The following is a 67,396-nucleotide window of genomic DNA, read 5'->3' as shown; positions in this document are numbered from 1 at the left end:
TTACCATCGGGTCTCAGACCAACAGACTCCGAGACAGCTTCTACCACCAGGCCATCAGACTGCTGAAAAGCTAAACCTAGCTGTCTCCCTGCACAGACCTGCACCTTACATACTATTTGCACTGGAGAAACTATATGCACCTTAGAAATTATTTGCACTGACTACCCACACATCCAACCCGTACACACGCACACAAACATCCATAAACACACACACAAGCACACATGTACTCATAGCTCACACACACACACTGACACACAGAGTCAACGCTGCTGTTCTAATGTACAGTGCCTTCAGAAAGTATTCATACCCCTTGACTTTTTCCACATTTTGTTGTGTTACAGCCTGAATTCAAAATGGATTACATTCATTTTTTTCTCACCCATCTACACACAATACCCCATAATGACAAAGTGAAAACATGTTTTTAGAAATGTTAGCAAATGTATTGAAAATTAAATACAGAAATATCTAATTTACATAAGTATTCACACTCCTGAGTCAATACATGTTAGGAATCACCTTTGGCAGCGATTACAGCTGAGTGTTTCTGGATAAGTCTCTAAGAGCTTTGCACATCTGGATTGTACAATATTTGCACATTGTTCTTTTTAAAATTATTCAAGCTCTGTCAAGTTGGTTGATCATTGCTCGACAGCCATTTTCAAGACGATTTTAAGTCGAAACTTTAACTAGGACACTCAGGAACATTAAATGTCATCTTGGTAAGCAACTCCAGTGTATATTTGGTCTTGTGTTTTAGGTTATTGTCCTGCTGAATTTGTCTCCAAGTGTCTGTTGGAAAGCAAACTGAACCAGGGTTTCCTCTAGGACTTTGCCTTTGCTTCACTCTATTCGGTTTATTTTTATCCCCAAAAAACTCCCTAGTCCTTGCCGATGACAAGCATACCCACAACATGATGCAGCCACCAGAATGCTTGAAAATATGGAGAGTACTCTGATGTGTTGTGTTGGATTTGTAGGGCCCCGTCTAGGGCCCTGTGTAGCTCAGTTGGTAGAGCATGGCGCTTGCAACGCCAGGGTTATGGGTTCGTTTCCCACGGGGGGGCGGTATGAAAATGTATGCACTCACTAACTGTAAGTCGCTCTGGATAAGAGCGTCTGCTAAATGACTAAAAGAAAAGAAAATAAATAAAACATTTGCCTCAAACATAATGTTTGTATTCAGGACATAAAGTTCATTTCTTTGCCACATTTTTTGCAGTTTTACTTTGGTGCCTTGTTGCAAACAAGATGCATGTTTTGGAATATGTTTATTCTGTACAGGCTTTCTTCTTTTCACTCTGTCATTTAGTAACTACAATGTTGTTGATCCATCCTCAGTTTTCTCCCATCACAGCCATTAAACTCTGTAACTGTTTTAAAGTCACCATTGGCCTCATGGTGAAATCCCTAGGTGGTTTCCTTTCTCTCCAGCAACTCAGTTAGGTAGGAGGCCTGTATCTTTGTAGTGACTGGGTGTATTGATACACCATCCAAAGTTTAATTAATAACTTCACCACGTTCAAAGGGATATTCAATGTCTGCTTTTTTTTTTTTTTTTACCCATCTATGAATAGGTGCCTTTCTTTGAGAGGCATTGGAAAACCTCCCTGGTCTTTGTGGTTGAATCTGTGTTTGAAATGCACTACTCGACTGAGGGACCTTACAGATAATTGTATGTGTGGGGTACAGAGATGAGGTAGTCATTCAAAAATCATATTAAACACTATTATTGCACACAGAGTGAGTCCATGCAACTTATGTGACGTGTTAAGCAAATGTTTTACTCCTGAACTTATTTAGGCTTGCCATAACAAAGGGGTTGAAAACGTATCGACTCAAGACATTTCAGCTTTTCATTTTTAATAATCTCTAAAAACATCATTACACTTTAACATTATGGGGTATTGTGTGTAGGCCAGTGATGCAACAAAATGTGGAAAAAATAAAGGGGTGTGAATACTTTTTTAAGGCACTGTATACTATTGGTTCCACTACTCACTTTTATTTGTAAATACAGTGTTAATACAGTCCATTATTACTATGCATACTACCTAATTCTAATAATTATACTACTTGTTTTATTTGTCTTCACTCTTTTTATTGTTCTTATTGATTATTGTACTGCATTGTTGAGGGAGCTAGCACAAACATTTCGCTGCACCTTTTATACATGCTGTAAACCGCTGTAACCACCCCCAGTTTAACTTTCTCCTACCTGAGTTGAGGAAGCCTCTGGGCAAGCAGTGTGTGTCTCAGTGTGTTACCAGCCAGTCTCAGGTGTGTGAGGCCCTCCAGGCTCTCCATGGAGACGGAGGACAGCAGGTTGGAGCTGAGGTCGCTGGAGGAATGGATTGAGAATCACTGATAAAGAGAAGATACTATATTTCAATTAAATATGAGTATACGTGTGTATGGAAAGGAAATAGAAAGTGGCCCAGGTTACTCATAGGTTCTGAGTTTAGTCAGCTCTAGGAAGGTGTCTGCTAGAGCCTCATGGATATGGTTGTGATGGAGGTCACTAAATACAAAGACATCACAACGGTTTCAACTGTCACCTGGATTATACAGTATTTATAGCTGGGTTGAGGAGTAGGGAACACAAATGGTAACAAGCCACTCACGTTTTCTGGATTTTTCTGCAAGCACTGAAGCTGGGAAGCTGCTGAATCAGGTTATGGGAGAGATCCCTGCAGTTATGAAAGAGATGTTTTAATTTGTCATTTTATTGTTTAATGTTGTGCATCAGGACGATGATGCAAGTGCACCTACATTGTGACGAGGGAAGGGTTTCCCACGAAGGCATGCATCTGATTTTGTTGCTATTGAAACTCCTAGGGGGCAAATATTGAAGATTTAGTACAACTGAAACATGCTATTCTTTACATATGATTTTTTGTGTGCGCTAAAGGCATTGATTTGTGGTGTGATGGGATTCACAGCTCTTTGAGATTGGGGAGGGCTCTGATGGCCATGGGAAACATGGCCAGGTTGTTGTAGTTCAAATCTCTGAGGGTTGAACAAAAAATACATTAATTATTACTGCACAGATACAGGAACTCCCCTCATTCTACTTTCCTGTCAAGAGTTCATGGCTGCAGTGAGGTAAAGTAATGTTTCAGACCCTTGCTCTGTCTCTGTTTGTCAATACTAGATTCCTGGGAACCTATAGGAATTTTCTGAGAACTGCCAGGGATTGATTGGCTCCCAGGCTCAGAGGCCCCCAGGCTGAGGAAGATTTACAGTAGTTCACAACCTGTTCCTTCCTGAGCAGGGGGCTATTGTACTGCTGAACATGATTTACAGACGAGTCATAACAGTACAAAGGGGCTTCCTGGAATCATGTGAGGACATGGTCAAACAGTGATGTATGGAGAGAGCCAAAAATATCTAAATAGTGCAACAATATAGCAGTCTGGGGCTAATATACATTATATTCAATATTCTGCAGAAATACTACATCAGGATGTGTCGGTGGAACAGTATTTATTTATTTCGTCTTGCAGTTGACTCCTACATCTCATCTCATGCGTGCATGAGTGCTCAAAACAGACCGCAAGTGGTTCTGTGATATAGGGCTTCAATTATGGGCATATCTAGCTAAATCTCAGCTCTTAGCCAGATGCATTTAAATCCCCTGCATTCTAAATACATTTACATTTACATTTTTAGTCATTTAGCAGACGCTCTTATCCAGAGCGACTTACAGTTCGTGAGTGCATACATTTTACATTTTTTATACTGGAATTGAACCCACAACCCTGGCGTTGCAAATGCCATGCTCTACCAACTGAGCTAGATCCCTGCCGGCCATTCCCTCCCCTACCCTGGACGACGCTGGGCCAATTGTGCGCCGCCCCATGGGTCTCCCAAATACAGTAGTAAGTACTGTAAATATAATGCACATAAACATGTACAACATTAGTTAGTGTGTATCTTTTTTACAGTAACTTGTGGACTACTGCATTATCTAACAACATGACTCTCTCTTTTCTCTGGTCAGTAGAATAATGGGGGTTGTAAGTTGTAGTAGTATAAAGTACTGGTAGCCTGGAGGTTGTTTGGGTATTACCCTGCAAACACTCAGGAAACATGTGCAGCCTAGATTGAGGGTAATTGGTAGAGTGCTGCATCATGCAGCCACACACTAAGATGCACCAGATGAGCACGTCGTCCAGACTGTTTGAACTGCAGTGGTGGCTCACTTTGGGATAACCGTATAGATGTCTTGTAAAGGAACATTCAGAGTTCCGAGTTCTGAAAAGCAATATCCATAGCCTGGCTATCTGAGTGTTTCTGAATTCAACAATGATACGTTGGCTGAAGCAGAGAGGGACTGGCACCCAGGCTATCAAAAACGTAGAAGTGAGTCTCCAGGCTGAGCAGCCCATCAAAACACCTCTCCCCCAACAACTGGATCTGGTTGTTATGGAGATGCCTACGAAGAGATGTGAGGAAAGATGTCCAAAAAGTGCAAAGACCCAACAAAGTCTCGCAGGGTTCTATGCAGTGGTAGAAAGGAAGTGGGTATGCATTTGTGCATGTAGTAGGAGCAAAAGAGAGAGAGACGTTAGAAAACAATGAAAATGTAAAGACCGAGAGAGTGAGGCTGGCCCTTAAACAAAAAACAGAATCGTATAACAACTGGTCAATCCAACAGTGCTACTCACAGGACCACCAGGCTGGTGAGGTTGGCGAAGGCCTGGTTTGGGATGTGGGTGATACTGTTGAGGGCCAGCATCACTGCCTGCAGGGTGGGCAGGCTGGCCAGGGCATGGACGGGCACCTCTGTGAGGGCATTATCATCCAGCCAAAGGTGGCGCAAGGATGCCAGGCCCCTAAAGGAACCCACAGGCACACGGGTAATGTGGTTGGCATCCAAACGCCTGGCAGAGGGAGAGAGATGCAGAGAGTGTCCCATACAGTCAGAAATTCCTTAAATACATTTAGGAAAATACAGTACTCAATTACATTCAAAGGGCATTTTTAAGAATTCTCATTAATCTGTTCATTTAGATTCATTTCACAAACAAATGAATGCAATATATGGGGGATTGGAAATGATGCAGACAGTTACATTGATAGAAGCCTGAATCTATCTGCAATGTTAAAGCTGATCTACCCCCTAAAGAAATACAAATACAAAAAATCTTCTACCACTAATAAATGGTTTGACATGGAGCTGGTATGTCAAGTAAATGAATTTAAACATTTATATTGCAAGGTAGAATACACATTTGCTTGGAAAACACAAAATAAATGTAGACCTTGTGCTTCAATTCATTTAGAATATTCAACAGTATCTCCACACCGGTATTTTTATTCCATGGAGACATCCTCGATCAGGGAGGTCTGTCCATTATTTGGGTGCATGGTAGTAATTTCTGGTGTTGACATTGGCTGCAGGGACATACTGTAGCTGTCTGACAATGTTCCTGGCACCACCACAAGCAGGCAGTTCGCATGTGGCTGTCCCCTGTCTGTCTGTCTGTCTGTCTAACATGTGAACTTCAGATTATTACGTCTAAACAACATGAATGACTGTTTACTCAAGCCAGAGCATTTTAGCAAACAAGTGCTTGATTGAGATGTGGAGGACAGTGGATCAGGTAAACATGTTTAGGGATGCCTCAGGGCTCCATGTAATGACTCCATGTAATTTAAAAACAATGTCTGATTTTGGTTACGTTGTCATCTCAATGTGTTATTACTGCGCTTTCAATCATTTAAAAGTACATGAAAGTTAAAATGGGAATACAATGTCAGATATTTATACAACAATGTAATGAGAGCACAACCAAACAACCTGGATTGCAGTTGAGATTACATTACAGTTACAGTGAGATCCTCAGTAAGGCCATTCTACTGCCAATGTTTGTCTATTGAGATTGCATGGCGGTGTGCTCGATTTCATACACCTGTCAGCAACAGGTGTGACTGAAATAGCCGAATCCACTAATTTGAAGGGGTGTCCACATACTTTTGTATGTGTAGTATATTTAATGTATGGCTCATCAGGCTCAGGTAGCATCAGGCTGGAATTTTTGATCAAAGCTCTAATCAAATCCAGACATACTTACCTGCCTACAGTGCATTTGGAAAGTATTCAGACCCCTTGAATTCTTCCACATTTTGTTACGTTACAGCCTTATTCTAAAATGGATGAAATATATATTTTTTCTCATCAATCTACACACAAGACCCCATAATGACAAAGCAAAAACAGGTTTATAGAAATGTTTGCAAATTTATATTAAAAAACTGATATCACATTTACATAAGTATTCAGACCCTTTACTCAGTACTTTGTTGAAGCACCTTTGACAGCGATTACAGCCTCAAGTCTTCTTGGGTATGACGCTACAAGCTTGGCACACCTGTATTTGGGGAGTTTCTCCCATTCTTCTCTGCAGATCCTCTCAAGCTCTGTCAGGTTGGATGGGAAGCGTCGCTGCACAGCTATTTTCAGGAGTCTCCAGAGATGTTTGATCGGGTTCAAGTCCAGGCTCTGTCTGGGCCACTCAAGGACATTCAGAGACTTGTCCCGAAGCCACTCCTGCATTGTCTTGGCTGTGTGCTTAGGGTCGTTGTCCTGTTGGAAGGTGAACCTTCGCCCCAGTCTGAGGTCCTGAGCACTCTGGAGCAGGTTTTCATCAAGGATCTCTCTGCTCCGTTCATCTTTACCTCAATCCTGACTAGTCTCCCAGTACCTGCCACTGAAAAACATCCCCACAGCATGATGCTGCCACCACCATGCTTCACCGTAGGGATGGTGCCAGGTTTCCTCCAGACGTGACATTTGGCATTCAGGCCAAAGAGTTCAATCTTGGTTTCATCACACCAAAGAATCTTGTTTCTCATGGTCTGAGAGTCTTTCTTTAGGTGCCTTTTGGCAAACTCCAGCTTCTGTCTGGCCACTCTACCATTAAGGCATGATTGGTGGAGTGCTGCAGAGATGGTTGTCCTTATGGAAGGTTCTCCCATCTCCACAGAGGAACTCTGGAGCTCTTTCAGCGTGACCATTGGATTCTTTGTCACCTCCCTGACCTAGGACCTTCAATGCTGCAGACATTTTTTGGTACCCTTCCCCAGATCTGTGCCTCGACACAATCCTGTCTCGGAGCTCTACGAACAATTCCTTCAACCTCATTGCTTGGTTTTGCTCTGACATGCACTGTCAACTGTGGGACCTTATATACCCAGGTGTTAGCCTTTCCAAATCATGTCCAATCAATTGAATTTACCACAGGTGGACTCCAATGAAGTTGTAGAAACATCTCAAGGATGATCAATGGAAACAGGATGCACCTGAGCTCAATTTCGAGTCTCATAGCAAAGGGTCTGAATACTTATGTAAATAAGGTATTTCAGTTTTGTATTAATAAATGTGCAAACATTTCTAAAAACCTGTTTTCGCATTGTCATTATGGGGTATTGTGTGTAGAATGAAGTAAATTAATTGAATCCATTTTAGAATAAGGCTGTAACGTAACAAAATGTGGGAAAAGGGAAGGGGTCTGAATACTTTCCGAATGCACTGTATTTATTTGCTTTATACGCTTTTGAATGACACTTCCGGTTTTGGCGGGAAATACGGGGTTACCCGGGAGAAAAGTGATTTATTCTCCTCGGGATGGAACATTTGTAAAATACTCAACCCTAGTATGAAGGGTGTGACGAGGTATCAGATGTACTCACAGACTGTAGGTTCTGAAGGGCATCACCAGGAACTTGCCATAGATGATTGTTTTGGAGCATTCTATTCAGAGAGACAGAAGGGACAAATTCACAAAGATGCAGGTTTTCAGAAATGGATCATGTATCAGTTAGTAATGTATTACTTACAGTACTTTGAGATTGAAGAGGCCAGAGAAAGCCCCTTCAGGGATGTCGGTCAGGCAGTTTCCTGCTAGCCTGCTGCAGGGAAGAACATACACACTTAATATCATGTCTAGTTTTACCCATGCGAAATAACCGTTCAATATGAATCTCTCAACGTCCACTAATTCAATCCCAGTCAGTCCATTTCATTAGTACAGCAGGCATCATAAACTGAAACCTGAGCCTGTTGATACTGACACACAAAAGGCTACACTGGCTGTTTCATAGAGGGGAAAGTAAAGAGAAGGGAGTCTAATTGTAACTTATTTAGTGCTTCTGGCTCCTGGCCCATTCTGTTACTTCATCTATTGAGCCACATTGATCTTTCTGTGTTGTGTTTGTCTCTCCTGGCTTGGAGCAGAGTTTTCTTTACCCGTATTTACTGGCTGGCTAATAGTACATGTAGACTAGAGGGGGTTTTGAACAGTCAGCACTGATCAGACGCTATTCCTGGGGTTTTTACTTGGGGCTTCATTGCAGACTGTTTGGGGCCCTTAGTCAAACAGATTGGTAACCACCAGAGTTGGGGTGAATTCAGTATCAAAACTAATGTAAGAGCAATAGCAGGTATAATCAGTCCCATTGTTTGAAGAAGGGTGCCGTACTAAACTAGTGCTCACAGCTCTTGAAGGACGTATAGGTTGGAGAAGGCCCCGTTGGGCAGTAGGGTGAGGTTGTTAATGCTCAGATCTCTGTTGGGAGGAGAAAACAGAACAGAGGCAGTGTGTTACAGTGGCAGTGTGTTACAGTAGCAGTGTGTTAGTATGACGTGTGTCAGCTCCACGCCACAACTGGGCAGGGCCGGATTACCGAACATTTGATTGGATATGATATGAACATGTCGGTTGGGGCCCCACCCCCAGATTGCGGGGCCCCACCCCCAGATTGCATATGAGCATGTCATAAGCCATGGCAAAATGTGTAGAATTGCAGGAAGTCAGAAGTTTTCCACAAAATAATAATAATAATAATAATAATATTATTTCCATGTGGGGGGGCACCCTGGAGGTAGATGCCCCTGGGCCCCAGATGTAGTAGTCCGGCCATGCAACTGGGCTCTCCAGCTGTCCATTCCACACATTGTAAAAGTCATAATACTTCCTGATTTGATACAGTAGGGCTGAAGGGAACATTAGGCGAACATTGGGATACCCCACCATGTGTACACATCCCTCTCAAAACCAAACACCATTTATGAAATGTGTACTTGATATATATTTTTATCCATAGGTTTTGGGTCCCTTTGGCTGTCAAGCCTTGCAGCATTGTGACCTTGCAAGCCCAGATGTGATCCCTGACCTGACCTCTGAAGACAATGTGCACAGTGTCCTTTCATGTGAATGTCAATATGTGGTAAGAATTTGTCTTGTCAAATGGTCAGTCAGTCATCAGCTATCAGATGGTCCAAGGTCAGATCATTGTGGCCTATATTTGGCATATTTGAGGAACAAGCACTAGAAACTTCACTTAGCTCTAGGCACTTCACGTAGGAAGAAAGTCGATACTGCAAAGGAGTGTTCAAGTTAGCAATCCAGCAAGAACCAAATGTTCTCAGTTCGATTCAATGTATTATAATGTGTTGTAGTAAAACACCAGTGGGCTTTGGGAGTTACTGTACAGCAGGCCTATACTATCTACAGATTTGTACATGGGGACGAGGGCTGACAGTATCTGTGTAAAAATGTAAGGAGTGATTTGTCCCCCTGTTCTCGATAAAGGATGGGCGATGGTGAAAGGAGTGATGAGGCTTTGATTCTGCGTGTAGTCCTTAACATTTCACAGCTAAGACCCTCTGACATTAGCAAGGGTGTCATGGTGCAAAGCATGCTACTACAGTACAAAAGCTTATCCAGAGCGACTTACAGTTAGTGAGTGCATACATTATTTATTTGTAATTTTTTTATACTGGCCCCCCGTGGGAATCGAACCCACAACCTTGGCGTTGCAAATGCCATGCTCTACCAACTGAGCTACATCCCTGCCGCCCATTCCCTCCCCTACCCTGGACGACGCTGGGCCAATTGTGCGCCGCCCCATGGGTCTCCCGGTCGCGGCCGGCTACGACAGAGCCTGGATTCGAACCAGGATCTCTAGTGGCACAGCTAGCACTGCGATGCAGTGCCTTAGACCACTGCGCCACTCGGGAGACAGATAGTGTTAGCGTTAGTACAACCGTGTTAACTCCTTCCTCCCTGGACAGTTCTCAAATCTTCTCAAATCTTCAAAAGGGAAGTCTAGAACTTCAGAACTTCGAAAACTTAAGTTAATCTCCTTTCACGTTTTCTTTCAAATAGTCTCAGGTGTAAAACGCATAAACCCAGATTACAATCTGATTTAGAGGGAATGATCCGGAATGCCTCCTGTTTGTACCTCATTCATTTCCTTTAGATAAAGAATCACTATCTGTGACAGCCTGTCCACTTAAGGCACTGCCATAGATGTAATGTTGGAATGTGCAATGTTAGGAGGCCAAGGTGTCTGCAAAAATTGTACATCATAGGCTACAGCAAGAATACAGGTCTCAACTGAAAGAACGTCATTCTTCAATCTTAAACTTAATGGCGTAACGTTTGTGTAAGTTAAACTCCTGTACATCAAAATGATTTGATGTGCACTGGAGGAACATTGCACTGGTGCTGCTGAGGGTGAAATGTGAGAAGCAGGCAATATGACTGACTGATAAAATCATTCTGTTTGCAGGCTTTTAGTGGTGACAGAGAGACATGGGGCAGATGATGTCTCTTTCCTTTCTTCTCTCTCTCTCGCTCTCTTTCTCTTCTCTTTCTCCTAGTCCCTCCGGTCCCTAACAAAGACCCCCTTTGCCTTCAACCTTCAGTTAACCATTTGCTATATTGTATGTATGTCAGGAATCCATAGCATTTCCTATGAAAATCCCTTAGATCCTGCCTGGCTGTCTCCAGCAGTGAATACATATTTTTTTCTGTCCTTTTTCATCTTAGAGATCACTTTATTATGGACAAGTACTTATGCAGCAGCACGTACAGATTAGCGTTTGTGTCTTTACAAGTAAATGCATACACACCAACAACCAAAAGTATGTAGTGAATGTTCTTATATTTGGAACAATGTCAAGTCTATGACCTGGCTCAGCAAGAGGGAGAGAGAGAGAGAGAGATTCTTCCACTTTCCCCAACTCACGAGTGGTTAGGCTCTGCTCACACTTACTGGTCTGAGGCCAAACCACATGACTAACAACATTGGACACTTTATGGAAGAAAAAACCTTCACTATCTCATCCTGGAATTTCCAAGGCCTGAGGTCATCTGCCATTGGCCTAAAGAGCAGGAACCTGGATATACAGACATTGTCATCCTACAAAAAACATGGTATAGAGGAGATGGACTCACTGGTTGCCCTCTAGGTTACAGAGAGTTGGTAGTCCCATCAAACAAATTAATATATTCATTTGTTTCGTTGTTAATTTTTTTCGCTCCCCTACCCCCTACCAGGTGTGAAACAGGGAAGGGACTCAGGGGGTATGCTAATATGGTATCGAGCAGACCATAACTCTATTAAATTAATCAAAACAGGAACATTTTACAAAAAATTATAAAGGAAATTATCTCAGCAGAGAAACATGTCCTCCTGTGTGCTACCTATAACCCCCCACTAGAATCCCCATACTTTACATTTTAGTCATTTAGCAGACGCTCTTATCCAGAGCAATTTACAGTTAGTGAGTGCCTAAATTTTTTTTTCATACTGGCCCCCCTGTGGGAATCGAACCCACAACCCTGGCGTTGCAAACGCCATGCTCTACCAACTGAGCTACACGGAGACAGCTTCTCCATCCTGGAGGGGGAGATCAATCATTTCCAGGGACATGTACTAGTCTGTGGTGACCTAAATGCCATAACTGGACAAGAACCTGACACCCTCAGCACACAGGGCGACAAACACCTACCTGAAGGTGACAGCATTCCCTCCCCCACATGCCCCCCTAGACACAACTACGACAACATAACCAACAAAAACGGGTCACAACTCCTGCAGCTCTGTCGCATGCTGGGTATGTACATAGTCAATGGTAGGCTTCGAGGGGACTCCTACGGTAGGTACACCTATAGCTCATCTCTTTGCAGAAGCGCTGTAGACTACTTTATCACCGACCTCAACCCAGAGTCTCCACAGTCAGCCCACTGACACCCCTATCAGATCACAGCAAAATCACAATCAACTTGAACTGAGAAATAATCAACCATGAGGCATCTAAGCCGAACAAACTGCATACTATAAACAAATGCTATAGATGGAAGAAGGGTAGTGTAGAAACCTACCAAAAAAACGATTGGCCAACAACAAATCCAATCCCTCCTAGACAACTTCGTGGACAAAATGTTTTCCTGCAATAGTTAAGGTGTAAACTTAGCAGTAGGAAGCCTGAACAATATATTTGACCTATCAGCTAACATATCAACCTAAGACAACTAACAACAATGAGAAATGGTTTGATGAAGAATGCAAAAACCTAAGAAAGAAATTGAAAAACCTATCCAACCAGAAACACAGAGTACCAGAAAACCTTAGCTTACGCCTTCACTATGATGAAACACTAAAACAATAAAGAAATACACTAAGAAAAAAGAAGGAACAGCATGTCAGAAAACAGCTCATTGTGATTGAAGAGTCCATAGAATCAAATCGCTTCTGGGAAAATTGGAACACACTAAACAAACAACAACCCGAAGAGCTATCTGTCCAAAATGGAGATGTATGGATAAACCACTTCTCCAACCTTTTCGGCCATATAACAAAGAACCAAGAGCAAAAACATATGCATGATCATTTACAAAACTTAGAATCAGCTATTAAAGACTACCGGAACCCACTGGATTCTCAAATTACGTTGGATGAGCTACAGAAAAAATAAATAAAACCTCCAACCCAAAAAGGCCTGTGGTGTTGATGGTATACTAAACGAAATGATAAAATATACAGACCACAAACTCAAATGGGCTATTCTTAAACTTTTCAACATTATCCTCAGCTCTGGCATCTTCCCTAATATTTGGAACTAAGGTCTAATCACCCCAATCCACAAAAGTGGAGACAAATTTGACCCCAATAATTACAGTGGAATATGCGTCAGCAGCAATCTCTGAAAAATACTCTGCAGTATTATCAACAGCAGACTCCAACATTTCCTCAGTGAAAACAATGTCCTGAGCAAATGTCAAATTTGGCTTCTTACCAAAATACAGTACAACAGACCACGCATACACCCTGCACACCCTTATTGACAAACAAACTAAACAAAACAAAAGCAGTCTTCTCATGATTTGTTTATTTAAAAAAAGCTTTTGATTAAATTTGGCATGAGGGTCTGCTATACAAATTGATGGAAAGTGGTGTTGGGGAAAGCATATGACATAAAATGAATGTACACAAACAACAAGTGTGCAGTTATAATTGGCAATAAACAGGGATGCAGCTTGAGCTACACCCTCTTCAACATACACTATATATACAAAAGTATGTGGACACCCCTTCAAATTAGTGGATTCGACTATTTCAGCCACACCCGTTGCTGACAGTAGTATAAAATCAAGCACACCGCCATGCAATCTCCATAGACAAACATTGGCAGTAGAATGGCCTTACTGAAGAGCTCAGTGACTTTCAAAGTGGCACCGTCATAGGATGCCACCTTTCCAACAATTCAGTTTGTCAAATTTCTGCACGCTAGAGCTGCCCCGGTCAGAGCTGCCCCTGTAAGTGCTGTTATTGTGAAGTGGAAACATCTAGGAGCAACAATGACTCAGCCGCGAAGTGGTAGGCCACACAAGCTCACAGAACGGGATCGCTGAAGTGCGTAATACGTAAAAATCGTCTTTCCTCGGTTGCAACACTCACTACCGAGTTCCAAACTGCCTCTGGAAGCAACGTCAGCACAAGAACTGTTCGTTAGGAGCTTCATGAAATGGGTTTCCATGGCCGAGCAGCCACAAACAAGCCTAAGATCACCATGCGCAATGCCAAGCGCAGGCTGGAGTGGCGTAAAGCTCCCCGCCATTGGACTCTAGAGCAGTAGAAACACGTTCTCTGGAGTGATGAATCACGCTTCACCATTGGCAGTCCGACGGCCGAATCTGGGTTTGGCGGATGCCAGGAGAACGCTACCTGCCTGAATGCATAGTGCCAACTGTAAAGTTTGGTGGAGGAGGAATAATGGTCTGGGGCATCAGTGCCCAACCTCACTAATGCTCTTGTGGCTAAATGGAAGCAAGTCCTCGTAGCAATGTTCCAACATCTAGTGGAAAGCCTTCTCAGAAGAGTGGAGGCTGTTATAGCAGCAAAGGGGGGACCAACTCCATATTAATGCCCATGATTTTGGAATGAGACGTTCGACGAGCAGGTGTCCACATACTTATGGTCATGTAGTGTATATATCAATGAACTGGCGAGGGCACTAGAACAATCTGCAGCACCCGGCCTCACCCTATTGGACTCAGAAATCAAATGTCTATTGTTTGCAGATCTGGTATTTCTGTCCCCAACCAAGGAGGGCCTACAGCAGCACCTAGATCTTCTGCATAGATTCTGTCAGACTTGGGCCCTGACAGGGAATCTTAGTAAGACAAAAATAATGGTGTTCCAAGAAAGGTCCAGTAGCCAAGAAAACAAATTGAAATTCTATCTAGACGCTGTTGCCCTAGAGCACACAAAGAATTATACCTACCTCGGCCTAAACATCAACACCACAGGTAATTTCCACAAGGCTGTGAAAGATCTAAGAGACAAGGCAAGAACGGCCTTCTAAAACTTAACATGACAATTAGGATTTGGCTAAAAATACTTGAATCAGTTATCGAACCCATTGCCCTCTATGGTTGTGAGGTCTGGGGTCCACTCACCAACCAAGAATTCACAACATGGGACAAACACCCAATTGAGACGCTGCATGCAGAATTCAGCAACAATTGGGAGAAAAAAATACGCAAAACCCCAAACAATGCATGCAGAGCAGAATTAGGACTATACCTGCTAGTTATCAATATCCCGAAAATACCTGTTCAATTCTAAAACCACCTAAAAGGATGCAATGCCCACACATTCCACCACAAAGCCCTCACCTACAGAAAGATGAACCTAGAGAAGTATCCCCTCAGCCAGCTGGTTCTGGGTCTCTGTTCATAAGCACAAACAGAGCCACAGAACAGAAACACATTTAGACCCAACCAAATGACGATAAAGCAAAACGATAACTATTTGACACACTGGAAAGAATCAAGCCTAAAAAATAGCATATTGGAATGCTATTTGGCCCTAAACAGAGAGTACACATTGGCAGAATACCTGACCACTGTGACTGACCCCAAATTAAGAAAATCCTTGACTATGTACAGACTCTGAGCATAGCCTTGCTATTGAGAAAGGTTCCATGGGCAGACCTGGCTCTGCCCAGAAAATGAGGTGGAAACTGAGCTATACTTCCTAACTTCCTGCCAAATGTATGACCACATTATAGAGACATATTTCCCACAGATCCACAAAGAATTTGAAAACAAACCAAACATTGATAAACTTCCATATCTGTTAGGCAAAATACCGCAGTGTGCAATCACAGTAGCAAGATTTGTGGGCCTTTGCCATGAGAAAAAGGCAACCGGTGTAGCACAAACAACATTGTAAATACAACTTATATTTATCTGTTTATTTATTTTCCCTTTCATACTTCAACTATGTGCACATTATTACGACACTGTACATAGCCAATAATAGAACATTTGAAATATATATATTCTTTAAAAACTTTTGTGAGTAATGTTTACTGATTATTTATTTTGTTTATTCCATTTGCTTTGGCAATTTAAACATACAGTTGAAGTCGGAAGTTTACATACACCTTAGCCAAATTCATTTAAACTCAGTTTTTCACAATTCCTGACATTTAATCCTAGTAAAAATTCCCTGTCTTAGGTCAGTTAGGATCACCACTTTATTTTAAGAATGTGAAATGTCAGAATAATAGTAGAGAGAATGATTTAGTTCAGCTTTTATTTCTTTCATCACATTCCCAGTGGGTCAGAAGTTTACATAGACTCAATTATTATTTGGTAGCATTGCCTTTAAATTGTTTAACTTGGGTCAAACGTTTCGGGTAGCCTTCCACAAGCTTCCCACAATAAGTTGGGTGAATTTTGGCCATTCCTCCTGACAGAGCTGGTGTAACTGAGTCAGGTTTGTAGGCCTCCTTGCTCGCACACGCTTTTTAAGTTCTGCCCACAAATGTTCTATAGGATTGAGGTCAGGGCTTTGTGATGGCCACTCCAATACCTTGACTTTGTTGTCCTTAAGCCATTTTGCCACAACTTTGGAAGTATGCTTGGGGTCATTGTCCATTTGGAAGACCCATTTGCGATCAAGCTTTAACTTCCTGACTGATGTCTTGAGATGTTGCTTCAATATATCCACATAATTTTCCTTCCTCATGCCATCTATTTTGTGAAGTGCACCAGTCCCTAATGCAGCAAAGCACCCCCACAGCATGATGCTGCCACCCCCGTGCTTCACGGTTGGGATGGTGTTCTTCGGCCTGCAAGCAACCCCATTTTTCCTCCAAACATAACAATGGTCATTATGGCCAAACATTTCTATTTTTGTTTCATCAGACCAGAGGACATTTCTCCAAAAACTACGATCTTTGTCCCCATGTGCAGTTGCAAACCGTAGTCTGGCTTTTTTATGTCGGTTTTGGAGCAGTGGCTTCTTCCTTGCTGAGCGGTCTGTCAGGTTATCTCGGTATAGGACTTGTTTTACTGTGGATATAGATACTTTTGTACCTGTTTCCTCCAGTATCTTCACAAGGTCCTTTGCTGTTGTTCTGGGATTGATTTGCACTTTTCGCACCAAAGTACGTTCATCTCTAGGAGACAGAACGCGGCTCCTTCCTGAGCGGTATGACGACTGCGTGGTCCCATGGTGTTTATACTTGCGTACTATTGTTTGTACAGATGAACGTGGTACCTTCAGGCGTTTGGAAATTGCTCCCAAGGATGAACCAGACTTGTGGAGGTCTACAAATTTTTTCCTGAGGTCTTGGCTGATTTCTTTTCATTTTCCCATGATGTCAAGCAAAGAGGCACTGAGTTTGAAGGTAGGCCTTGAAATACATCCACAGGCACATCTCCAATAGACTCAAATGATGTCAATTAGCCTATCAGAAGCTTCTAAAGCCATGACATCATTTTCTGGAATGTTCCAAGCTGTTTAAAGGCACAGTCAACTTAGTGTATGTAAACTTCTGACCCACTGGAATTGTGATACAGTGAATTATAAGTGAAATAATCTGTCTGTAAACAATTGTTGGAAAAATTACTTGTGTCATGCACAAAGTAGATGTCCTAACCGACTTGCCAAAACTATAGTTTGTTAACAAGAAATTTGATTTGTGGAGTGGTTGAAAAACAAGTTTTAATGACTCCAACCTAAGTGTAAGTAAACTTCCGACTTCAACTGTATGTTTCCCATGCCAATTAAACCCATTGAATTGAATTGAGAGTGGGGCATATAGGCTAATGGGGGTAAACTGAAGAAATAAGGTTGAGGATAAGGAAAACAAAATTGTAAATGTACTGTATAAAGTTTGTTTTAGCTTTGTTATTCGGTGTTTTATCCCTTGCTGAAAAGACAGGTGCAAACTTGTATGGAGAACTTCCATAATACTGTAAATTTACACTCGCAACAGTTCCAGCACCCAAACAAGTTATATGATGAATATAATTGAAACTTACAGGTAGGCAGTAAATACGCTCAGATTTAAGGGCAACTCCGCAAGACCGAGATCCACATAGTCCATGTGCAGAAGCATGCCACCGTCTTCACAAATACAAAGGGGACGGGCAGTCCGTGTCGGCGTCGTAAAGAACCGCGGTCCGTTCTGTGCCCGCGGAGTCGACCACTCCAAGCTGAAAGGAAAGCATAATTACAAGAAAACACATAATATCCATAACCAGAAATGTTCTTCAGAGAACACTTTGCAGTTGTAAAACTAGTTTTGGACATTCATACCAATGCGCGTCATGACCAAGTTCATTCAATAGACAGATGTGGGCAAAAAGCAGAGTAGGGAGGACGAGCGAACCTTCTCTTGTTGTTAGCAAAATACCACTATGTGTCAGTGTGGGCTACTGTGTCATGTAGATTGCTGCCATCTTGTGGTGCATTAAAATCCTGCACTCTTATTGCAGGCCTTGTTTCTCGAAGAAGTTGGTGGTGAGTGACAGCTCTAATACTGATAGAGGCAGAGCTACTTGGAGGTGAGATTGCATCGTCTTCAGCACCTAGGATAGTTCCTACCAAGGTCCCGTATATCAACGGGGCAAGTAGTGCACTAGCAAAGCAACACCCTAAAACGAGTGTCTCCTCAATGCACCATGCTCCCATGGCAAGATATATCATTCATTCCAGTTGTTGATGCAGTTTCATCCTTGACCTCACACTATAAAAGGTTAAGTGTCAGGTAAATGTTTGACAAGAAGCTTTATGTGTGAAGCTCCCTCCAAGCAAGCTCATGAAACAGTGCTAAGTCAAATCTAAACCTAAGAGCATGGGAAGTAGAAATTAGACTGAAAGTGGAAAGAGGAAGACACTTTTTCTTTGGTCAGCCATGCTGTCCAAGGCAAGGGATCATGTTTAGTTTTCTGGAACATAAGTGAGGACAGAGCCACAGCCTGTTGATGGCTTCAGAAGCTAGTCTTCATCTGTTTCATGGTCAAGTGATGTTACAGCAGCTAATGCCACCCACCACACTTAAACCTCACAGTGGCTCTGGATATCCTCTCAAATTGCTATGAAAGACAACTCACTGACACATCTACTGTACATTGTGAAAATGGGACACCTTGTGGTAATTTATGTCACTGCTGTTGTATTCCATTACAGCTGTCAATGGGGTGGTATTGTGTAATATCTGAACGTTTGGAGGAAAGATTGTTGCCCATTTACTGTAAAGGGAGTTTCATCATTCAGTACACTCATGAAATGGCAATTCAATTCCTTCCCTACCTCAGAGGGTGACGAGTTTCCTGAATAGTTGTGACCTTAGTGTCAGGATGGACGAGGGATGTCCATAAATGGTTGTATGTCCTTGTAACTGTGTGTGCAGTCAGGGATGACTTTTGAGCATCAACCACTAAACCTGGGCAGGCCATTTTCCTGTAGGGCCCTAGCCTGGTGTAAAACCTTATAACAGGTTATAACATTAGAGATGTTATCAATCTGAGAGTAGAGTAGAAAGAATGTTTTACTGAGTTACAATATAAATATTATCTTCCTGAATATTGTTGCATGCAATAACATTTCTTTATTTTGATAACTTACCAGTCTTTCCAATAAACTGTCTGTGGTTCACCTCTCTGTCTTTGCATGCTAACAGCCCCTTAAGCTGAACCTCAAACTTTGACTTTTGACCCTTATAGCTGAAATGAGAGACCAGGCCCTACTGATATGATGGACCCATCAATTATTTATACTGTATTCCTTCCCCTCCTCCCCCTCTTTTCCTTCATCTGCACAAGGTCAAGAAGTGGAAGCCACTTGGCCTGTTGAGATGGACCCAGGGATGCCCTGCAGACTAACAAAGATGTTATCAGGACCCCTAGACATGCTAGGGCAACTCTGCCTGATTATAAAAGGCTGGAGGAGAAAGGTTGTGACAGGAGTTCGTGTCAGCTTGTTTCCTGACCAAGATACCAGGATGTAAGATGTGCTCTGACTCAGTCAGCACTCTAGATGGTCAGAGGAGCGAGGTCACCTCCTCTTTCCTAGTCCCCTCGCTCCTCCTTCTACCACCAGAGAATACCTGGAAAGTAATCAAGTTGTATTCCCAGATCTCTCTGAGGTGTACACTGCTGTACACCTCAACGGCTCCTCAGCATTGACAACATGTCAAGTACTTCACAATGTACACAATATCATTAGAACTAAGGCACAATTTGTTTGGCTCATCCGTCACTCTCCAGCCCTCCTCAGGGGTCGCATGTCAGGGTGTGGGCGTGTGCTCAATGTCGCCAGGCTCTGATTGAACCAGGAAATGGCTAATTGCAGAGGAACAGGAGACTTCCTGAGCTGCTAGCGTTAGCAGCCAAACCCTGCCTGGACCGGACTGAAAGACATGTAGGAAATGCTTTATGACAAAAGCAAGGGTGTTTGTGTGTGTGTGTGTGTGTGTGTGTGTGTGTGTGTGTGTGTGTGTGTGTGTGTGTGTGTGTGTGTGTGTAAGGGAGTAGAAGTCAAGGTTAACATGATGAGTTGTCTTTTCCACAAGTTCAGGAGGACTCTTTGAAATAACATGAAGTGATAAGCAAAGGTTTGTCCAACCACAGGGCCCTGTTTGGCCTGATAATTTATGTAATCAGACGGCTGCAGACAGTTTTCTTATTGGACTGCCATAACATTGTTTGTGGATGGTGGTTCCAGTGTTTCCCATCCCAGTCCTTAGGGACATCCAATTTGTGTACATAATCACCAGGTATCACTGGGTGAATAGAACAAATGATACTAGCACACCTGGTGATACCTTGTTTAACTAGTCCACTGAGCATCAAACTGCTTCCCTCACTAGCCTAGTGCTGGTACCTAACACGTGCAACACATGGGGCGTGAGGACCAAGTTGGGAAACTGTAGACACAACTTGAACAGTGTAGTCTGGGTTCTCTGTCTGTGTGGGTCTTTTTTCTCTGTGCTTGGGGCTAGAGCTCAGGGGGTTCATGAGTCCAGAGTCCAGAGTCCAGAGCTCTGGGGTCTATGTAGACAGACCAGGGTTACACAGCATGTCTTCCTGTAGAGGGTGGAACTTCCTCTTCATCAATTAGCAGCAGGGTCGTTTTTAGTGGGGTTAAGTATACAAGCTCACTCTCTGCACGAAATAGTACTAAATCTTCCCATCCATCCATTTTGTGAGAGAGTGTGTAGTGAAGGGACTGAGGTAAGATGAGTAGAAGTTCTACTCATGCTTCAACACTGAGCACTATAAAAGCCTAAGAACACCATGTTAATCCAACTGATTTTGTTTAAATTTTGCAGTATTCTGGGCACTGGAACGGCATGCTATTGTCCAGCCTTATCTCTAGACATTGGCACTAGAGGGGCTGGAACAGACTGGCAAGGCTGGGTACAAAAGATAGAGGGAAAGGGGGTAGGAGAAAGAGAAAGTGAGAGGGAAGGAGAAGGGGGTCTAAAAGAAAAGGAGCGCAAGGGAGAGAGAGAGAGAGGAGGGGGTCACCCAGGGACCGCCCTGGCTCAGCATGGGAGTGCACCAACACCCTTCCACCCCTCCACCCTCTCCCTCCATTTATCTGGCCCCGTGGGACCAGGTCTGCCACAGTCTCTCTGACCTCAGCTCCCAGATGGAACACAATGGGTCAGCAGGGAGAAGACCCGGAGAGACCAGCATATACCTCACCCTAGCCACTGTATCAAGACACACTTCAAAAAGTAGGTATGTTGCTTTATCTTACTTTTGGAAATCATTAGAACATGTATTTTACAAAGGAATTTAGTCTATAAGTCAGATTTTTTTGGGAGGACAGGTGCTTCTACCTTTGCAGCATGTTGCACTGAATAAGTGGATCAGAGGATCTTACAGGTGCATCACCATCACCATCGTGAGTCAAGGTTTGCTATCATACAGCATTCTCTCTGTTTCTGTACTGTCATCCCTCTGTTGAAAATAGTACTACAGCTTAAATCACTGTCCATTAACAGTATGTTGCGGTCAACTAAACTAGTGTTCCCCAACCCTGGTCCTCGTACCACCGACAGTACACATTTTTATTGTAACCCTGGACAAGCACACCTGATTAAACTTGTCAACTAATCATCAAGCCCTCAATGAGTTGAATGAGGTGTGTTTGTCCAGGGCTACATGAAAATGTATACTGTTGGGGGTACTGGAGGACCAGGGTTGGGGAACACTGGACTAAACTGAGCTGCATACCTGCCATGTGGTGTCAGTCTGGACACCGAGATGAGACAGGGATGAGCAAGAAACCATAAGGGGACTTTAGGGACCAAACCAGGACATACCGGAATCGGGAGGAGAGGACACACATATACAGTGTATTCGGAAAGTATTCAGACCCCTTGACTTATTCCACATTCTGTTACGTTACAGCCTTATTCTACAATGAATTAAATCGTTTTTTCCCTCATCAATCTACACACAATACCCGATAATGACAAAGCAAAAACAGTTTATTTATTTATTATTGCAAATAAAAAACAGAAATACCTTATTTATGTAAGTATTCAGACTTGAAATTGAGCTCAGGTGCATCCTGTTTCCATTGATCATCCTTGAGATGTTTCTACAACATGATTGGAGTCCACCTGTGGTAAATTCAATTGATTGGACATGATTTGGAAAGGCACACACCTGTTTATATAAGGTCCCACAGTTGACAGTGCATGTCAGAGCAAAAACCAAGCCATGAGGTCGAAGGAATTGTCCATAGATCTCAGAGACGGGATTGTGTCGAGGCACAGATCTGGGGAAGGGTACCAAAACATTTCTTCACCATTGAAGGTCCCCAAGAACACAGTGGCCTCCATCATTCTTAAATGGAAGAAGTTTGGATCAACCAAGACTCTTCCGAGTGCTGGCCGCCCGGCCAAACTGAGCAATCGGGGGAGAAGGGCCTTGGTCAGGGAGGTGACCAAGAACCCAATGGTCACTCTGACAGAGCTCCAGAATTCCTCTGTGGAGATGGGAGAAAATTCCGGAAGGACAACCATCTCTGCAGCACTCCACCAATCAGGCCTTTATGGTAGAGTGGCCAGATGGAAGCCACTCCACAGTAAAAGGCACATGACAGCCTGCATGGAGTTTGCCAAAAGGCACATAAAGACTCTCAGACCATGAGAAACAAGATTCTCTGGTCTGATGAAACCAAGATTGAACTCTTTGGCCTGAATGCCAAATGTCACGTCTGGAGGAAAGCTGGCACCATCCCTACTGTGAAGCATTCTGTGGGGATGTTTTTATGCGGCAGGGACTGGGAGACTAGTCAGGATCGAGGGAAAGATGAATGGAGCAAAGTACAGAGAGATCCTTGATGAAAACCTGCTGCAGAGCGCTCAGGACCTCTAGACCAGAGGTTCGCCTTCCAACAGGACAATGACCCTAAGCATACAGCCAAGACAATGCAGGAGTGGCTTTGGGGTAAGTCTCTGAATGTCCTTGAGTGGCCCAGCCAGAGCTCGGACTTGAACACATTCTAACATCTCTGGAGAGACCTAAAAATAGCTGTGCAGCGACGCTCCCCATCCAACCTGACAGAGCTTGAGAGGATCTGCAGAGAAGAATGGGAGAAACTCCCCAAATACAGGTCTGCCAAGCTTGTAGCGTCATACCCAAGAAGACTCAAGGCTGTAATTGCTGCCAAAGGTGCTTCAACAAAGTACTGAGTAAAGGGTCTGAATACTATATGCAATGTAATATTTACATTTACAAGTTTTTCTTTTTTTATTTGCAAACATTTCTAAAAACCTGTTTTTGCTTTGTCATTATGGTGTATTGTGTGTAGATTTATGAGAAGAAGAAAAAAATCCATTTTAGAATAAGGCTGTAACGTAACAAAATGTGGAAAACGTCAAGGGGTCTGAATACTTTCCGAATGCACTGTAGCTGACAAAATCACAGACAGACAGACAGACAGACAGAAAATGTGTGAGTGAGATGGTAATGGTAAAGATTTTCAGTTTTAAATTATGACCGACCATAGTTCTCTGAAACAATAGAAGCTTTCTTTGTGTACAACAGCCAGAAGGTCTCTTTGAATGCTGTTTCTGTTGTGTTGTTGGTTTGTGAAGGTTGTTGTAGTGGAGTGACAGCCTAAGTTTCTTTTTTTTTTTTTTTTTTATTGTGTGAAAGCAGATTATTTTATTTTGTAAAGCAGAAGACAGTTAGTCTGGCTAACACCTAACTCTTGAAGTCCTCCTGACTTCAGAGTCTGGAATGTCTCTTTGATGTTGTCGGCACAATGCGTTGATAATGAAGGGGGTTGTGCTTTTACCTGTTGGTTCTCCTCTGTGTCTTTCTCACTCAACCCACACACAGCCCATGAGTGCTGCCCCCTTCCATTACAATGGTTAGACTTTCAAATTCAAACAACGAGAGGTCTCAACCCTGAGGAAAAAAAACATTTGAGAGAACCAATCAAACCCGTCTCTCAATTTCTGAGTGAATATTGCATTACCAAACGGCCTCCTTTCCAGACCAGTGTGTCACAGCTCTCCCTGCGCTGTGGGTCACGTGGGTTGCGTCAGCCAGGCTAGAAGACAATATCAATGCAGAAGTCACTACTGCAGTGCTGGGTGTCTGTGGGTTGTTGCTGTTCAGTTCAGATATTTAAGAGCATTATCAATATTTCCCCTATATTCATTTACTGTAGCAGTGGCAACAAACTCTCACAGACGTAACTGTTCACTTATACGTTCTCTTCAAATTAGATACAAAAAACCCAACAATTGTGGTCTTTCTAACAACAGTTGTTGCTGTGTCAATGAGTGAAGGTCCAGGACAGGTTAGTCCTTTATGTGTCAATGACGTGAAGATTGAAGGTACGGTAGGTTGAGGCTGATGGGAGGATGTGGAAGAAGGAAGGAGGAGATGTCCTGCTCAGAGAGAGAGAGCGAGAGAGAGCTCTCCCCCTCCTCATCCTTTTCCTCCTCCCCTTCGCACTCCCCTGACTAGCAGTGGCTCGTGGACCAAAAAGTAAATGTTATGCCCTGATTCACACCCCTTGACTTGTTCCTCATTTTATTGTGCTACAGATTGAATTTCAAATGGATTAAATTGAGTTTTTTGTCACTGGCCTACACACAATAACCCATAATGTGAAAGTGGAATTATGTTTTTCAAAATGTTTATGTTTTTCAAAATGTTTGTCCAGGGCTACAACGAAAATGTATACTGTTGGGGGTACTCGAGGACCAGGGTTGGGAAACACTGGACTAAACTGAGCTGCATGCATACCTGCAAACAGACTAACTATTCACTTATAAGTTCTCTTAAAATTAGATACAAAAAACTCAACAGCTGTGGGCTTTCTAACAACAGTTGTTGCTGTGCCAATGAGTGAAGGTCCAGGACAGGTTAGTGCTTCATGTGTCAATGACATGTGAAGGTTGAAAGTACAGTGGGTGGAGGCTGACAGGAGGATGTGGATGAAGGGTGGAGGAAATGTCCTGCTCAGAGAGAGCGCTCCCCCTCATCCTTCTCCTCCTCCCCTCCACTCTCCCCTGACTAGCACAGGATGTCAGGGAGGGGGTAGAGTGTTCCGCAGGGGAAAGGGACGAGACGGGAGGTCAGGAGAGAGAGGGTTGATTTAGGACCCACTCCTACTGGAGATAAGAGCAGGAAAAAAGTGCTGAGCCTGAGCGAAGGCCCCAAAACTCTGCTGACCCAGGAGATTCTCTGGGGCTCTACAAACAAGTGTTGTAGCCCTTTTCTGAGTTTCTCTCTCTCTTTCACTCTCTCTCTACCACTAGCCAGTCCATTCCGTTCACTATTACCCATTCACAATCAATTATTTTGTGACATGCATGTAAACAAAATATGGAAGCATATGACTTACTAACTTACACCTTCCTATGGCCCTAAAATCATGGGCTCCATCTTCTTTATGCAGTTTGGTGTTGTGTTCTCACCCAATGTTGCAACTGCCTTGTATTTTGAGGCTCATATGCCAATGGTAATATGTGTTTGTTTGTGTTTGTGTGCAGGGCTGGCATGATTCATGTCTGTGAAGCCATGACTCACTGGGTACAAACTGATTGAATCAACGTTGTTTCAATGTAATTTGTCAGCATATTGTGATGTGGAATCTACATGGAAAATACATTGGATTTTTTTTTAAGTCATCAATGTAAACTGTTGTTTTGAGGGTGAAACTTCAACCACAGGATTATGTCATGGTAACCAATTTCCAACATCGACAAACCTTGTATAAAATATGTTGAATTTGCACCTTTGGAACAACGTCAGATTTTCAACGTTATATCCACTATCAGAAAAAAACAATAGGCTGGGCAGCACCTCCTACTGGAGAGTTGATCTATCTACAGCTATCCCTTTGGTCTCCCATCCAGGGTTTTAACCAAGCCCAGCCCTACTTATCTTTGATATTTGTCACTGACTACTACGAATGTGCTATCGTGAGAATAATCTCCACTTAATAACTAAATAGATTCACTGTTGCTATCGAAGTCATTCCAAAGGGTAGGTTTAACAGAGCAAATGAAATATAAGTCATATATCATCAATGATAATATTTAGGCCTATATAGCATTTGTGAAGTCATTAACATCTTAAGGATCGGACCCTTTTTTTCAATTGTCGCCTAAAATGACATACCAAAATCTAACTGCCTGTAGCTCAGGACTTGAAGCAAGGATATGCATATACTTGGTATCATTTGAAAGAAAACACTTTGAAGTTTGTGGAAATGTGAAATTAATGTAGGAGAATGTAAGACATTAGATCGGGTAAAAGATAATACAAACAAAAAAACATGCGTTTTTCTATTTTTTTGTTTGTTGCATCATCTTTGAAATGCAAGAGAAAAGCCAGACAGTGATGTACGAATGTAGGTGTAATTTACATGTTGTCCACAAGATGGCAGCATTGTGTGTGCAAAGTTTCAGACTGATCCAATGAAGAATTACATCACTACACAATATTTTGTATCAAGTCTGCCAGGAGTTTCCCCAAATGTTCCGAATTGGTCAATTTATACATTTTCAAGTATATAACTATAGAGAACATACAAAAATGCTATGGTAATAAAACATTTTTTTTGCTGTAATAGCTACAGTAAATTGGACACTGCAGTTAGATTAACAAGAATTTAAGCTTTCTGCCCATATAAGACATGTCTATGTCCCGGAAAGTTGCCGTTGATTACAATGCCATTTTAGTCACATATCGCATATTGTGCAGCAACCGTCCCAGTATAGGGACACCGATCCCGTAGAGGTTAACTGCTATTGTTTCAATTCAACCCAGGATTGAACTAAAAATAGACAATACATACAGTTGAAGTCGAAGTTTACATACACTTAGGTTGGAGTCATTAAAACTTGTTTTTCAACCACTCCACAAATTTCTTGTTAACAAACTATACTTTTGGCAAGTCAGTTAGGACATCTACTTTGTGCATGACACAAGTAATTTTTCCAACAATTGTTTACAGACAGATTATTTCACTTATTATTCACAGTACCACAATTCCAGTGGGTCAGAAGTTTACATACATTAAGTTGACTGTGCCTTTAAACAGCTTGGAAAATTCCAGCAATTATGTCATGGCTTTAGAAGCTTCTGATAGGCTAATTGACATCATTTGATTCAATTGGAGGTGTCCCTGTGGATGTATTTCAAGGCCTACCTTCAAACTCAGTGCCTCTTTGCTTGACATCATGGGAAAATCAAAAGAAATCAGCCAAGACCTCAGAAAAACAATTGTAGACCTCCACAAGTCTAGTTCATCCTTGGGAGCAATTTTCAAATGCCTGAAGGTACCACGTTCATCTGTACAAACAATAGTACGCAAGTATAAACACTATGGGACCACGCAGCCGTCATACCGCTCTGGAAGGAGCCGCGTTCTGTCTCCTAGAGATGAACGTACTTCGGTGCGAAAAGTGCAAATCAATCCCAGAACAACATCAAAGGACCTTGTGAAGATGCTGGAGGAAACGGGTACAAAAGTATTTATATCCACAGTAAAACGAGTCCTATACAGACATAACTTGAAAGGCCGCTCAGCAAGGAAGAAGCCACTGCTCCAAAACCGCCATAAAAAAGCCAGACTACGGTTTGCAACTGCACATGGGGACAAAGATCGTACTTTTTGGAGAAATGTCCTATGGTCTGATGAAACAAAAATTGAAATGTTTGGCCATAATGACCATTGTTATGTTTGGAGGAAAAAGGGGGTAGCTTGCAGGCCAAAGAACACCATCCCAACCGTGAAGCACGGGGGTGGCAGCATTAAATCAAATCAAATCCAATTTTATTTGCCACATGCGCTGAATACAACAGGTGTAGACATTACAGTGAAATGCTTACTTACAAGCCCTTAACCAACAATGCATTTTTTAAAGTTGTTCTTTTTTAATGTTAAGTAAAAAAATATATAAGCAAATAACTAAAGAGCAGCAGTAAAATAAAATAACAGACTATATACAGGGGGGTACCGTACCACCTGGGGGCGGCCCGTCAGGAAGTCCAGGATCCAGTTGCAGAGGGAGGTGTTTAGTCCCAGGATCCTTAGCTTAGTGATGAGCTACACTATGGTGTTGAACGCTGAGCTGTAGTCAATGAACAGCATTCTCACGTAGGTGTTCCTCTTCTCCAGGTGGGAAAGGGCAGTGTGGAGTGCAATAGAGATTGCATCATCTGTGGATCTGTTGGGGCGGTATGCAAATTGGAGTCGGTCTAGGGTTTCTGGGATAATGGTGTTGATGTGAGCCATGACCAGCTTTTCAAAGCACTTCATGGCTACTGACGTGAGTGCTACAGGTCGGTAGTCATTTAGGCAGGTTATCTCAGTGTCCTTGGGCACAGAGACTATGGTGGTCTGCTTGTTGGTATTACAGACTCAGTCAGTGACATGTTGAAAATGTCAGTGAAGACACTTGCAAGTTGGTCAGCACATGCTCAGAGTACACGTCCTGGTAATCCGTCTGGCCCTGCGGCCTTGTGAATGTTGACCTGCTTAAAAGTCTTACTCACATTGGCTACGGAGAGCGTGATCACATAGTCATCCGGAACAGCTGGTGCTCTCATGCATGCTTCAGTGTTGCTTGCCTCGAAGCGAGCATAGAAGTGATTTAGCTCGTCTGGTAGGCTTGTGTCACTGGGCAGCTCGCGGCTGTGCTTCCCTTTGCAGTCTGTAATAGTTTTCAAGCCCTGCCACATCCGACGAGTGTCAGAGCCGGTACGATTCAATCATAATCCGGTTTTGACTCTTTGCCTGTTTGATGGTTCGTCAGCGGGCATAGCGGGATTTCTTATAAGTGTCCAGGTTAGAGTCCCGCTCCTTGAAAGCGGCAGCTCTACCCTTTAGCTCAGTGCGGATGTTGCCTGTAATCCATGGCTTCTGGTTGGGGTATGTACGTACGGTCACTGTGGGGACGACGTCATTGATGCGCTTATTGATGAAGCCAGTGACTGATGTGGTGTACTCCTCAATGCTATCTGAAGAATCCTGGAACATATTCCAGTCTGTGCTAGCAAAACAGTCCTGTAGCTTAGCATCTGCATCATCTGACCACTTTTTTATTAACCGAGTCACTGATGCTTCCTGCTTTAGTTTTTGCTTATAAGCAGGAATCAGTAGGATAGAGTTATGGTAAGATTTGCCAAATGGAGGGCGAGGGAGAGCTTTGTATGCATCTCTGTGTGTGGTGTAAAGGTGGTCTAGAGTGTTTTTTCCCTCTGGTTGCACATTTTAACATGCTGGTAGAAATTAGGTAGAACGGATTTAAGTTTCCCTGCATTAAAGTCCCCGGCCACTAGGAGCGCTGCCTCTGGATGAGTGTTTTCCTGTTTACTTATTTTTCTTTATTTTTACTAGTTTCTACATTGTAGAATAATAGTGAAGACATCAAAACTATAAAATAACACATATGGAATCATGTAGTAACCAAAAAAAGTGTTAAACAAATCCAAATATATTTTATATTTAAGATTCTTCAAATAGCCACCCTTTGCCTTGATGACGGCTTTGCACACTCTTGGCATTCTCTCAACCAGCTTCATGAGGTAGTCACCTGGAATGCATTTCAATTAACAGGTGTGCCTTGTTAAAAGTTAACCATCCCATCTGGTTTATGGCCTTCTTAAAAGTGAATTTGTGGAATTTCTTCCCTTCTTAATGCGTTTGAGCCAATCAGTTGTGTTGTGACAAGGTAGGCAGTGGCGGTTTTACACGAGGCCGGGGAGGCCCGTGCCTCCCTGGAAATGTCCCTGGCCACCCCTGTGGCCCCCCGTTCTGACCAAATAAAAAATTATGAATTTATAACTATTTTACACGCGAGCGCCAAAGCGGAACTAATGCAACGCTCTACACGGCAACGTTCTACACGGGTAAATTAGAGTGGCGCACCCAAAAACTGTATCCTGCCATCTGCCTGCCTGCCACGTGTGGTGCTGCTTCGGTGAATGAGAGCTCAGCAACTACTATTTGCGAGAGGAGCTACGATTTGCAGGAGTCGAAGGTAAGCAAAACGATTTAATATCATAAGTGACTTGTTGTTCTTGCACATAGCCTACATGTTCCTTTTTGTTCCTCACACATAAATCAAATCAAGTTTTTAAATGTCTGGTCTCGATTTGTTTAGAAATGTAATCATATCTAAGCAAACTCATCGAAGCAGAAGCAAATATCCAAATGTTAGTAGGCTATCCTTGCTAGGTCTACACAATGTTGTGATGTTAACCACGTAACTTCATCCGTCTTGGCTGTTGCATCGCGATAACAAATACATTTTTAGTAAAGTAATCAACAGGTTATCTGCCAGTGTTAAGTAGGGAGGGATGGTTAGGTAACAAAATGTAATGCAAGCCCCTACGTTTTTCTTCTTCTAATAGTTATCATGAAACGAGGAAGGGACATAAAGTCATTTTTTGCCCCAGCAAACAAAAAGTGAGAGAAACAAATCGAGGTTTTGAGAAAGTTGAGGAAGAGGGAGAGCCAGCATGTGATGAAAGTGAGGGGTCTGACAAAGAGAGGGAAATTCCAGAGGGTGAGGAGGATGAAGAAGAGGGTGAGGAGGATGAAGAAGAGGGTGAGGAGAATGAAGAAGAGGGCGAGGAGAATGAAGAAGAGGGTGAGAAGCATGAAGAAGAAAGCATACAGGGACAGAGAGATGAACAGCCAGAGGGACAGCAAGTGGATCCATGTGGATCAAGTACTGCACCATCAGGTTTGTGATGAGGAAGGTTCTTACTATTTGCAAAGCAATGCAATTACAATGTAATGGTAGGCCTGCTGGGTGTCCTTAAAATGCTGCTTTCTGCTGTTAATTCTTTTTTGTGTCAATATGGCTCTGTTTTTTTTTTTTAAGTAAATACTTTGCCTACATTTTGAAATACATGCAGATATACAGTAAATAAATGTTGTAGTTGTGCCCTATGTTTACTGTCCATCTTCTTCAGATATCAGCAAGTCTAAGTATGACGTACTCAGTACAGCCGAACTTGAAGATATTCCCAACCACACTGATGGGGGACAGAAGACGAAGCTTCAGACCAAACTGGTACACTACTCATCCATGGCTTGAGTATTCTGTAATGACGGACTCTACATGTTGCTATGCATGTAGACATTTTAGCACACCAAATGCCCCAGACACCGTTTTTGTTTCAACACCTGGTTTTACAAACTGGAAAAAGGCAACTATGAGAAATGCAGGGTTTTCACTACATGCAAAGTCTGAACGACACAAGTGTGCAATGATCGCATGGAGGGATTATCAAAGAGCTGTTAGAACTGACGCAACACTAACAGATCTCCTTGACAAAGAACACACTAAACAAGTACAAGAAAATCAGGCATACATTAAAACAGTTGGGGAAGTGCTGTTGCTTACAGCTACACAAAACATAGCACAAAGACGACATGATGAATCTGAAGGGTCCACTAACAAAGGAAACTTTAGGGAAATTCTTAACACAGTTGCTAACCACGACCAACTTGTTAAGAGAAGATTAACTTCCATTCACAATGCAAAGTACACAAGCAAGATCATCCAGAATGAGGTTTTGGGTTGTTTGGCAGAAATGGTTCGGTCTGAAATCATAGAAGAAGTGAAGAAAAGTGAGGTTTTTAGCGTCATGGCAGATGAAACAAAGGATATTTCAAAAAAAAGAACAGATGTCCTTCACACTCAGGTACTATTACAATGGGGCCACTAAGGAGAGTTTTCTCCATTTTGAATCTGCAGAGAGGTTAGATGCAGCAGGGCTTACTGGAAAAATAGTACACTTACTGGAACGTTATGGCCTGGACTACAAAAATAACCTCGTAGGCCAAGCGTACGATGGCGCTGCCGTTATGAGCGGTAAGCATTCAGGGGTTCAGGCAAGGATCAAAGAACAGGCTAAATTTGCCTTCTACGTCCATTGTAGTGCTCATTGTCTGAATTTAGTGTTAGTTGATGTAGTCAAAAGTGTCCCAGAAACGGAGGAGTTTTTTTTCTTTGTTACAGAGTCTTTATATGTTTACTTCTTCCTCATATGTGCACCCAAAATGGCTGTCTCTCCAAAGAGAAATGTATGGCAGAACCAGAGAGCTGCAACGTTTAAGCGACACACGTTGGTCATGCCGATTTCTAGCCCTACGTAATATCATGGACACTCTACCTGCCCTTAAACGACTACTGCAAGAGATTGCTCAAGAACGTCATGGTGAAAGAACTGTTGAGGCCCGAGGTCTTCTTGCTCAAATTGACCTAGAATTTGTTGTGCATCTTGTTACTCTGCGTAAGTTGTTTGGGGAGACAAAGCTATTGTCTGACATGTTACAGTCACAAACTGTTGATCTGTCAAGTGCTGTTGACTTAGTAAATGCTTTAGTCCTGACATTGAAAGACCACAGGCAGGAGTCTTTCTTTGATGAGTTGTGGGATGAAGCATTGAATATTTGTGAGCAGTGTGATTCTGCAACAAGGTCAGTGGCGAAACGTCAGAAAATGCTGAGCTCTAGACTCAGTGGCTACTGCACGCTAAGCACTGTTGGTCAGAGGGAGGTAGAACGTGACAAAGATATGTTTCTCACATCATTTTTCTATCCTGTAATTGACAGCATGCTCAATGAGTTGAACAGACGTTTCTCCAATACAAACTGTGAGCTCATGAGAAGCATACAGTCTCTCAGTCCCCAGAGTGATACCTTTTTAAAGGAGAGCAATGTTTTTTCATTTGGCCGTTTGTATAATGCAGACATTGATGATTTAGGGCATGAGCTCCATCAATTTAAGAGAGTTTTGGACAGAAAAATACAGAGTGGTGAAGTCAAAAAGCCATGCAGTACAGTTGAGCTGGTTTGTTTTATTGAGCCATACAGGGAAGTTTTCTTTGAGCTCTTTAGACTGTGCAAGATTGCTGTAACCCTTCCTGTAAGCTCAGCCTCTTGCGAACGCAGTTTCTCCACACTGAAACTGATAAAAACCTTCCTGCGGTCCACCACTAGTGATGAGAGACTCAGTGATCTTGGTGTCCTGAGCATAGAGTCCAGAAGGGCCAAGGCTCTGGATCTTGATGTATTTGTGGACCGTTTTGCCAGACAGCACAACCGCCGTATCCTGTTGCTGTAGTGTATCTATATGATATATACGCTAGTAGCGTATGAGTGCCGCTGTGAGGAAAAAGAGATATAATGAACAATAAAACAACAAGCTTGAGCTTCTTAAGACACGGTGGGTTTATCTGTTCTCAATACCACCGTGTAAAATGAATGGAGTTAGTCTGGTGTCCACATGAAGTTACATGTGTAGACAAAGAGTCTGGTGTCCATATGAAGTTACATGTGTAAACAGAGACGGTCTGGGGTCCATATGAAGTTAGATGTGTAGACAAAGACAGTCTGGTGTCCACATGAAGTTACATGTGTCTACTTAGATGAACCCACCGTGTCTTAAGAAGCTGAAGCTTGTTTTATTTTTTCATTTTACATCATCTATCTTTTTTTTCCTCACAGTACCAGTAGTTCCACACACTACTAGAGTGTATGTATGTTTGTATGTATGTATATATATCCCACCAATCCTCTCTCAAGAGGTTTTCAAAAAAGGGGCAAACTCATGTCTCAAGACCTGCTTCTGTTGGTTCCCCTCTCCTGCCTGTAACTTTCCATCCACATCCCCAAAGTTTTGTGGCCCATTAGTGACATCACTCCATTAAGTGATTGCTGCATGTACTGCTCTAAGGAAACACTTCTCTCTCTCTCTCTCTCTCTCTCTCTCTCTCTCGATAGATAGATAGAGTTTATGATTTTATTCTTTTGAATTATCTCTGCCAAACATCTATGTACTACAAATCTTCAAGCTCCACAGATGTTTTATGGCATCCACTAAACCTCTTTAGATATTTGTAAATTATACAGTGTGATACCTTTCAACAAAAGTTTATTTTATTTTTTTACCAACTATGATTTTTTCCTTTTGAAAACAAGCAAAGCAAGAAAAAAAAGAAACAAAATCACTCCAATCATTGCACACTTGTGTCGTTCAGACTTTGCAGGTCCAGCTTTGACATGATGATCTAACTAACACTAATTATTGTAACTAATATTGTAACTGAAATATGTATGATCCTATGATGAGCGATTGCTTACTTCCCTTTCACTCTTAAAAATTACTGAAAAAAAAATGTGTATAAAAAGGTATATGCTTAGTATATGTTTGTTTAGTGAGCATTCATGCTGTCATTTTTTCCTAATGTGAACTATGGTGGAAATGTGCTGTCCTAAATGGACTTGCCCATATATGTTGTAAAGCCTTTTTTGTACACCTGCTCATCAACTGACAGTGAAGTACACAAAGACACAGACACACACACACACACACACAGACACCTGTAATATTCTTGTTTTCATGTTGTTGCTGATATCCATCAGTGTTGTTCATATTGCTACATTGTGTTGACATGATTGTTGCTTTTAAACGAATGTTAACTTAATGTTTATTGTCTGCATCCTATTGGACTACTGGATGTTAATGTGTAACACGTTTCCCCTGTTTATGTGCTTTAGCAATACTGTATGTCAATATGGTCATGCTAGTAAAGCCTCTTTGAATTGAATTTCTTTTCTGATTTGGTTTATTTTACCTAAATGGATACAGGGTAGTGTGTTTTGTTTATAAATCACTCAGAAAGTTTTCATTCTTAAAACAAAATGTGGAATCAACTGTCCACAGTAGTGGGGCTTCCATAAATAGGAAATGGCACATTGTTGTACCCTTTGTTGTATCCTGGAGTTTTGTTCACATTGAATATGAACCCTGTATTTGTACCCTGTACTTTTTTTATTTTTATTTTATTTATTTTTTCATTTTTATGGCACTATCTCTCTTGCATCTGCACTCTTGTACAAAATACGTGTTATAATAAATGTCATATGATTTGAAAGTAAAATAAAGTTTATAATCTTTGAATATCATGTGTTGCCAGTTTTTTTTATGTGTGCCCCCTGATTAAACACTGGCCCCTCCTTGGCCCCCCTAGTAAAATGTGTCTAGAACCGCCACTGAAGGTAGGTATACAGAAGATAGCCCTATTTGGTAAAATACCAAGTCCATATTATGGCAAGAACAACTCAAATAAGCAAAGAGAAACAACAGTCCATCATTACTTTAAGACATACGGAACATTTCAAGAACTTTGAAAGTTTCTTCAAGTGCAGTCGCATGAGGTAGTCACCTGGAATGCTTTCCCAACAGTCTTGAAGGAGTTCCCACATATGCTGAGCACTTGTTGTCTGCTTTTCCTTCACTCTGCGGTCCAACTCATCCAAAACCATCTCAATTGGGTTGAGGTTGGGTGATTGTGAACGCCAGCCAACCTGACACAACCAAATAGCAACATTTAAAAGAGATCTAATGCTTGGATAGTTTCATCTGAGCCACTGGCTTAATTCTATTCTTTAACTTTAATTTGTGGTTTAGTTGGAGATGTGAATCCCAGCATATCATTATTTTGTTAACTTTTCGACAAGTTAAAGGGCTATTTACTGTATTGCAAAAGTGATATTGAATTGTGTTTGGTTGTCAACACAACCTAATATCAACATTTGAAGGAGATGTATCTTCTGTGCCATTAACTTAATCTGGCTTTAATTCCAATTTGTCCCATCCAGGGTTTTAACCAAGCCCAGCCCTGCTTAGCGTTGATATTTGTCACTGACTACTACCAATGTGCTATTGTGAGAATGATTATTGAGAGATCTCCACTTAATAACTAAGGACATTCACTGTTGCTATCGAAGTGATTCCAAAGGGTAGGTTTGTAATGGAGTGCTGAATCAGATGACCTGGCCTCCACATCCAGCCAACCTGACACAACTCTGGGAAACATTGGAGGCCAGCATCCCCGTAGAATTGAGGCTGTTCTAAGGTTAAAAAAAAGTGGGGGTGCAACTCAATATTAGGAAGGTGTTCCTAATGTTTGGAATACCCAGTGTATATATACAGTGCATTTGGAAAGTATTCAGACCCCTGGACTTTTTCCACATTTTGTTACGTTACAGCCTTATTCTAAAATTGATTTTATTTTTTATTATTCCCCCCTCATCAATCTAAACACAATACCCCGTAATGACAAAACAAAAACAGGTTTTTAGAAATGTTTGCAAATGTATATAAAAAACCCTGAAATATCACATTTACATAAGTATTCAGAGATATTACTCAGTACTTTGTTGAAACACCTTTGGCAGCGATAACAGCCTTGTGTCTTCTTGGGTATGACGCTACAAGCTTGGCACACCTGTATTTGGGGAGTTTCTCCCATTCTTCTCTGCAGATCCTCTCAAGCTCTGTCAGGTTGGATGGGAAGCGTCGCTACACAGCTATTTTCAGGTCTCTCCAGAGATGTTCGATTGGGTTCAAGTCCGGGCTCTGGCTGGGCCACTCAAGGACATTCAGAGACTTGTCCCGAAGCCACTCCTGCGTTGTCTTGGCTGTGTGCTTAGGGTCGTTGTCCTGTTGGAAGGTGAACATTCGCCCCAGTCTGAGGTACTGAGTGCTCTGGAGCAGCTTTTCATCAAGGATCTCTCTGTACTTTGCTCTGTTCACCTTTCCCTTGATCCTGACTAGTCTCCCAGTCCCTGCCGCTGAAAAACATCCACACAGCATGATGCTGCCACCCCCATGCTTCACCATAGGGATGGTGCCAGGTTTCCTCCAGATGTGACGCTTGGCATTCAGGCCAAAGAGTTCAATCTTGGTTTCGTCAGACCAGAGAATCTTGTTTCTCATGGTCTTAGAGTTCATTAGGTGACTTTTGGCAAACTCCAAGCGGGTTGCCATGTGCCTTTTACTGAGGAGTGGCTTCCGTCTGGCCACTCTACCATAAAGGCCCGATTGGTGCAGTGCTGCAGAGATGGTTGTCCTTCTGGAAGGTTCTCACATATCCACAGAGGAACTCTGGAGCTCTATCAGAGTGACCATCGGGTTCTTGGTCACCTCCCTGACCAAGGCCCTTCTCCCCCAAGACCAGTCCCCCAGCCTACGCAGCAGTCCGCTCAGGTCAGCGATGCCCAACTGTCCCTCCCGGACAATTATGATGGGACTCCATCCAAATGCTGTGGCTTCCTACTCCAGTGCTCCCTCTATTTTTCTCATCAGTCGGCAGCCCCCACCACCGAGAGGTTGCATCGGTAATTTCCCTGCTGACCTGGTGGGCGTTGGAGTGGGCTATGGCCTTCTGGGAGAGAGGAGAGGAAGAGCTGGTTTCCTGCGAGGGGTTCATGGCTCTGTTTAGGGCGGTCTTTGACCATTCACCGGATGGCAGATAGGGAGGTGAGCAACTACTCCAACTCCGGCAGGGTGCCCAGACCACTGCAGAGTACGCCCTCACCTTCTAGACCTCGGTAGCCTCCAGTGGAGGGAATGTGCCGGCGCTCCACACCCTATTCCGAAGAGGGCTGCGTGAGGAGGTCCAGACGGAGTTGGAGTGCCGAGAGAGAACCTTTCCCTGGACGCGCTCATCGTGATGGCCATCCGTCTGGACAACCTTCTTCGGGAGCGCAGGCGCTCCCCTCACCCCTCGCCCTCCTCCTTTGGCTGTCCTGGGGCAGAGCCTGAACCCATGGAGATAAGGGTCAGCGACATCGCTGGAGACAGCTGGGTCTGTGTCCCTATTGCGGCCAGGAGGGGCACCGGCTCCAGCGGTGTCCCGTGCGTCCCAACCTGAAGTCCACTGGGGCAGAGGGACGGCCCCATGATCATCTTTCTTCCAGGGTAGGCATGACTATTCCTTCATCATCATTTTCCGCCAAACACTTCCTTGTTTCCATTTCACTTGCTAGCTGTCACTCAGGTGTTGTCAATACAGCTCTAGTGGACTCTGGTGCCGCGGGGAATTTTATCGACCAGGCCCTCGTCTCCTCCCTGAACATCACTCTCCTTTTCCAGTCCAAGCCCTGGATAAACAACCATTGGGATCCGCCACTATCACGCACATCACAGTACTACTCACCCTCACCGTGGGACCCATGTACCAAGAAAGCCTTCCCTTCCTCAACATTACTGCTCCTGTACACAAAGTAATCCTCTGCCTTCCGTGGCTCCAATGTCATGACCCCACCATCACCGCCTGGGCACCCGGATGTCGGAAGGTTCCACGTTGGTTGAGAGTCCTGTGAGTGCCCTCCAGCCCATCATTCCATCCTCCCATATCATTGACTGAGGCCGGTACCCGGATGTGAGGCTGACCGTGACCCCCAACAGGAGATGGTGGGGCCATGAAGGCTCTCCCTACCTGTGACGTGAATTGGGGGCTACGGTCGGAGATGATGTCCTCTGGAAGGTTATAGTGCCGGAAGACCTGCTGGAACAGTACCTCAGCGACCTGAAGAGTGGTAGGGAGACCAGAGAGGTGGATAAAATGGCAGGATTTAGAGAATCTGTCCATAACAACCATAATAGTGGTGAAACCATCAGATGGAGGGAGATCAGTAACAAAAAATATATGGACAGATGGGACCAAGGCCACTGAGGCACAGGAAGGGGGAGGAGTTTCCCTGCTTGAGTGTGCCGGGGAGATTTTGTTTGGACACATACGGAGCATGAATTGACATAGCGGGCGACGTCCTGTGCCAAGGTATCACCCGCACTATTCAATCCATCTAATTGCTTTGCCAATTTTTTTGCAGTATTACTTTAGTGCCTTATTGCAAACAGGATGCATGTTTTGAAATATTTTTATTCTATACAGGCTTCCTTCTTTTCACTTTGTCTCCCGAGTGGTGCAGTGGTCTAAGGCACTGCACCTGGGTGTCCAGCGGCGAGGGATGTGTGCGCCCAGGTCAACAGCCGATCCCTCACCTCAGAGGGGATGTAGATGCGCTCAGGAGGGCAGGTAGCAGGCGCGGGTTCCCTCTCTAGAGCCTGGCGGATGTCCACATCTATGTCACAAAACATGGGGCCAACGATATGGGAGGATGGAATGATGGGCTGGAGGGCACTCACAGGACTCTCAACCGACGTGGAACCTTCCGACATCCGGGTGCCCAGGCGGTGATTTTCATCCTCGACCAGGAGATGGTGGAGTCATGACATTGGAGCCACGGAAGGCAGAGGATTACTTTGTGTACACGAGTGAAGAGGACCAACCAGGAGCTGGGGAGGTTCCTAAAGAGTCAGGACCGGCAGAGAGGGTGGGCCCGGTTCCTTCCCTGGGCATAATATGCCCAGAACTCAAACGCCATGCTCTACCAACTGAGTTACATCCCTGCCGGCCATTCCCTCCCCTACCCTGGACAAATTGTGCACCGCCCCATGGGTCTCCCGGTCGCGGCCGGCTACGACAGAGCCTGGATTCAAACCAGGATCTCTAGTGGCACAGCTAGCACTGCGATGCAGTGCCTTAGACCACTGCACCACTCGGGAGACAGAGTGAAAAGAAGGAAGCCTGTATAGAATAAAAATATTTCAAAACATGCATCATGTTTGCAACAAGGCACTAAAGTAATAATGCAAAACATTTGGCAAAGCAATTAACTTTTGGTCCTGAATACAAAGTGTTATGTTTGGGGCAAATAAATTACAACACATTACTGAGTACCACTCTCCATATTTTCAAGCATAGTGGTGGCTGCATCATGTTATGGGTGTGCTTTTAATCGCTAAAGACTGTTTTTCAGGATAAAAAAGAAACGAAATGGAGCTAAGCACAGGCAAAATCCTAGTTAAACCTGGTTCAGTGCTTTCCAACAGATACTGGGAGATGACTTCACCTTTCAGCAGGACAATAACCTAAAACACAAGCAACTCCAATCTGCACTGGAGTTGCTTACCAAGAAGAGAGTGAATGTTCCTTAGTGGCCAAGTTACATGGCAAGACCTGAAAATGGTTGTCTAGGAATGATCAACAACCAATTTGACAGAGCTTGAAGAATTCTGAAAAGTGGGCAAATGTTGCACAATCCAGGTTCGGAAAGCTCTTAGAGACTTGCAGCTGTAATCGCTGCCAAAAGTGATTCTAACATGTATTGACTCAGGGTTGAATACTTATCTCATCAAGATATATTAGTGTTTTATTTTTCATATTTTTTTTTTTTTTTTACAAACATTAGAATCTTTCTTCCACTTTGACAATGCAGACTATTTTGTGTAGATTATTGACCAAAAAAAAATAATCGAATTAAATCCATTTTAATCCCACTTTGTAACAACAAAATGTGGAAAAAGTCAAGGGGTGTGAATACTTTCTGAAGGCTATGCAACCAATAAAATGTGAATTGATTTGATAAACCTGGCTCCCCTCATTGCATCTGTTTGCCTGCTATCTGAACACTTGAACATCTGCGATGTTCTTTGGAATTTCCGATTAAAGAGCATTTCCCTGTCAATGTCTAGTGCTGAAGGTTACTTCACTATGAAACAATTGAATAGAAGGAAACGCTGGTCACTGACTTTTTCCTCCCCAGAAGGCCACTTCCCTTTGACGCCTCACCTCTGCTCATCTGAATCTAGCGGACGCGTCAAACCATTACAAGTTGTAGACTAAAATGGATACTTTGTTTTTCCTTATATTTATACTTTTTCGATGTTCTTCGTCAAGTAAGTAGACTATCTTTTAAAATGTGATGATGTCGGTTAATTTACTTGCTTATTATTAGAGTAGCAACCACTTTCTTGTGCGTAGGCCTAAAGATATTCAACAACGGACATTTTTCTTCATCCTTATCTATTCAGGGGAGGGTCAGTCAGTAAAATAATGTTTGATTGAGGTTATTTAAAATATTATGATCAAAATAGTCTATCTCGCTGTAATAATAAATGGTTCATTCTTTGGCAAAGAAAACATGTATTTCACTTTATATTGACCATCGTATACTATTTTACAGGTAGCTTAATAAAATAAATAACATTAAAATAAATTAACTCAGGAGGTTTGAGATGTGGATTGTTCATTAATAACAAATTACGTTAACAAATTACTTTCACCTGTTTTATTTAGTAACAACCAAAGAAAATGCCGAGTGTAAACATGTAGCCTTTTTTTTTTAGCCCGTAGCTATTTAAGAAATATTTGGCTTTATGCATTTTTAAAATGACATCACTAAACTGCTTTAATAATAATAATAATTTGGCTCTTAACTCGTTTTTGGAACATTAGTTCTTCAGTCTTTCAATGATTGTTAGTCTCCCCACCATTCATTCTCCTTCCCTTTGTATCTTCCATTTAGACGGTTTCCTTATTGTGCACACACCAAAGAAATTGTGCCTGTCTACACACAAAACGACTGTCATCCTCGGAAAATGCAATGTCACCAGTCCCTATCAACAATGGGAATGGACGAACGATATGAAGTTGCATCACACACAATCATCCAAGTGTCTCTGGGCCAACACGAGCAGTGCAATACCTCGGCACGCGCGCCTGGCCTCGATCAGCAACTGTGACAGCGCACCTGCCTGGAAATGTTACGACAAACTGGGTACTTTCGGGTTAGCGAAGAAGCCCATGTACCTGAAGAAACAAGGTATACGCGTTGTAATTAGAGGAGATCAGAGTTATTCTAACTGGACAAAGTACGAAGAAGTCGACTCAGGAGGGAGACAGGTGATGACACATTTATGCGCGCGTAAAGGTGAGTGGTCTATTGAGGAATTACAGGGCTATGCCCTCTGTGTTTAGCCACATTCTACTGATGAAATTAGGTTTACCAGTCATATAGGCCTACAGTATTTAAATATATTTGTGTATATGGCTTTGGGCTTGGGCTACCCCTTCGTTTGCATTCAGCGAATTATTTTTGTATTTATTTAGGCTATTTGAAACTTTGCAGGATCAAATAATAATACCCTCATAGTCACAGTTATTTCTGTGCAGTCAACTACCTTACATACATTATTAATATTAGTAGCCTTGAACTTTATGGCTATTTAATATTTCCTCCTCTGAAGTTTGATAAGAAAACATAATCTTGTAAAATGATAAGGTCCAACTACAGAATAGTATCCTATCTCTATGTTCCCAACAAACCCATTATGACTTAAATGACCTAGTTTTTCTTTACAGTAATGTAACTGATGGTCATTTTAAACCAGGCAAAGCAGAATAATCACACAGACCAAATCTGTAGCTAAATGACTCCATATTACTCCACACCATGTCCATTTTGGACCTGTCTGACATTGTTCTGGTGTGAGTGTGTGAGGAAAGGCAGAGGATGACACTCTTGATACTGACTTCCCTGCACATGGTTGTCAAGTTCTATCAGCCCACTCACTCAGTCAGGAAGAACGTCAGTGTTCTTCCTGTGAAATTATGGCCATTCGGGTGACATTTGAGAGTCTCTCAATGTCACGTTTGATGTAAAATACATGCCACAATGTAACTGGTATTGTTGAATGTTTATTTAGACATAGTTTTTTCAGGCCACCTGTTATTACAACCATGCATAAAACCAATAGGGGACTGTGGGGTAAGTTAAGTATTTTTTTTTACCTTCAGCATCACTCCTTCAAGGGAAATATAATATTATTTCTAACAAAGATATCTACAGATATTTCAGGATGTTGTGTATCCCTGGAAATAATCAGAATTTATGTAAACATTACAGTTTTGAAAACATAGCTTGTCCAAAAATAGTGGTCTCTTGGCACAACTTAGCCCGGGTGTGGGGTATTATATATTTTTTTTTACACGTATTTATTAGTTCCAAATAGGACAATCAACACTTACAGAATTACAATATTTTTTTGTTATTATTATTATTTTTTTTTAAGAACACCTGGGCTGGGTTAGAGTTATTACTTATGCAATCCATACAGTATCTTGAATTTATTTCAATGCTATTTGCTGATATTTTTACAACCATCTGTGTATACCTCTAGTCACAATAACCCTTCTTTCTTCTAGGGTCCACCACCATCTCAACCACCAGAATGTATTCATCAACACACAAACCTGTGGCATACACCAGCACTGTCCACGCCATCAGAACGGCCCCTATAACAGCCATAAACACTCACTCTTCATCAAACACTATGAGAACCCATAGTAGGACCCCACGGCAGATCTCTATTTTAAGAGTTCCCATCACAACGCCTAAGAGTGTGGTGACCTATGAGTCTATGGTGGCAACGCACACTTATGACATCGTCAAGACTCAGACGAGATGGATGGCTACGATGGGTCTTATTCCCAGTTCCATCTCAACGGCCATCACATCATCAGGGGCAGCTCTCAACGACAGCCATGATTTTATCTTGTCCATTCCTGCTTTGTCCACAACTGACTCTGCCATGGACAAAACGGTGAATGCTGCCACCGAAAATGCCCTCCTCGACTCGAGGAACGATGCCAAGATTCCATCAGTAAACCAAGCAACTTCCAGTTCCACCCCCATTATTGTAGATAAGCTGGTGTCAACTGACCCTACCACTACTGTGGTTTCCTCTACAATTTCCTCAGTGCCCAACTCAAGTGCTAAGACAGATTCAAAATCCACTTCTGCATCCGTAGACGTTACCGCTGATGCTAAAGTCACAACTTCTGTTGCTTTATCTACCCCAACCCCTGATTCCACCACTAATTCTGCTGCTACCACCATACCTATCGGTACCACAGCATTGTCCACAACTAGGAAATTACCCCCCAGAAAGACTGTTCCATCTACACCCAAAACCACAACAATGCAGACTACAACAACCGCTGCCCCTACTACTCCTATTGTCGCCCAAACAACTATGACTACAGCAAATCCCAAAATGAAAGTAGCCCCAACCACAACCGCCACAGCCTCACTCACAATAACTTCAACTCCTCCCACAATATCTTCAACAGTAAAGACTACAGCTAAACCCAAAAAGAAAATAGCCCCACCCACAACCTCCACAGCCCCACCCACTACCTCTTCAACTCCACCCACAACCCATCCAATCACATCTACAACAGCCCAACCCACGACCACTACCACCCCTCCCACAACTACAACAAACCTGCCCACAACTACCAAGATTTTGCCTACAACTACCGCAACCACAACTACCACAACCACACCCACAACTACCACAACCACACCCACAACTACCACAACCACATCCACAACTACTACAACCACATCCACAACCACTACAACCATAGCTCCACTCACAACTACCAAAACCACACCCACAACTACCACAACCACACCCACAACTACTATAACCACACCCACAACTACCAAAACCACACCCATAACTTCCACACCCACTACTACCACATCCACAACTACCACAACCACACCCACAACCACTACAACCATAGCTCCACTCACAACTACCAAAACCACACCCACAACCACACCCACAACTACTATAACCACACCCATAACTTCCACACCCACTTCTACCACACCCACACCCACTACTACCACAACCACAACTACCACAGCCCCACCTACAACAGCTACAGCTCCAACAACAACTACTACAGTACCGACTACAACCACAGAGTTGACCACCACCCCACAGGTGAGTGATGATGACAGTCACTTGAAATGAATGTTTAAATTGATTTAGAATTTGTGAAATTCCATAAAGAATGCTCAAGATCATATTTGCATACAGATTTGGACAGGGGACATTAAAAGGCTGTGAAGCTTTGAACAAATCTTCTGAAAGAAGGGCTATGGTAATTGTTAACAGTAATATAGAATATAGCCATATTCAAAAAGTATTTCAAGAGAGAACATTCTACAAACACAAAAGTAGGCAATGAATTACACCCATGCCATGCCAACTTTTAGCCAACTGTATCCTATGGATGTTAGTTTAGGTGGACCATAAGGTCTTCAGACAGAGAAAGTCCAAGGCAGCCAGGAAGGAAAGAAGGGTGCGGTGGGGCAAGAGGAGGGGAGTCTGCTCAAGGTGCTGTTGTCCAGACTCAAGTGAAAGTTAGGGCTGTGAGAAATACAGTAGACTATTTGATAAGAACTTAGGCTACTGTAGGAGTTTATAGACAGCTCATAGACAGAGGGCTAAAGTGGATGCTTGATATGGAATACATTTCCTGAGCAGTTCACTCTGTTTACCTGACGCCGGTGATGGTGCAGCCTGAGCATTGAGGAATGGTGTAGGAAAAGTATTTAGCCTGGAGATTGAAAGGGACGAGATGGTAGCATGGGAAGAGACTGGGCGTCGTCGAAAGAGATGCCACGCGTCGTCAGGCGCGTGCCACTACTGTAACGCATCCAACATGCCATTGTGAAATTCTGAATATAAATATTCATTGTTATTTTATGGACCGATTATGACAACCAATGTTGGAATATATTTGATATTTTTTCTATTATTTATTGACCAAACAGATCTAAATCAGCGTCCGCAATGTTCAGATGTTCGACTGTTATTTTGATACTTTGTTTATGGTGGAGTTGTGTTGAGGTGAGTCATGGATAAAGTCAATTTAAAATGGTAAATTCGTTTCCACCTGTAGCCTACCTGTTGCCTCTTTTTGTTCCTTTCAGGTCGAGACCACTGAAGCAGTGAAGTGTTCATTTAACCTGACTGAAATCAGCGCCAATACGGATTCTATTGCACTGAAATTAATAACTAAAGGAGAAGCGTGTAACTTCACCGTGTTTTATGAGAATGGTCTGTCCGGTATAACGGATTGTGATCAATATGGGGAGGACAGTAACGTGTATATCTGCGATATAAGGGATTTGGAACCTGGGACATTACACCAATTCGAAGTTATATCGAAGAATGATGGAGAGAGGGGCAACGTATCAGTGCAAACAGGTAAGCGTTTCAAACCAAAATTCGTTTCTATTCTATTCTAATCTATTTTAACCTAATCAATAATATCCTATTCTAAAAGTCTATTAGACTGTTAAATTGACTTTAATTTATCTTAACCGTGCTACCAATATCAGACATTATAAATATTTTTCCCAGTATCAGACTGTATATGTTTTTCTGTTTATTTATTATATTTATATTGTGGAACATGGCATTCTATTTATTATATTTCGTAAAAGATTATCATAACCCCTTCAGAAGATAAGGTGAATGACTCTTCTGATGGCAGAAACTCGTTATCATTGAATAGATATAATACATATGATATCACATTATGACAGCCTAAGTTATATAATTTATTGCATACATCTTTGAATCTCTGAGGGCTCCTGTTGGTTATCTCTCTGTTGGTGTTTTATTCCCAAAGGATAAAAGCACAAAAGTTGATACATAATTGTGTTACAACATTTAGAATTTTGCATATGTATCAGTTTACAATTTTGCAGTAATATTTGATGTATTGGGAAATGGCTTGAAGTAGTATATGTTTATTCAGGATATCATATCCTTTTTTATTATTTGATTTATGGTTACAGCATTGATTCTTTGTTCTGCCAGCATTGGGCCATTGCACTGATTGTGAATAGATTCTGTGCACCACTTTGATAATGAAGAATGTAGAGAATAGATAACTCTTGTGCCAACACCTCTGAAGTCCAGTAAGTACACTTTATCCACTGTACCTTTGTATAATCCTTTGTACATTGTCAAGGCCACAACCTTAGGATGTCTTGCCAAGAACTTGGAGACAGAGAACCCCTTCGGTCAGGGGTCTCAAAGCTCTAGATTAGAACCCTGTAAGTTCTGGAACACAGCTCCAATCATCTAAAGTTGTTGAGGCAGAGGTCAGTAACAATGCAGAGCATCGTGTTTGTTTCCAGACATATCTCCCTCTCCCCAGAGCCACTTCCCGACAATCATTGTTTCTTTGTACTAACGGATACAGGAGGCCTCCATGTTTTGTTTTCATGGGACAGATAGATTACACTGAGAGTACACGTCATAACTTTGCATTCAAAGTGTGCCCAAGATTATTTTCTTTGGTCCTTGTGAGTGGACCACAACATTTTAATTTTTGACAGTAGCTTACGAAGGATGAAATCCTCAAGAATAACAGTTCAGGAATTGCCAAATCACTTGGACTTGTCATTTTCCAGTATATTTTGAATACAGTAGAAATCACAGATACAATGTAGTTACGGTGTAATACAGTGGTGGTCTTGCCAGTTTGGCTTTAGGATTGGACGGACAATGTCCTTAGGGTTCTGCTGATTGGCCAATGTAATTCCTGGGGTTGCTATGAAGGTCCCACAGAGAGGAAGCCATTATGAAGAAAGGGTCAATGTTCAGCGTTGAGCTCCGGGGGGCACTGACCTGCGCGTCCCGTCCTGCTCCTCTTTCTCTTTGTTTTTGTTGTTTCCTGTAACGGCTCGCTCTCGCTCCAAGACGCACGCAGGTTTCCCAGTGAATCCAACGCAAAATTCTTTAAAGAACCAAAACAATATTATCTCTCCCCTCCATCGCAGGCAGCCACCACTGGCCTTCAGCTGAAGCACAAAGGCAGGATGCAGAGACTCTCCATGCACTTTTCTCCCAGTTATATAATATCATAGATGTTTAATTGAGGTGTATATAGTCTTGCCAAGGTGCTGGACCCTTGGTTGCTGGTTTATGGGATATCTTTGTTGTCTATAGCAAAATTACTAACACATTCTCTCTGTCTTTCTCTCTCTCCTTCCTCTTTTCTCTCTTTTCTCTCTTTTCTCTCTCTCTCTCTCTCTCTCTCTCTCTCTCTCTCTCTCTCTCTCTCTCTCTCTCTCTCTCTCTCTCTCTCTCTCTCTCACACTCACACACACACACACACACACACACACACACACACACACACACACACACACACACACACACACACACACACACACACACACACACACACACACACACACACACACACACACACACACACACACACAAACACACACAGACCCAGTGGGTCCATCCAGGTTGGACGTACTACCAGACCAGGTCCAGGCAGCCCAGTATAAGAGTCCTATTCAGGGTCAGGGTGGCTCCCGTGGCCTGCACATATCCTGGCCTCGTTCTCATGGGCAGGTCAACTGGTATGAGCTCACACTACAGGACACCAAAACAGGGACGAGCCGCAGTTCCCGCGTCATGGGTACTGCCGCCACTCAGTCTCACTTCACCGCCCTCACCCCTGGAACCCTCTATGCCCTCAGCCTGGTGGCAACGGCTGGGAATAAAACAGCCCTGCCAGTGCTGGCCACTGCATCCACAGGTGAGGGGTCATCTTGCTGCTCTAGTATGGTTTGACTTGTCCTCTGATCACACATGATTTGCCTGGTCTTCCACAACTACTGTGCTGTCCACCATCTATTTATGATAGATAGCATAGAAATCCCTGCTCTACCTTTTTTATTTTTATTTTTTTTTTAAAAAGATTAAATTTAGAGAAAAAAAAAAAAAAAAAAAAAAAAAAAAGTCTTGTTAGACATCACTACTCACTGACACTGACTACTCTGTCTTGGTTACCCAGCTCCCTCAGCCGTCAGCGGTCTTCAGCTCTCTCCCTCCTCCAGCAGCCTGGGTGTTTCCTGGCAGCCCGGCCCAGGCAGGAGAGAGGGATTCAGGTTGCTGCTGAGGGAGCAGCAGGGCGGCCTAGTCAGGAACGTCACCCTTAAGAGTAGTGTCACCTCCCACACCCTTGACGACCTGTTGCCTGGGACCCTGTACACTGTCACCGTGGTGACTGAGGCTGAAGGTCTCCAGAACGCCATCTCCAAACAAGCAGTCACAGGTATGGCAAGCAATAATCACATACGAACCATGGCATGGTAAATCTGTTTGGGTGGTAAGTAACAGTGACAGTCCTCATTGGTGTACCAGAGGTGACTCTAAGTTTACCTGTTGAAATAGTAAGACTGACATGCAAACTCAATTTTAAGTCTTAAACCCTAGCCCTATTCAATGTGTCTGATAAGAAAGTAGTTTGTTGAAGGTTATTTTGCATTGTCTCTTATTTTTCAAGTTGTCTCCCATCCAATCACTTAGTTCCATTGTTTGCCAGCAGAGCAATGTAGAGTCCCAGGGCTTCAATGTCAGTGGCTTCAATACAGGTGCAAGAAATTGTGAAATGTTTCTTACATATTTATCTAACAGTTTGCAGAGCTTTGTTTTACTTTCCAACACTGCACCCTACCACCATCACGACCATGCTCTCTCTCTGTGGTTGTTTCCAGGATATTTTAGGCTTCTCTATCCAACCCTTCCCTTCCTCTTTCTGCAGCTGGCTGGCCCATCAAGGCCTCCCAGAGTGCTCCCTTCCCCTCCCAACCCCCCTAGACATCAATAGAAAAATGGGAAATTACTATGAAATAGTCAAATATTTCAGTTGTGTGTTACTTAGTTTTTATTGGATGACTTTCATTCCTTAAATTCACCATCTCATCTCTGCTCAGGCAGTAGCAGCCAGCCAGACAACGTTATCTCTGTGCTCCCCGTACTGTACTGTCTTTAGTCATCCTATTTAGCTAGGCTAACCTTCCTAAGTATGTTGCAGAGCTGTCTGACAAAATCATTTTATTCGTTCTTAAAAGTATATAGAGAAGGCATACTTTCCCAAACTATCTCTATCCCACTCTCTCATCATTGGGTGTACATTCCTCTCTCATGCGGTCTATGTGGTCTGTATGTGTCTAATCTAAAGTAGCAAGCATTGAAGTGTATCCATCTCTGTCCAAGCCGGATAGAACAGGCACAATGGATGATGGTCATTGGAGTTAATTACCTTGTTTCTGCGCTGAACTAGGTTAAATATTTTCTTAATGTAAACTTCAAGTCCCTTCAGCCGAGTTTTGTCTTTTTTATGGTCCATTCCTGGTGTCTCCTCTTTTCCCTCATTTGCTTCCTCTCTGGCTCAAGGACACTGATGATAATTTCTTATCTTCTCTGATCTAAAGCCTTCTCCCCACATGTTTAAGTCAATACTGATATTTTCTCCTTCCCACAGCTCCTGTGGCGGTGTCAGACCTCCTCTTGGAGAACAACGGCAGTCTGGACACCCTGAGGGCCTCCTGGGTCAAAGCTAGGGGCGGCGTGGATGCATACCTGGTCTCCCTGGCAACCCTGGGCTCAGCCAATCAGGACAGGAAGCTTCCCCCAAACGCCACAGAGGTGGTCTTCAGCGGCCTGACCCCTGGACGGCTCTATCAGGTGACCGTGAGTTCAAAGGTCGGAGAGCAGACAACTGAGGCTGTGGCCACAGGCAGAACAGGTAAGTCATTCTGGAATGTCAATCAACTAGCCTTTTCACACGATTTAGCAGAGTTAAGCCAAATTGAGCCGAGCCGAGCTGTACTGCCTAGTCACGGATCCACCATAGTTGCTGGAACTGTGCTGGAAAGGACAATGTGAATCTCTCACTTTCTCTCTCTCTCACCGTCCCGCAGTGCCAGACAAGGTGTCTCAGCTGTCCATGGTGGGCGTCATTGATGGCAGCACTATGAAGATTACATGGTCGCCCCCTAGAGGGGACCGGGAGAACTACCGTGTCCTGCTACTGAATGGCACAGTGGCTCTACTCAATGAGACAGTGAGCAGGCTGGTTAGACAGTACTCCTTCTCTGGGGCTTACTTGGGGCTGGTGCCTGGCAGGCTCCACACAGCTCAGGTCATGGTGGAGAGCGGTCTGTTTGGCAACACCGCTCAATGTCAGGGGAGGCTAGGTACGTTACATTAGACATTTTTAATACACTGTATTTAAAATCAAATCAAATGTTTTTGATTACATGTGCCGAAAACTTTACAGTGAAATGCTTACTGATGAGCCCATTCCCAACAATACAGAGTTAAACAGTAAGAAAAATATATGCTAAGTAAAAAAGTAATAGGAACATAATTAAAATAATAACGAGGCTATATACAAGGAGTACCAGTACCAAGTCAATGTGCAGGGATACTGGGCCGTACGCACTACCCTTTGTAGCGCCTTGCGGAACTTAAAGCTGTCGACCCGCTCCACTACAGCTCCGTCAATGTGAATGAGGGCATGTTCGGCCCTCTGTTTCTTGCCCACGTTGAGGCAGAGGTTGTTGTCCTGGCACCATACTACCAGGTCTCTGACTTCCTCCCTATAGGCTGTTGCATCGTCATCGGTGATCAGGCCTACCACCATCGTGTCGTCGGCGATCAGGCCTACCACCGTTGTGTCGTCGGCAAACTTAATGATGGTGTTGGAGAAGTGCACGGCCACGCAGTCGTGGGTGAACAGGGTGTACAGGAGGGGACTGAGCACACACCCCTGAGGGGCCCCCATGTTGAGGGTCAGCGTGGCGGGTGTGTTGTTGCCTACCCTCACCACCTGGGGACGGCCCATCAGGAATCCAGTTGCAGAGGGAGGCGTTCAGTCCCAGGGTCCTTAGCTTAGTGATGAGCTTGGAGGGCACTACGGTGTTGAACTCTGAGCTGTAGTCAATGAACAGCATTCTCACATAGGTGTTACTTTTGTCCAAATGGGAAAGGGCAGTGTGGGGTGCGATAGAGATTGCATAATCTGTGGATCTGTTGGGGCGGTATGCGAATTGGAATGGGTCCAGTGTTTCTGGAATGATGGTGTTGATGTGAGCCATTACCAGCATTTCAAAGCATTTAATGGCTACAGTGAGTGCTATGGGGCGGGAGTCATTTAGACAGGTTACTTTGGCATTCTTGGGCACAGGGACTATGGTGGTTTGTTTGAAACATGTAGGTTTACAGACTGGGTCAGGGAGAGGTTGAAAATGTCAGTGAAGACACTTGCCAGCTGGTCAGCACATGCTGTAAGTACACATCCTGATAATCTGTCTGCCTTGTGAATGTTAACCTGTTTAAAGGTCTTACTCACATCGACTATGGAGAGCGTGATCATACAGTCATGCGGAACTGCTGGAGCTCTCACGCATGGTTCAGTGTTGCTTCCCTCGAAGCGAGCATATAAGGCATTTAGCTTGTCTTGTAGGCTCACGTCACTGGGCAGCTTTCTGCCAGGTTTCCCTTTGTAATCCGTGATAGTTTGCAAGCCTTGCCACATCCGACGAGAATCAGAGTAGGATTCGATTAGTGCTCTTTTGACACTTTGCCTGTTTGTTGGAGGGCATAGCGGTATTTCTTATAAGCGTCCGGATTAGTGTCCCACTTCTTGAAAGTGACAGCTCTAGCCTTAACTCAGTGCGGATGTTGCCTGTAATCCATGGCTTCTGGTTGGGATATGTACGTACGGTCACTGTGGGGACCATGTCGTCGATGAAGCCGGTGACTGATGTGGTAAACTCCTCAATACCATCGGATGAATCCTGGAATATATTCCAGTTTGTACTAGTGAAACAGTCCTGTAGCTTAGCATCCGCTTCATCGGACCACTTCCATATTGAGCGCATCACTGGTACTTCCTGTTTGAGTTTTTGCTTGTAAGCATGACTCAGGAGGATAGAGTTATGGTCAGATTTGCAAAATGGAGGGCGAGGGAGAGCTTTGAATGCATTTCTGTGTGTGGAGTAAATGATCTAGAGTTATTTTCCCCTCTAGTTGCACAGGTGACATGCTGGTAGAAAGGAGGTAAAACAGATTTCAGTTTTCCTGTATTTCCTCTGGATGAGCATTTTCTTGTTTGTTTATGGCCCAATACAGCTCGTTGAATGCAGTCTTAGTGCCAGCATCGGTTTGTGATGGTAAATAGACAGCTACGAAAAATACAGATGAAAACTCTCTTGGTAAATAATATAGTAAACAGCTTATCATGAGGTATTCTAACTCAGGCGAGCAGAACCTCGAGACTTCTTTAATATTAGAGATCGCGGACCAGCTGTTGTTGACAAAGAGACACATATTGACAAAGAGACACCCCCCCGATCTTACTGGACTCGTCCAAATAGAGGTTAGTGATACACTATATGTACAGAAGTATTTGGACACCCCTTCAGATAAGTGGATTTGGCTATTTCAGCCACACCCGTTGCTGATAGGTGTATGAAATAGAGCACACAGCCAGGCAATCTCCATAGACAAACATTGGAAGTAGAATGGCCTTACTGAAGAGCTCAGTGACTTTCAACGTGGCACCGTCATAGGATGCCACCTTTCCAACAAATCAGTTCGTAAGATTTCCGCCCTGCTAGAGCTGCTCCAGTCAACTGTAAGTGCTGTCATTGTGAAGTGGAAACTGTCTACGAGCAACAACGGCTCAGGCGCGAAGTTATAGGCCACACAAGCTCACAGAACGGGATTGCAGAGTGCTGAAGCGCATAGCGCGTAAAAATCGCCTGTCCTCTGGAAGCAACGTCATGAAATGGGTTTCCATGGCCGAGCAGCTGCACACAAGCATAAGATCACCATGCGCAATGCCAAGCGTCGGCTGGAGTGGTGTAAAGCTTGCCGCCAATGGACTCTGGAGCAGTGGAAACACGTTCTCTGGAGTGATGAATCACCCATCACTATCTGGCAGTCTGACGGACAAATCTGTGTTAGGCTACCTGCCCCAATGCATAGTGCCAACTGTAAAGTTTGGTGGAAGAGGAATAATGGTCTGGGGCTGTTTTTCATGGTTCGGGCTAGGCCCCTTAGTTCCAGTGAAGGGAAATCTTAACTCTACAGAATAAAAGTACATTATAGACGGTTCTGTGCTTCCAACTTTGTAGCAACAGTTAGATTTTGGAATGAGATGTTCGACGAGCATGTGTCCACATACATTTGGTCATGTAGTGTAGCTCTTCTAATGTCCAGAAGCTCTTTTCGGTCATAGGAAACGATGGCGGAAACATTATGTAGAAAAGAAGTTACGATTAGCGCAAAATAATACACAAAATAGCACAATTTGTCAGGAGCCCGTAAACCGTCCGACTTCGAAAGCAGGGCAATTCTTGCTGGGTCCCCTGCTGGTTGTTACCGAATGTTATTATGGGTTGTATGTTCTCAAGAGCATTTAAGTTGTCTATTTTAAATTGGCATGGCTCCTGAATTTTTAATTTTTTGTGTTGATTACCCCTCCTCCTTTGCCCTCTCTCTCTTTACTCATTCACATCATCTTCCCCCGCTCTCCCCCAACCCTCTGCCTCTTTCCCTCTCCTCTCTCTTTACTCAATTACTCCTTCTCCCGCTCTCTCTCAGCCCCTCGGCCTGTCCAGCAGCTGGTGGTCCGACACAGTGATGAGACGTCTCTGAGCGTGCTTTGGTCTCGTCCAGAGGGGGTGTGGGACGGGTACACCGTGGTCTTGAGACAGGCGGACACTGTTGTGTCACAGAGGACACTGTCCCGTGACGCCAGGGAGTGCACATTCAACGTCCTCATGCCCGGACGCCAGTACGCCATTGCCGTCACGACCAACAGTGGGGGCCTAAACAGCTCGGCTTCAGTGATTGGACGAACTAGTGAGTCACGGTTCCAAAGGGAGATGGATAATGATGCTTTCACCTTTCTTTTCCCAATGTGTTTATGTTCAAGATTAGACACTAGAACATTGTTCTTACAGGTTTTGTAATTATATACAGTGCTTTGCAAAAGTATTCATCCCCCTTGGCGTTTTTTCTATTTTGTTGCATTACAACCTGTAATTTAAATGGATTTTTATTTGGATTTCATGTAATGGACATACACAAAATAGTCAAAATTGGTGAAGTGAAACGAAAAAAAATTATAACGGAAAAGTGGTGCATGCATATGTATTCACCCCCTTTGCTACTGTATCTTGCGGTCAATTTGCAGTCTGCAAATTATTTGTAATTATTTTCCGGGCCGCTGAGCACCTCTCAAGAAAAAATGTAAAGTGTTGGTCTCATCTTTCATGAGCTGATCCCAGAAATGTTCCATCACTGTTAGTGAGCATTTATCCTTTGCCAAGAGAATCCATCCACCTGACAGGTGTGGCATATCAAGAAGCTGGTTAAACAGCATGATCATTACACAGGTGCACCTTGTGCTGGGGACAATAAAAGGCCACTCTTAAATGTGCAGTTTGTCACACAATGCCACAGATGTCTCACGTTTTGAGGGTGTGCGCAAAGAGCTGTTGCCAGAGAATTGCATGTTCATTTTTTCAACCATAAGCCACCTACAACATTGTTTTAGAGAATTTGGCAGTACGTCCAACTGGCCTCACAACCGCAGACCACGTGTAACCACGCCAGCCCAAGACATCAGGCTTCTTCACCTGTGTGATCGTCTGAGAGCAGCCATCCGGACAGCTGATGAAACTCTGGGTTTGCACAACTGAAGAATTTCTCCGCAAATTGTCTCAGGGAAGCTCACCTGCGTGCTCGTCATCCTCACCACGTTCTTGACCTAACTGCTGTTCGGTGTCGTAACCGACTTCAGTGGGCAAAGGCTCACCTTCAATGGCCACTGGCACGCTGGAGAAGTGCGCTCTTCATGGATGAATCCCAGTTTCAACTGTACCGGGTAGATGGCAGACAGCGTGTATGGCATCGTGTGGGCGAGCGTTTTGCTGATGTCAACATTGTGAACAGAGTGACCCCATGGTGGCGGTGGGGTTATGGTATGGGCAGGCATAAGCTATGGAAAACTAACACAATTGCATTTTCTCAATGGCAATTTGAATGCACAGAGATACCCTGACGAGATCTTTAGGCCCATTGTCGTGCCATTCATCCGCCGCCATCACCTCATGTTTCAGCATGATAATGCTTCAAGGATCTGTACACAATTCCTGGAAGCTGAAAATGTCCCAGTTCTTCCATGGCCTGCATACTCACAAGACATGTCACCCATTGAGCATGTTTGGTATGCTCTGTCATCATGTATGACAGCGTTCTGCAAATATCCATCAACTTCGCATAGCCATTGAAGAAGAGTGGGACAACATTCCACAGGCCACAATCAACAGCCTGATCAACTCTATGCGAAGGAGACGTTTCGTGCTGCATGAGGTAAATGGTGGTCACACCAGATACTGACTGGTTTTCTGATCCCGCCCCTACTTTGTTTTTTAAAGGGGTCTGTGACCAACAGATGCATATCTGTATTCCCAGTCATGTGAAATCCATATATTAGGGCCTAATGAATGTACTTCAATTGACTGATTTCCTTATATGAACTGTAACATTTTATATTTTTGTTCAGTATAGTTGATGATCTCTGCTCTGTGGTCTCAATTATGGTCTACATTTCTCTCTATAGTCTCTGTTAATGTCTCACATCTTTGAAGGCCTCTCTCTCTCTGTCTCCTCTCAGCCCCGGCGCAGGTGACCAGTCTGCGTGTGACCAACGGTGGTAGCACAGACAGCCTCCAAACCCAGTGGGAGCGGGCGGCTGGCGAGCTGGACTCGTACCGTGTGCTGCTCATCCATGACAGCAGTGTGATCAAGAACAAGAGCACCTCGGCCCACACCACAGCCTACAGCTTCCTGGCGCTGAAGCCTGGAGCCCTCTACAGGGTGGTGGTCATCACTGTCAGGGCCGGACAGGCCTCCAGGCAGAATGTGGCAGAGGGACACACAGGTAGACAACACTATGATGATTGATAGATGTAGCCAACTTTAAATATATAATGTTAAAATAGATCAATTAGAAAATAATGTTTAGCTATCACACATTAATATGAATTCCGTTAAAAGCACTCACAGTTTTAAATGTTTTTGTGTGACAAACACCAGTATCAGTTTATGCAAAATAATGTAAGAGAATGTCGTCTATTCTATTTGGGATTGACAGGATATTATTCAGAACTCTTAGCTCTTATCTGATGCGACAGGAATTTTCCTGGAAATTCCAGGATCACCGACTACGCAACAAACATGTCAAGGTTTTCCTTTCAAAGACTTCCCGTCATGTAGGGAAAAGCATTGGGGTGTACAGTATTTTGTATTGTTGAATTCCAGCTACCTTAATCTGAAAACGTTTTCATTTAAAGATGGAGGGAGAAACAGCCCCACTGGCCGCCCCATCACCATTGTTATTGTTTTTGTTGATGTGTTGAGGAGCGTCGCGCAGCATGGTAAAATATGCACTACATATTGTGCTCTTCTATCGTGTGTCTGAGGGGAAAAAACAGAGTTCGTTGTTTGCAGTAACTTCTTTGTTGTAATATCGCAAACAGACGTGTCTGTTTCACCATTAACGATTCTAGATTTAAATAAAAATAATATACAATAGAATATAAAGTTCTTAAAGACATTTCCTCACTTGACACAATGGTTGGTTTTGCTGTTGCATTTAATCCTTTATTTTTTAAAAAGGTAGTTCTTGTATCTGTATAGATCTCTACTAGTCAGTAGCTGTGTGTGGGTAAAATCACTGAGGAAGCCAAGCTAGAAAAAAAAGCTATATTACAACCTATGTGTTGTGATAATTTAGTTGTTTGCTCTATAACCTGTTAGTTCATATGCCTTGCGACTGTGATATATAGGCCTAAAGGCCGAGACAATAAGAAGACGGAGGACAATTTGTTTCTGTTTGTTAGCTTTTAATCGCTTTATGATATTCCGTTAATTTCTTCTCTCCTTTCCTCATCCTCTTGCGTGTCATCTCTAATATCTTACGTTTTCTTCCAAATTATCTGGGTAATTCAGTCCAAATCACTGTAACACAAACACTGTTCAGTTTAGTTACATTTCAGTCATTTAGCAGATGCTCTAATCCAGAGTGATTTACAGTAGTGAGTGCATACATTTTTCATACTGGCCCCCCGTGGGAATCGAACCCACAACCATGGCGTTGCAAGCGCTATGCGCTACCAAATGAGTCATACGGGACCAGTTCTAGGACACAATCTAAGCCTTGACTTACCGTATGTAATAATGCTATGAGCCTGGTTAGTGAGGCTGTATCATATCTAACAAACCTAAGAGATATTCAACAGATCTGGAACAGCAGGTTCATGGTGAAATGACTCCATGAAGCCTGGTTCAACACTCACTAATCAGAGTCAGACTCATCAGTACTCTCTGTATCTGCCCACTCCTCTGAGTCTGAATCCTCTGATGATGTCTGTTGTCTCTCCCTCCTCTCTCCTATTCTCTTCTCTGTCAGTTTCATTTTCTCTCGCTTCTCTCTTTCTTTCTTCTCTTGCTCCTTTTTTCATCTTCTCTTCTTTTTCCTTCAGCTTTAGTTTAAGCTCTCTATTTTTCTCTTCCTGCTTTTGTACCTTTTTCTCAACTTTTGCTTTCTTTTTCTCCAGGTTATTTATCCTCTCCTGTTCTTTCTTTTTCTTTTTCTCTTTCTCAAGTTTAAGTTTCTCCTCCTTTTCTTTTTCCTTCCTCTCCTTCTCCAGGTTCTTTATTCTCTCCTTTTCTTCCTCAAACCTAAGATTCTCTTCCTGTTCTTGTGCCTTAATCTCATTCGTGAGGATCTTCAGCCTCTCTTTTTCTTTCTTTTTCTCTTCTTCCAATTTACATTTCTCCTCCTTGTCTTTTTCCTTCCTCAACTTCTCCAGGATCTTCATCCTCTCTTTTTCTTTCTTTTTCTCTTCTTCCAATTTACATTTCTCCTCCTTGTCTTTTTCCTTCCTCAACTTCTCCAGGATCTTCATCCTCTCTTTTTCTTTCTTTTTCTCTTCTTCCAATTTACATTTCTCCTCCTTGTCTTTTTCCTTCCTCAACTTCTCCAGGATCTTCATCCTCTCTTTTTCTTTCTTTTTCTCTTCTTCCAATTTACATTTCTCCTCCTTGTCTTTTTCCTTCCTCAACTTCTCCAGGATCTTCATCCTCTCTTTTTCTTTCTTTTTCTCTTCTTCCAATTTACATTTCTCCTCCTTGTCTTTTTCCTTCCTCAACTTCTCCAGGATCTTCAGCCTACCTTTTCCTTTGTTTGTCTCTGCCAATTTTAAGTCCCCTTTAGCCTTTTCATTTTTCATTTCATCTAGACATTTCCGGCTTTCTATCAACTGTTCTATCAGGTTGTTCACCTCCTGTTCTTCCCTCTTTTCCTGATCCCCTATACACTGTTCCTTCTCTGTCAATTGCTTCTCTACCTTCTCTTTCTGACCTACATTCTGCATCTTCTTCCATTTTCTGTCCATCTCTTTTCCCACCATTTCAAGTATCTCAATCCTATCCAACTCCCTCTCTTTTTCTATTGCCTTCATCATCTCTACCATTTCCTGCTCCGTTTTCTGGATTCTATGTGCTGGAGACTCCCTCTGCAATTTCTTCAATTTTTTCTCCATCTCTTTTTCCACCACCGCAAGTATATCCACCCTATCCTTCTCCCTCTCCTCTTCTAGTATCTTCATCATCTCCTCAATGACCTTTTCCTGTCTAAAGGCTGGGTCTGAGGATGTGTCTGTGTATAGCTCCTCAAGAATAGCAGGTGGCAACGGCAGAGGGCGTTTGGGAGGAGAGAGATCAGGAAACCAATGTGTTATAGGCATGGGAGGATCAACCAGTGGGGGTAGGACAGGAGAGCGTCTGTGGAGTCTCTGGCCAGCTGGGAGGACACGTGAGCTGCCTGTCTGAGACACACTCTGGTTGGTTGCAGATCTGACGTGTGGGACACATGGGTATTGGGCGTAGTACTGATGCCGTCCTGACGTAGGCCTAGGCTGGCCAGTGGGAGGCACTGGAATGGGGAATTCCCAACAAGGTTTCAAGGAGGCTGAGGAGTCGCCCGCACCATTCTTGTTCTGTCGCATAAGAAACATAGCAATATTAGGTAGTTATAGCATGTGCATTTTTGTTAAATGGCATAGAATTAATCAAATACCTGTTCAAGGTACAGTACATATATTCAACCGATTAAACATTACAGTGTATGTACTGTAGCTATAATATCATGGAATTAAGAAAAATATCTGCAGGGCTTTTCATCCGGCTCCATTGAACTTTCTCACTGTTAAACTTCATTTAGCCCCGCATACCAGGCCACTAGGTGTTCAAACTGGGCACTCTGTGTCTGAAATCCTCATCTCACCTCCTCAATCAGCTCTCCCAGTCTCTTCAGCTCTGCCCAGAGCTCCTTGGTCACCACATCTACCTTATTCTCCAGCCTTCTGATGACCAAACAGAGTTGCTGGTTGTCCTTCCCCTGCTTCCATTGGCTTTTATGCAACAGCTCCTCATCCTTCTGCTGTTTCTTCTGGCTCTTTTTGAGCTGAGCCATCATGGCTTCCTGGTCACTCTTCAGGACTTTGATAGCCTCCCACATCAGAGTCACCTTCTCTCTGAAGAGACCCACTTTCTGAGACTCGGTGGGCTGCCTCTGAACAAGATGAATGTATGAAAGGAGATGACCATGTTCAAAGGGAAAAGACAGAAACCATGCAAATATTGTAACATAAAATGACAGCAATGATGAAGTTTGAGCTTATAAAATGGAGAAATAGTAATTAATTGAATGTCAAGTAATTTACATGAAAAATGAAGCTCCTACTTACAGTAAGGTATTGTACTCTCATTGGAGCAGGAAAACAGAAACAGTCCATGATGACTGTCTTGAATGTGGACAACTTGGTGGAACAAAACAAAACAATCAATGCAATATAGCCTAAATCATTTGGGATATTTTCTTAGGTTAGACTTTACAATTATTATACACATTTTGTTGAAGGCCCAGTTAAAACGGTATATATCTACTTAGATAGAACTTACTTATTCAAGAGATGAAATGGCGAATAATTCAAACATTTCACAGTTAATTTAGGATCATCAGTATGCTTCAAGTCCTTTCTTTATGAGTAGCCTAATCTGTTTGCACTCCAACACAGAGGTTAGAACCTATGATGAGAATTGAATGCAATTATGACATCATTTTATTATGATGCAGGATACTGGGTTTTGAACATGATAGTCAATTAAAACGCATCCCCTTAGAATTAGAATCCCTTGAACATTCTAATTCTATGTGCATAACTCATCACAGCAATTATTAGGCTACATCATCCCCTAATCAATAAAATGGCACCCAATTTAGACCAATATTATGTGAGTTTCACATACAATAATATTATATTGGTCAGAGTATGCCCTCCTGTACTGTCAATCCACATATATCTAGGCTAGGCCTGACCAATGATATTGGCCTACACCTCACAATAATTTAATAATATTTTTTCTTTCTGCTTGCATTTTGCATTTATATTGATGTGTGTATTTTATGTCATGTATGTAATTCAGGGCTCATCTGTAAAAGGGGCCTTGGTCTCATTATGACTCCCTGATAAAATAAAGGTTCAATAAAATAAAATAAAAAATAAAAAAATCTATAGCCTACCAGTGCAGTCACCTTCCATTCTGTTCATGACACTCACTCTTTTTCTTCACCATTTGTTCATTGAATAACTTTCTTATGAATAGCTCATAAATGGCTCAAGCTTGTTGAGGTCAACTATCCATTGAACTCACACAACCAAGTTACTGTTGTAGCTTGTAAGGGATGTTCTTACATATCCCACATTATTATTGAGAGAAAAAAGAACAAGAGTTCAAATAAAAAGTCCTTACAATAAAAAATAAGTTATAAAATAAGTTTTCTTTTAATTTGTTTCAAAATATATTTTGATTCATATAGGCTTTACAGCTGCAAATATGAACAGACAGTGATTCACAGAATGACTGACTCAGTCTCTCTCTCTCCCCATCCCCCCTCCCCCTTCCAGTCCCTGCTGCCGTAGGTGTGGTGACAGTCAGTAACAACGGTCGTATGGACTTCCTCAGTGTGTCGTGGCGACCAGCCCAAGGCGACGTGGATAGTTACCTGGTCACCCTGAGGGACCGTGAGAGGACCGTCCACACCCTGGTTGTGTCCAAGTCCAGCCCTGAGTGTGTGTTCAAGTCCCTTGTGTCTGGACGGCTCTATAACATCTCTATCATCTCCCGCAGTGGAGTCTATGAGAATCACACCATCGTGCAGGAACGCACACGTAGGTCTACCATGTCTACCTGTTTGTCTGTTTGAAATTGGTCTTGTCTGCTTGCTTTTACTGTTCTATTCAATTCAAGTGTTATTCAATTCTATTCTATTCTATTCCTCTCCCCAGAGCCCTCTAGTGTCCAAAACTATGGGAAGTATGAGACCAGCATGTCCACAGACGGAAGGACCTGTGAGTGATACGAATAGTACTATGTTATATCTCTTCTTTGTCTGTAATAATAATTTAGTTAGCTACATTCATAACTGTCTAATTGTGGTGAAACAGTTTCCTTGAGCATGCTTATTTTAAACCTGTCTCTCCCTACCCTCTGTTCCTTTGTATGTACAGTACATTGAGTTTGTATGCTGCAAAATGTATTGCCTTTGAGAACATTACAGTTTATCTATTTTAATCTCGAATCATGTCTGTGACAGTCCCTGCGGCGGTGGGATCACTAGCCCTGGCTGGGCGGGGCACGGAGGACCTTCGTGTCACCTGGTTGGCTGCTCCGGGGGACGTGGATCACTACGAGGTGCAGCTCCTCTTCAACGACATGAAGGTTAGTCCTCCTGGTCCAGTCTACAGTAATACCTGGTTAGTCTGTCTTCATGTTTAGAGGACTTTTATGACCTTCATTCTTTGTTGTATTTTATTGCTGCTTTATTTCTATTTATCTTGCTGATTTTATTATGTTAAAGTGACTTTGGTTGTTTCCAAAAAAATAAAAGGTGCAAGTCTAGTCATTTAATATAGCAAAATGTATTAATAATGAATGTGTTATGTATTATTATTATGAAGGTGTTCCCACCCATCACCCTGGGCAGCAACGTGGGGAAGTGTGTCCTTTCCTCCCTCACCCCAGGACGCCTCTATAAGATCCACGTTTCCACCTTCAGCGGACCCAACCAGAGGGCCCAGTTCATAGAGGGCAGGACAGGTAAACCAAACCAACACACCTGCTGGGTTAAAAAGCTAGGCTACATTTGTTTTCTTTCAAATACTTGTGTTTGATTTGTTTGCACGTTTGGGACTACTCCATTGGTTGAATTGAGGTAACAAAACGGGACACAACAAAATGTCACAGAATCTAACAAATCTAACGCAAACATAACATAAACTAACAACGGTATTCATTTCCGTTCCACTTCCACCCTCCTTTCTCCCTCTCCTGCTTCTTCTTCCTCCTTCTTTTATTTTCTCCCCCTGCCTGCAGTTCCGAGCAAGGTCAAGAACATCCACGTAAGCAACAATGGGCAGAGCAACAGCCTGAAGATCAGCTGGACCCCGGGGCAGGGTGACGTGGACAGCTACTCTGTGTCCCTGTCACTGGACGGGCCAGAGGGACGCATGCTGGAGACGCGACCCGTACCCAAACACCTGAATTAGCTGGGGTTCAGCTCCCTGCAGCCTGGACAGCTGTACAGTGTGACTGTAAGGTCTATCAGTGGTATACTGTTGAACAACAACACGGCCAGCGGACGCACCGGTGAGGAGGCTACATAAGGACTCATAACACATTCTTTACTCATATACTGCATTCATAAGCAGTGCATTAGCATTTCATACTGTATATTTGGGTGTTTTGGGGGTGGACTGGGAAGGAATAGTGATCTCTCTCAATGGGTCTGGCTATCTACAATTTGAAATCAGTCCATTTGTCTGAACTGATTGGTTGTGTTTTTTTTACCTACCCTTTAATCAACTGTTGATTGATAAACAATGACAGCCTATGTGCAATTTGTATCCCTTAGGAAATAAGTAATCTGACCTCAATGGGACTACCTGGTTAAATAAAGGTCAAATAAATAAAATAAAAACTGTTCCCTCTCTCCTCAGTCCCCTCTGCAGTGACGGGCCTGCAGGCTGACAACAGACACACCACCTGCAGTATTCAGGTCAGCTGGCAGGAGGCCCGGGGCGTGGCGGACGGCTACAGCCTGCAGCTGCTGGACGACAGGGGACACCTGGTCACCAACAGGTATTATTATTTGTGTATACTATTTGAATTATTGTATTTATTGTATGAACCACTCCAATTGAATTGTATTGAATTGAATTGAATGGAATGGAATATAATTTAATTGAATTAAATTGAACAGCTCCCAGGCCTCCTCCGGGTCCACACCGCTCCAGCACCATTTCGACGGCCTCACCCCGGGGAAGAGGTACCATATCCTGGTCCACACCACCAGCGGAGGGGTCCACAGCGAGGGGGTCACCACTGAAGCACGCACGCGTAAGACTGCATGGATTTATTCACCAAGTCCCTTGAAATCAATGTCCAGTGGTATTATGTGCAGTACAGGAGTGCTCAACCCTAATCCTGAAGAGCCATATGTTTTTCCTTGTCACTGTGCTTCTGCTTGCTCTTCAGAGTCTAGGTCAGGTTCCGGTAAAGCACATTCTGACAACTGTTGATGAGAGAGGGTTTTGATAAATCTGATTTAAATTTGATTGAATAATTCATCCCCAGGTCCGGCGGCGGTTAGCAACCTCTCCATCCAGGCCAACAGCAGCAGCAGCCTGTCCTTCCACTGGTCTCCCCCAGAGGGAGAGTTGGAAGGTTACGACCTCTACCTGTACAACGGAGACGACACCCTGTACGACCGGCGCAGCAGCCTGCCCAACACGCTGCAGGTCTCCTTCCAGGGCCTGAGGCCTGGTGCCTCCTACAGGATGGTGGTGTTAACACGCAGCGGAGAGCAGACCAACGACACAGCTATCTGGGCCAGGACTGGTGAGAGAGCTACAGATATAGGATCTTAATTTGACCAGTATTGTCGCAGCAAAATAATCCTGCAGCAACAGTATTTGAACGTTTAGTCCATTCACACTTTTCCGACGATTTAATGTTGCTTGGTCGGTGGTTAGGCTATTAGCTGGCCAAAATTAGGCTACATGAAAAGTGCAATACCGTTAATATAACCGTGTGTTAGTGTGGTCTTCAGTGAATGTATGTAAAGGAAAATTCAGAGTGATCAAATTCAAATCTGACATCTGTACTACTCTAGTGCTAAGGAGGGGTACTGTCGGTCTTGGGTATGATAAAGACAAATTCTTACTTGAGATAAGATGTGAGTTTCACATCACGTGATGGCACATACATACGTAAGGTGTTTCTCTCACAGAAACTATGAGGTAACAAACAACTAACTGCTAACTATAGCCAGTATGAAAAATGAATGCACTCACTAACTGTAAGTCGCTCTGGATAAGAGCGTCTGCTAAAATGACTAAAATGTTACACTCACTGACATTACATCATGACTTGACTTCTGATCTTACCGCTCCTCCTCTTCCTCCTTAGTCCCGGCTGCAGTGACGTCTCTGCAGGCCCGGAGTCATCACCAGTCGGAGGTGCTGTGGGTGTCGTGGGAGCGTGCAGCGGGGGAGCTGAGCGGCTACTTGCTGTCTGTCTACAACCCAGATGGCTCCCAGCAGGCAGAGGAGTCTCTAGGGCCCGACGCCACGGAGCATGCCGTCCCCACTCTGATCCCCGGGCGCCTATACCATGCTGTCATCCTCACCCGCAGTGGCGAGCTCACAAACAGGGCCACCACTCAGGGCAGGACCGGTGAGTCCTCTCTCTCTAGATGAGTGTCAATGAGTGTTGACGTGTGTAATTGCAGTGAAAGGGGGACATACTGTAGCTTAGTCAGTAAAGAAAACATATGGATGTACAGTAGAAAGGGAAGCATTCTTGAGGGCTGCCCTGATTTGTCTTGATGGTTAACAACACAATTACCATATAGTCTATACTAAAATCAGTTTTTATTGTACAGTATTTGCTTGGATGTTCATCAAATTGCTAATCCTTCTTTGCATTGTCATCTTCTCCTCAGCCCCCAGACCCCCTACCTCTGTGTCATTCGGCGGGGTCACCAACACTTCACTGGAACTGACCTGGAGTGGTCCTGCAGGCAGCGACTACGACGACTTTGACCTGCAGTGGGCCCCCCGGGACCACCTGTCTGTGTTCAACCCCTACCACACCCGGACCTCCGGCAGCCGCATCCTTAAGGGCCTGTACCCCGGACGCCTGTACAACTTCAGCCTGCGTACTGTCAGTGGGGCTGTTCGTGGTGTTGGTGAGGATGGGAGCCCTGCCTACAGCCTTCCCATCCACAAGAGCATCCGAACCAGTAGGTGGCGTTATACTGTACACTGTTTGGTTGCAAGTATTGCAAGACTGAGAAGATGTAGAGTTGTTGCTTGACTGGAACAAAATCCTGTGCACACTACAGACACAGATAAAACAAGGAGACAAATGTTTCACCGGATGTATAAGCATCATCAAATGTGGTAAGGAGAGGAAGCCCAGTGGCCGACTGTGGGAGAATATGGAATGAGATGAAACTGGGCTGACATTCTGCAGATTTTCTCATCGAAGAAAAGCCCAATCTCAATACAGTTTTCTGTTCCCAAAACTAGAATCTGTTACGAGCAGAGTGCACTAAGTTTTGTAGACGTGACCCTTTGTTAAAGTTTCTAACAATTGTGTTGTTTACAAGGAGTACAAGGGCGAATTGAGTTATTGCACATGCGCACTTCACAGAGAAGGCGTACCCTAGTGGAAATATGCAAATACATGCTAGTACGCGGCAATAGGATCTCGCTAGCTCGTTTGCTTGGCTCTGCCCACCTCCTTGCTTTTTCTTCCCACTATGCTTCATTTACTGCCATTGAAAACGACACAGATGAACTGTCTTGAGTTAGTTATAAATATATTTGCTTCAGCTCTGACCTCTGTACTAGAGAGACTATAGTTTTTTTTACCCCTGTTCTTACCTCTGGTGCCCTCTACAATTTATCCCCTCCATAGAGCCAGAGCGTGTTCAGTACCTACACTGCCGCCCCCAGAACTCCACCTCTATCTCCTGCTCCTGGGCCCCCCCGGAGGCTGACTATGACTCCTACACCATTGAGTGCCTCCACCGGGACTCCCGCACCCTGGTGTACTCCCGGCGTACGGGCCGCGACAGCACCCTCTACCACATCACCCAGCTGGAGCCACACAAACGCTACACCGTCTCCATCAAGGCCATCTCCGACAGCATGACTAGCGAGGCCGCTGAGGATAGCGTGGTCACCATGATCGACCGTGAGTACCAAAGGGGTTGTGTTTAGCTTGTGGTCACAGTGACTGTGTGATGATGACCACAGGCAGAGATGTGATATGGTGAACTCTGTATGGCTATATGACAGCCAAAGCCATTGACTTTGAGTATGGTCTCACTGCTGTCACCTCTAGTTATTTTGTGGTCCTTATAGGTTACTTTAACCAGTTATAAACATGGTTCAATGGCCACTATGATCCACTGTGCTTTGAAGCTGTTATAGGTTGATATTCTGTAAACTAGGATTCTGCACCTGACGTCCATGTAAGATCCCGGCTAGTAAGGTACATTCCAGTACAATCATAGATGTTCTATTGCTGTGTTTCTCCCTCCAGGCCCTCCCCCTCCTTCCCTCAGCACCCGTGTTAACAACAGGGCTGCTCTCATCACCAAAAACACCATCTTCTTCAAGTTTAACTGCAGCTGGTTCAGTGACGTCAACGGAGCAGTCAAGTTCTTCACAGTGGTGGTGACCGAGTCTGTAGGTAAGG

At 43.4% G+C, this 67,396-nt stretch overlaps 4 protein-coding genes across 6 annotated transcripts; 1 reads left to right on the top strand and 3 right to left on the bottom strand.

The window, feature by feature from the left end:
- Positions 1-1,815: 1,815 nt before the first annotated feature.
- Positions 1,816-3,714, bottom strand: LOC121566493 (leucine-rich repeat-containing G-protein coupled receptor 5-like). Of its 3 annotated transcripts, none has more exons than XM_045219739.1 (3): positions 2,776-3,714; positions 2,628-2,693; positions 1,816-2,344 (listed from the first exon to the last, which is right to left on the bottom strand). In XM_045219739.1, the coding sequence occupies exons 1-3, from the start codon at positions 2,811-2,813 to the stop codon at positions 2,218-2,220; spliced, it is 231 nt and encodes a 76-aa protein (XP_045075674.1). In that variant the 5' UTR covers positions 2,814-3,714; the 3' UTR covers positions 1,816-2,217. The 3 variants fall into 3 exon arrangements, 1 of the variants encoding a protein (XP_045075674.1); XR_006660390.1 differs by having other exon boundaries at positions 2,270-2,367; XR_006660389.1 differs by having other exon boundaries at positions 2,270-2,367; positions 2,628-3,714.
- Positions 3,715-3,824: 110 nt separating this feature from the next.
- On the bottom strand, positions 3,825-17,988 carry LOC121564184 (leucine-rich repeat-containing G-protein coupled receptor 5-like). The gene is made up of 6 exons (XM_045219738.1): positions 17,917-17,988; positions 17,640-17,813; positions 8,505-8,576; positions 7,849-7,920; positions 7,702-7,762; positions 3,825-4,889 (listed from the first exon to the last, which is right to left on the bottom strand). Exons 2-6 carry the CDS (start codon positions 17,714-17,716, stop codon positions 4,842-4,844), a joined length of 330 nt encoding a protein of 109 aa, XP_045075673.1. The 5' UTR covers positions 17,717-17,813; positions 17,917-17,988; the 3' UTR covers positions 3,825-4,841.
- Positions 17,989-21,256: 3,268 nt separating this feature from the next.
- Positions 21,257-66,930, top strand: LOC121577152 (receptor-type tyrosine-protein phosphatase beta-like). Its single transcript, XM_045219737.1, is given in 21 exon segments — positions 21,257-21,343; positions 41,329-41,733; positions 43,008-44,602; positions 45,598-45,874; positions 47,919-48,233; positions 48,492-48,752; positions 49,965-50,228; positions 50,404-50,679; positions 54,095-54,355; positions 56,175-56,441; positions 61,534-61,797; positions 61,915-61,977; positions 62,223-62,347; positions 62,587-62,725; positions 63,002-63,274; positions 63,625-63,766; positions 63,888-64,024; positions 64,262-64,525; positions 65,096-65,362; positions 65,631-65,930; positions 66,611-66,930. Coding segments are annotated over 20 exon segments (6,081 nt in total). The 5' UTR covers positions 21,257-21,343; positions 41,329-41,447; the 3' UTR covers positions 66,916-66,930.
- Positions 57,348-61,045, bottom strand: LOC121531545. The gene is made up of 5 exons (XM_045219740.1): positions 60,527-61,045; positions 60,313-60,384; positions 59,850-60,137; positions 58,912-59,562; positions 57,348-57,520 (listed from the first exon to the last, which is right to left on the bottom strand). Exons 2-5 carry the CDS (start codon positions 60,358-60,360, stop codon positions 57,518-57,520), a joined length of 990 nt encoding a protein of 329 aa, XP_045075675.1. The 5' UTR covers positions 60,361-60,384; positions 60,527-61,045; the 3' UTR covers positions 57,348-57,517.
- Positions 66,931-67,396: the final 466 nt, after the last annotated feature.

This window comes from Coregonus clupeaformis, unplaced genomic scaffold (assembly GCF_020615455.1).
Source record: "Coregonus clupeaformis isolate EN_2021a unplaced genomic scaffold, ASM2061545v1 scaf2699, whole genome shotgun sequence".
Taxonomy (NCBI): Eukaryota; Metazoa; Chordata; class Actinopteri; order Salmoniformes; family Salmonidae; genus Coregonus; species Coregonus clupeaformis.
The sequence above is the reverse complement of the archived record's forward strand: the minus strand, read 5'-3'. Positions and strand labels throughout refer to the sequence as shown.

Coding starts and splice junctions, on each gene's coding strand:
- LOC121566493 (XM_045219739.1), bottom strand. CDS start 2,813: ATGCATGCCTTCGTGGGAAACCCTTCCCTCGTCACAAT. Junction 2,694..2,775: donor AACCCTTCCCTCGTCACAAT/GTAGGTGCACTT, acceptor TCATAACTGCAG/GGATCTCTCCCATAACCTGA. Junction 2,345..2,627: donor TGCAGAAAAATCCAGAAAAC/GTGAGTGGCTTG, acceptor CCATTCCTCCAG/CGACCTCAGCTCCAACCTGC.
- LOC121564184 (XM_045219738.1), bottom strand. CDS start 17,716: ATGCTTCTGCACATGGACTATGTGGATCTCGGTCTTGCGGAGTTGCCC. Junction 8,577..17,639: donor AGCGTATTTACTGCCTACCT/GTAAGTTTCAAT, acceptor TCCTCCCAACAG/AGATCTGAGCATTAACAACC. Junction 4,890..7,701: donor CCCTTCAGAACCTACAGTCT/GTGAGTACATCT, acceptor TCCCTCTGCCAG/GCGTTTGGATGCCAACCACA.
- LOC121531545 (XM_045219740.1), bottom strand. CDS start 60,360: ATGGACTGTTTCTGTTTTCCTGCTCCAATGAGAGTACAATACCTTACT. Junction 60,138..60,312: donor TGAGAGTACAATACCTTACT/GTAAGTAGGAGC, acceptor CATCTTGTTCAG/AGGCAGCCCACCGAGTCTCA. Junction 59,563..59,849: donor TGGGAGAGCTGATTGAGGAG/GTGAGATGAGGA, acceptor CTTATGCGACAG/AACAAGAATGGTGCGGGCGA.